This window comes from Protopterus annectens, chromosome 5.part1, assembly GCF_019279795.1.
Source record: "Protopterus annectens isolate FY-2018-M chromosome 5.part1, PAN1.0, whole genome shotgun sequence".
Taxonomy (NCBI): domain Eukaryota; kingdom Metazoa; phylum Chordata; order Ceratodontiformes; family Protopteridae; genus Protopterus; species Protopterus annectens.
This window is the reverse complement of record NC_056736.1, coordinates 463,902,566-463,974,654: the sequence shown is the minus strand read 5'-3', so window position 1 is coordinate 463,974,654 and position 72,089 is coordinate 463,902,566.

The window sequence follows — 72,089 nt, the reverse complement described above, 5'->3', positions numbered from 1 at the left end:
ACACTTTGGTTGTTATTGGTGTTTGTTTGCGTTTCAGCTTCAGAGGTCCTTGCTGCTTGGGCAGGTTACAGTTAAGGGCCTCTGCATATGTGGATTTAGTGTTACTATATGTGGGTGTTGGTGGTGTGGGTTTAGAAGGGCTATGTGTTACTTGAGGTGTAGTGTGGGTGTTAACCTCTTCCACTCGACTGTCTAGCACAATCTTGGGTGGGGAGAGCTTTGCTTCCATTTTGGCTATGTAAGTGCATCTCTCACAGGTGGTAATGTTGGGTGGTAGGAGGAGAGGGTTGTCTGTGTACATGAGGCAATTGCTGCATTGCCCCAGTATGCCCAGATTCACCAGGTGGACAGGAGAAATCCTGTGTTATTCACTTGTATCCATATCTCTTAACTGTCCCTGACTTTGACTCTGTCCCTCTTAATCGCTCCTGAAACTGATGCTTCTTGGAGAAAGGGTGGTGAATTGCATTTAATAAATACTGAAAATTATTAGAGTTTTAGATCTTTTACTTTAGAAAATGTATATTAATTCACATTTTCTTTTTTTCAGTCTCAAGTTAATGATAACAACATTTTAAAAAATGTCCCTAACTCTCCCTGATTATTTCTGTATTTGTCCTTGATTCTGCTGAGGTTTGTCTCTAAATGGGTGAGAGCTGGGCTTGTATCCCTCTTGCCAGCTCCTCCTACTTCCAGGTCGACTAGGTGAACCCAAGTCACCAGGCCACAATCATGGCTCCATCCTTTTATATGAGGCACTCAGCAAGATCGATGTTAGTCTTGAATACAGTTGTCAGTTACTTTTAAGTAATCTGTTATTTTTTATTGTTCCTTTTACTGTCCTTTATCCCTGTCAACGTCCACTATTTACCACTGTTTTACTTATTTCCTTTTTACCATTCCCTTTTGTGGTTTTAAAAAGGTTTCTTTATTAAGAACGTTTTACCAAAATCTTTACAGGAATAACAATAAGCATTTTGATGAAATTATTATTTCTTTGGATTGATAACGAATCTAAAAATACTGTCACTCATGCCAATGAAAAAATGTAAAGCATCCAGTGAGCACTTTTGAACCTCACAGAGTTCTCTGTGAAGGTTGAAAGCATTTACTGCCTATTTTTTACTTTTCATTTTTTAAAAAGTATAAAAGTACATTTGCGCTGCTGAGTTACCCCAGTTTTTGGTGCAGCTTTGCTTACTTAATGTCATAAAAACAAGAAGAGAGTGAATGTTAGTTTTTCAGTTGATGTTTACATGTTCTGACAGAAGTATGACTTCCTTAAGTGTAATTTACCTATCATGTATTCTTGCAAACTTATCAATATGTTTTACTTTTTCTATAGTTCAACATTAGCTATAATTTTCTAAATTCATACTTATCTTTGTTGGTGTAATTTTGGTCAGTTATTTTTTGTTTTTGATTAGAGGTTTCACAGCATAGATTAGTTGCGGGTCTTGTTTCGGTTCTAAACTCCACAACTGCTTGGATATTTAAAGGTCTGAGCTCCACTCTGTTGCTTCAGTACATTCTGTTAAATGTCATGGAAGGTGGTCAATACATTGTCTTCATGTCATACATGAGTATGTTATCCGACGGACAGTCTTCATCTTTCGTTTCTTTCTCTTGATAAGGATGATCTGTATCCACATTTTCTTCATTGGTACTCTGGGAACATTCTGTACACGTGACAAATATAGGTACATCTTTTGGCCTAACTAGAAAGGGTTGGGGCAATGTATTGACCAAGTGAAGATCCAGTAGATAAGTACTGTCAAACATAATTCAAATTACTGACCCATTACCATTATATGACCTCCAGTGAGGCACACTGATGTCCCTCTCACTAGGTTTAATAAGGAGAAAGTAACAGTCAGCAGCCTGTCAAGTGCCAGGATCTGCCACATAATGCATGAATTAAGTTCCCTCAACAACAGGTACAAATATGACTCTGTCATTGTACATGTGGTTGTGAATGACTGGAGATGTACCTCCCTGGACTATATGAAAAGAGACATGGAGGAACTCTCGGATTATGTATCCCAGGCAGGTATGACCCTAGCCCTGAGCAGCATCCGACCATCACCCAGAATGATACTACAGTACAAGCAGAAAATGATTGATTTCAACAGTTGGCTAAGTTTCTGGTGTCATTCCAAGGGGATCCAGTATCTGTCTGTCTGGGATGACATGACTGACAGACCTCGATGCTTTGCTAGAGATGGCCTACATCTGTCACCCCTGGGCTTCCGGATACTTGCCACCCCTATAGTGCCTTTTTTAGGTTGTGCTCCAAGTATCAAATTACCACCATAACAGCTACAAACAATTGCAATCTGAGGGTCATGCTGCTCAATGCCAGAAGTCTAAATCTCAAAATACATTCACTAGAAGCACTCCTTAAAATGGAGAACATCGAAATTTGTAATAGAGACCTGGTTCAAAGCAGCAGAAAGCACCCCTGCACTACCAGGCTATAAGTCATTCCACACCTTTTGGCCCCAGAACTTGGACTGAAGCTCCAAAGGCAGAGTTGTTTCCATATCCATAAAGGATGCACACACCTCCAGACTGGTAGCCCAACATAATGCATCAGAGATACTTCAGGTGCAGGTAACATTGGGTAAGACAACGATTCAGGTTGTAGCCTGCTATAGGTCCCCAACCATGTCCCAAGACTCACACTTCATGTTCCTAAGCACTCTGGAGAATATTAGGGTCCAACCTAACACTCTCATACTGGGAGACTTCAATACTACCCCTCCATTACCTGGGTAAACTACTCATGTAGCAATACACTTGCCCAACGTTTCCTGGAATTCATTAATTACAATGTCCTGGACCAGCTTGTTTTTACTCCCACTAGAGGGAGCAACATCCTTGACCTGGTCATTACTAACACGGATGACTGTTGCTCTACACCAATAGTCAACTCCTCCCTGGTTAGATCCGACCATAGACTAATCACCTTGGAAATCCACATTCCTCCCACCACCTCCACAAAGGTAACCACCATGAAAAACTTCTCCAAAGCTAACTTTGGGCTCCTAAAAACTGAGGTGGCTAACTTCATGGCACCCATGCAAATGGAGAATAGTTGCATGACCACCAAATCATACACCAATGCACTGTACGAACACGTACACAAATGCATGGATCTCGCCATACCAAATAGAACCATGATGATCTCCTCCTAAAAAAGGAAGCCAATCGGGTGGTCCCCTGCCATAAACAAACTCTACAACAGAAGGAAGAAAAATGATGTGGAATAAGGTGAAGTCCCAAAACTGGAAAACCTCCCTTATCAGCCTCAAAAATAAGTTGAGATCCCTCATCAAATCCTCTAAAGCTAGCTATGAAAACAGAATTGCAGCAGATAGTAAAGACAAACACAAGGCCTTCTATAGTTATGTAAAGAATCTCCATGGCAATACCCAGATTTGCTCTGAGCTACGGCGCAATGGTACCTCCTATACCGAGCCAACAGATAATTGCCAATATACTGGAAGACAGATTCAGTGCTAACTTTACCCCTCTCTCCCCTCCCAAAGGACCAATCACAATACCAATAGATTGCCAGGCACCCAGTATTACTGCTGCACAGGTTAAAACAGCACTGTCCAAGGCCAGGAATACAGCTTCTATGGGACCTGACAATATCCCTGGCTGCATTCTACATGAACTACAGAGTGAACTGGCATCTCACCTGTGTGCCCTGTTCAATCACAGCCTCACCTCAGGCTTTGTCCCTACTGAATGGCACATTGCTACAGTCATCCCTCCCCATAAAGGAGGAGCAACTACAGATCCTGGGAACTATCGCCCCATTAGCCTGATGAGTCTAATATGCAAAGCTATGGAACACATCATCATGGACCTAATAAGCAAGGATATAGGGAATCTCCAAACTCTGGATCCCACACAGTTTGGTTTTATGAAGGGTAGATCATGACTGCTCAACCTGGTTGACTTCTTTGAGTCAGTCACCAGAGCTGTGGATAAAGGCAAAGTGGTTCATACAGCCTACCTTGATCTGGCAAAGGCCTTTGATACCATTCCCCACTCAGGAATCATAGAAAAACTCACTAAGCTAGGCATCAACCCCTATATCACTAGGTGGGTTGCAAATTGGCTCACAGATAGAACCCACAGTGTGAAAGTAGCTGACTCCAAGTCAGACTGCTCACCAGTCATGAATGGAGTCCCACAGGGTTTGATCCTGGGTCCTCTCCTGTTTGGTATCTACTTCTCTGAAGTCCAGGCCAACACAAAAGTACTCTGGCTGACAAAGTTCACAGACAATTGCAAGTTGGGAGCTATTATTAACTCCCCAAGTGATGTTGACATCTTGCAGAAAGGGGGTCTATATTATATCATCGAACACTTAAAAAAGCGAACGCTGATTGATCAACCTAATGTAAGCGAAAGCTTACAATCTTGAACTGTCAGATCAGTGATTTTTTTCCCAGGGAAAAAAATCGCTGATCCAAAACACATACACACAACACAAGCACACCAAACAAACAGAAATCCACACACATACACCTAAAATCTGATACCTAACCCTACACTAAACTATTCACACACCACTAACTACCCACTTACCTTAACCCAAACCCTAACCCTAAGGTCCGTCACTATCGCACACTCACCTCACCCGCTCCCTAACCCTAACTCACTTAAATCCACCCTAACCCTCATGTCCACTCAATCGCACACACACCTAACCCGAGCCCTAACCCTAACTCACCTAAATCACCGTAATACTCACATCCACACAATCGTACACTTACCTGAATCCGACCAGTAACTTTCCACCATAACACTGAAAATACCGAAGCAACAGAAACGGACAACCAAATTCTTTCCCTAGGAAAAAATTAGAGTTTCTGCTGCTTCGATATTTTGCAGTTTCGCAAAAATAAGTTCGATCAATCAGTGTTCACTTTTTTAAGTGTTCGAGGATATAATATAGACCCCAGAAAGGCCTTGCTGTGACCAATGACTGGTGTCAGAACCATGGCCTTAAGCTCAATACCAAAAAATGTGGTTATCCCCTTTGGGAAAAACTCGGTTCCCATGAATTACCACATCGATGGCAGTCCACTGAACAAAGAAGGCATTATAAGAGATCTGGGAATAGAGGTTGATAGCAACCTCTCTTTTGACCACCACATCTCCACTGTGGTCAGAAAGTCCTTCTATGTGGCACATCTCATTACTAAAGGTTTTGCATCCAGGAAGAAAGAAATCATTGTCTCCCTCTACTCTTCCCTCATTAGGCCAATCATTGAGTACAATACCTCATTTGGTATGTACCTCAGTAGACAACTGCAACAACAGGAGAGGCCACAAAAGTATCTCAAAGATGATCCTAGGCCTTAAACAGTTGTCCTATATGGACAGACTCAAAAAACTCCAACTATTCTCTGTCTCATATCGCCTACTTAGAGACGATCTCTGCTTGACTTACAAAGCCATGTCTGACCCAGCTCTGTTAGAAATGTTACATGTAAAGAAATCCCAATACCTCAACACCACACCCTCCAGAGACCTCAACCTCATTACCACAATCAACAGAACATGCTGGAGGGAGAGGTTCATAACCCAGAGAATGCACATGCTATGAAATAGACTTCCCATACATGTCAAACAGAAAACCCCATTGGCCCTCTTCAAGAGAAATCTTGATGAGTGGATGGGAAATAGAAAATTCACCACAGGGATCACTCCAGTGGCTCTACTCGACAGAGGCACTGGGAACTAATGTCGGGTGGCACGATGCCAGGGTAATCCTATGGGCTAGGCTTGTAAAGGTTCCAGGGCCATTAGTCTAGTACACACCTATGAACCTATGTATAGCAAACAAAAAGAGATGTAAGAAGCACATTATAGGCTGCTTCTAGAGGATATATATATATATATATATATATATATATATATATATATATAAATATTCGTATAGATGCACATATGAATTTTCCAGGGGCCCCTCCATCTGGTTGAGGAGGCATTTTGTGTGTTAGATTCTAATGTTATAATATTACTTGATTTTCTTCTTCAGTGAATTGAAATGATTTCCAGCGGTGTTAAAGACCTTTTCCTAAAAGAATTAAAGAACAGTACATCTTTACTCTCAGAATTTTACAAAGCACTGTGAAAGGACTGGCTGTTTGCAGAGAATCTGAAAGGACTGCCTTAATACAGGTAGTCCAGGCAAAAAAATAATAGGCAGTAGTTTGGATAAAAGGATAATCATCTTTATTGTGGTTAAATTTAGAATTCAGACTTTGAAATGAGGCATTTCTAATTGCCCTTCAACCTTACTCTGTTAAAATTCCCTAATGGCTGCTGCCTGAGGCTCAGATGCAAGCAAAACAACAAAGGATCCTGTCTAGATCTCTCATTGTAAGCTAAATTGTTTTAGGAATCCCTGATTTATCATTACTAAGGCAGTGGCCCCATCAAACGGATTTAAAGTCTTATTCTCCAAGACCTGCCACATGTGTACCAATGGCACACTATCAGGTATGCTTTCAAAATAAAACCATAGGAGAAAATTGGGTGGGAAACCATCTCTCTGTGGTTGTATAATGATTTAAGTGTGTCAATAAATGTTTTTCTCTAATATACTGTTTCATAATCCCAATGTGGTCTGCAGATATGACCTCTGTCAACCTTCTTTCATTTTAGCAGTTAGTGCCCCCACATATACTGTATATTCTTAAGGCAGCAATGAAGTCTGATGCTAACTAACTGGCAGGTATAGAGGTTTCACTGGCTAGAACAGCATCACTAATAAAGCCTCTAGTCACATATTTAGACAGCACATGACTGCAAACATTTGCCCAAGATCCTCTTGAAACTGCTCATAAAAGTTTGCTGTAAGTTTGTCTTTTATTAGGAATGTTCACCATATCATTACCCTGACTGCATTATTAATTTCTCCAGGTGTACTGTCCCTTTTTTACCCATTCTACCATTTTTGTTGGGAATTACTCTGTCTAAAACCTTTATATGTCACTTTGACTCCTTTGTTCTCTTCCAGCAAAGATTTACTTCAAAGCATTTGTGAAAACAGTACCATTATTGTTAATATTTTGCCATTTTCATATCTATCAAGACCTGTATAGTAGCTTCATAAAATCTGCATCTATCTATCTATCTATCTATCTATGGATCTATCTATGCATGTATCTATCTATCTGTCTATCTGTCTATCTATCTATCTAATTTATTTTTGACTGGGTATCTCTCACCAGACATGGCCTGTCTTTCAGGAGGACTTGAAGCAGTATTAATAGTGGCAGGTGAAGTCTGGGCATGAGACCAGGAAAAGTCTCCTACTCTTTTCCATCAGTGCTTTGCAATATTTACATCCTTCTTAGCTACTGACAACTCAGATAGATGGGGCATCATTTTAAAATGTTATCCAATAGGTCAGCTATTTAATAATGTTTCCTTCTGGAATCAGTGCAAATAATTCATGCTGTCCATTTTGTTACAAATTCCCATTGCCTCTACAGAACCTAGTAGTTGTCTAATCATTCTGAACTCCTCCAACAAACTGGATTTCTTCCAGCTGACCCCATTTCCTCTTTCATGTTTAATAATTGTTGTAGAGAAAAAACATATAACCTCCTCCTCTACTGCATTACTAACTCAGCAGGGGGGGGGGTCTGAAGAGAGAGATGATAAGTCAGCAAGCAAAGGAGAGTAGTATTGCTGAAACTGAATTCTTCCTCAAGTCTTGTTGAGTACCTTCATGAGGTGGACCCTGTTTTTCACAAAATCTCACCAAGACAACACTGATATACAGACTGTATTTATATAGCATATATCATGGACAGAAGTATGTTAAAAATTAAAAAAGGTAGCTGGGTGCAAAAGACCCTGAATAAAAAAGTGCCCAATCCTGGTAGGCACACTGGTGCCAGGACTGAAAAAGATGACAGTGTAGAGTTCTCAAAATAAAGAAAAATTCCTACAATGGTGCCAGGCCAGGCCCGGTGGAGTATGATCCCCCTGTTGTAGAAGGAAGTAGTAGTCCACTAAAATCTCAAAAACTGATAGGTCAAAAAAGAGCTATAAAGACGATAAAGTGGACTATTGATAAGAAAGAAATTATGTATTGATTGGTTGATTGGTACTATTATGCAAAAAGCCCAGAATTTACAAAACAATTGAGAGAAATTAGCGAAAAGAAAAATACGTCCACAAGAAAAACTGTCAGAAGCGTCAAATAAAAATTTCTATTCATTAATATAATAGATTTGTGAAAAATAGTATATAGATCAAGAAACGTTGATTTGTTTGGAAAAAGAAGCATTTGAGGAAGTGCGAAAATAGAAACAACAAAACCTATAGATTTTTGAAAAGTATAGAAAAGGAATATGGATATGGGAAAGAAAGAGAGATTTGATATGGTGCAATATTTATGGAAAGGGGAAAGCCAAATTAGTCAATATAAAGAAGGCAGCCCCAAAGATATTCAAAGAGAAATATAGGCAAAGGCATCCAAATATGGAAAATTTCACAATAAAAAAAAAAATAATATCAAAATGAGGGAATGTAGAAAAGAAGATTAGTAAAGTAGAAGTTAAAAAAACAGAAGTTGAAATTATGGAGTACTTATGAAATGAAGGATTTGGTGTAGAAGGTCTAACAAAGGTTACATTACAGCATGATGGAGGGAGTCCCCAAAGAGAAGCAGGAAGGTCAGGAGACATCTGAAGAAGAAATATGGACATGGGAAAGAAAAAGAGATTTAATATGGTGCAATATTTATGCAAAAGAGAAAGCAAAACTAATCAATACAAAAACAGCAGCATCAAAGATATTTGAAGAGAAATACAGCAAAGGAATCCAGACATGGAAAACTTTACAATACAAAAAATAAAAAGACAAAGTGGAAGAGTAGACAAGGATATTAGTAATGGAGAAGCTAAAGAAATAGAAACTGAGGTTATGGAGTACCTACGAAGTGAAGGATTCAGTGTAGAAAATCTAATTCAGAAAGCACCACAACAGGATAAAGCAATGGATATCCAAATTAAGGGGAAACCAGTGGAACAGGAAGCAATTGGCCAGGTGCCATATTAAGATATTTTGGAGACTTCCACAGGAAACCACTATAAACATTCACTTGAAGCTACACAGCAAGGGAAGGAACAGGAAACTGTGGAAATGTTGACTCAGTCAATGTTGAAGAGTGATAGGCCAGTGAATTCCCATATGACAGAGCAATGGATGGCACAAGATGAAATTGAAGAGAATTTTCCACAGGAAGATGCTATAGAACTTTCTGTAGAATGCCCACAGGAAATGGAAAACAAAAATGTGCCCTCAGTTTAGAAGAAAATGAGCTAAGAGGAGAGTTGCTTGATTTAATAGAGATATTAAAATCAATGAAAGAAATAGACTGCAAAAGGTTAATAAAACCCAAAAAGTCAGAAGTTTGATCAAACAGATGAATACAATAATTAGGACTGTCCATAGAAATCCATTGAACAGAGAAAACTATAAAGCAATTAAGACAAGAAGTGTCACTGTTAGAAGAATATAGAAGAGGGGAACAGATCAACAAAAATACTAAGATAGACATGATAAAAACAATGCTCAGTATTAGAACAGACAGGGTCTATCATGCACTATCACAAATAAACTAAAAATCTCATCACAGGTGAAAACCTTAGAAGATACACAGACAAATATAAAGGAAAAGTAAGCAATTTATTGATGATCCAAAAAGTTTTACAGAGAATTGGGAAACCAGGTAAAAGGAATGGAACCACCAAAAAAGAAGAAATAGATACATTTTGGATAAGTATTTTATAAAGATTCTGTGGAACCTAACAAAGATGTTAAATGGAAAAAAGAAGTAAAAGAAAGAATAAGTTTAACAGTACAATATATGAAATGTGATGAAATAACAGCCAGAGAAATTGAAACAAAGTTAAGAAAAGCCTCTAATTGGAAAACCCCAGGCCCAGATGCAGTACTTAACTTCTGGATTAAAAGTATTAACATCTTTGTATGAAGATTTAGGTGTGAGTAAGAACTATTTATATGTGCACCCTGAACAGAGACCAACCTGTCTAACAGGAAAACCAATGCCCCTACTTAAGAGTGAACCTGCAAGCTACCCTAAAAACTATAGATCAATAACTTGACTTCCGACAACATATAAGCTATACACTGGAATTGATGCCAAAAGAGTTTATAGTCATTTAGAAGAAAACTTGATTATTGCAGTAGAACAAAAGGGCAATAAAAGAAAGTTATATGGAACAAAGGATCATTTGTTGTAAATAAAGTCATAGTGGATAACTGTAAAAAGGGAAAGAATCTAAGTGTGGCATGGATTGACTATAAAAAGCATTTGATAGTATCCCACATTCATGGATAAAAGAGTGCTTAAAATGTATAAGATACACCCTACACTGATTGACTACATTACAGTGACCATGAAACAGTGGCAGACAACTGTGCAATTAAGCCATGATAAAGGATAAATCATTATTCTAGGGATAAAAATTCAAAGGGGAATATTCCATTGTGACTCTGTTACTGCTGTTATTCTGTCTTGCCCTTGACTTATTAAGATGGCTTAGGCCATGGCTATAATTTGGCCCTTAGAAAACAACAAAGTATAAAGACTTCTCGTCTTCTCTTAATTTATTGATGATTTAAATGTATAGCTCATCAGATGAGGAACTGAAAGCACAGCTGCAAGTTGTCAAAACTTTTTCAGATGATATAAGAATGTCACTTGGTCTTGATAAATATGCAAAAGCAACCTTTAAAGCAGGAAGACTGCAACACCAAGAAAACAGCAGTTTGGGACAAGAATGTAATAAAAAAGAACTTGAGCAAGAGGGAGTGTATAAATATTTGGGAATTGATGAAGGATCAACAATAAAACATGAACAAATGCAAACAAAACTTTGTAAGGAATACTTTAGAAGACTAATCCTGAAAAAAGTGTTGACATCTAGGAACAAAATTCAAGTGATAAACCAATTTGCTCTTCCTGTCCTAACTTACAGTTTTGGAGTGAATGACTGGCCACAAAATGTGTTGGATAGATTGGACAGGAAAACAAGAAGGATATTTCATGTTCACCAAATGATTTAGAAAAATCAGTGCATACCACGATTATATATTCCCTGTTCCAAAGGAGGGATGGGCCTCCTTGAAATTGATTACATGTATAGCTCTGCAATCGTAGGACTGCACACATATCTGCTGACCTCACAAGACCCAAACTTACTGAAAGTTTTGAAACATGAGGAGAATAAATCTAAAATGACTTCTCTGCTTAGTCTAGCAGAGGCATATCGGTGTCAAGCAGGAATGGAAATCAAACCAGAAGCAGATAAAAATCAGATAGCAACTGAATGTGCCAAAAAACAAAAGAAAGACTATAAGGTGAAGGACCAGATGAGAAGGCAAGAAATGTGGAAAATGCATAAATATAGTTGCAAGTCTGGAAAACTTTTGGAAGAACCTCATGTCAATAAGGAATGAATGCAGGAATGGTTAAGGAGAAGAGAATTCAAACCAAGAGATAAAAGGTTAATATTGGCAGCCCAAGCTAGTGGGCTACATACACACTGGTTTACAAAGTCCATTGAACATGTGGGAGAAACAGACAAATGTGGATTTTGTAAAACAGAATTGGAAACAGTTGCACATCTCGTTGCTGGATGTGACATACTAATGGCAGAAGGACTGTATATTGAAAAAGGACTGTATACTGAAAGGCATAATAATGTGGCAAGACTGTTGCACTGGGGATTGTTCAAACATGGTATTGAAATGGCTGAAAAACACTGGAAACATGAGTCATAAAACATCATAGAAAACAATGAAGTCTATATCACATGGGATCACCTATAGATTCTAGAAAACTGGATATAGTGGTCCATGAAGAGAAGACAAAAGTAGCATTGATCATTGAAATTGTCACACCCAGTGACTACAGTGGCTTGCATACAGAGAGACAGAAAATCATAAAATATTAGGATCTGCAGGCAGAAATGAGAGTAATGTGGAAGAAAGATACCCAGACAGTTGCAATAGTAGTAGGTGCAACGAGTCTTATAAAAAGAATCTACAATTGTATTTAGATATGTTACTAATCCATGTAACCCCATACAAACTGCAGAAGGCGTCATTACTGGGCACATTGCAGTTGCTGTGAAGAGCACTTCTGGCTGACACCAAAGACTGAAACAATACTAATTTCATGATCTTTAACTGTACTTTGACTTAGGAATGGAGTCCATTTCCATCCTGGTATTAGAAACCCAAAAGACTTGGAGAAATTAAAAAAAAAAAACAGAGGGAGAAAATGTAATCTATCATTAGATGTGTAAACAGGTGACATAAGAAAATGTCTGGTAGAGTGAATGGGGACACATCCAGCTATCAAGCAGATGTATAAATCATTCTAATGCTCTCTATTTCCCTATTCTGTCCATATGGTTGTCAAGGGCAGCATTTGCATATTTTCCTGTAATAACAGGCTGAGTCCTTGTATGGAGCAGTAACAGTTAAAATTGCAGATCTGTGCAGTAGGTCTGGTAATTCCACACATTGTATAAATTAAACTCTTGCCCTACGCATGTACTTTAATCACAGCCCATCGAACTTTTCCTTCATTATTGACTCTTACCTTTTGCTGCTTCACAATTTTATGGATCAGTAAGTAAACCCCACATTTTGACTTCTCACTGCAATTCTAGCCATGTTTTTTTTCCAGGTTTTTCACAATTTTTCAAACTTGTTTTGTTTCAGTGTATACTCCTAAATAGATTTGACAGATATTTTATTCTCCTTAGGTACTGTACTATCCTTTATTATTTTTACATGGTCATCCACCTGTTTGACAATCCATAATAAAGGTATACATGCTGAATAGGCATAAACCATTCAGCAAACCAGTACAGTGATTTCAAGCCCCCCCCCCCCCCATATTGTACACCCTATACAGACAGTGGTTAGTTAAGAGAAAGCCTGCAATGTTAGGATTCTGGAAAGGCCACTGAAAAAGTTTATTATCTAAGCTGAAAAAGGCTGTAGCAAACCATTCAATGCTTTAGGAAGGGAATCTTTTTTTTTGATGTCATTACTAGAATATGCAATCATTAACATAAAATTGAACATTTTTATAATGAATTAAAATAAAAATCAAACTTCTAGAATGTTGTTGTTGTTGTTGTTGCTGTGTCTTTCGGCTTATCCCGGTTAAGGTTCGCCACAGCGGAACTCCGGTCCGCTAATGTTTGGTAGTTGATTTTTACGTGCCGTGTTACCAGCCCCGATGCACAACCTTCAACAAAGGCACGCCCATTCATGCATGCCTCCACACAGAAGACGCTCTAGCTGAGAATCAAACGTGACAACGTCTTGCTGTGAGGCGACAACGCTACCGCAGCACCATAAAAAAGACAATGAACTATGCACAAAGATGTCCACAATGCTGTATACAAATGAAACAACTTAAGACAAATGTATAAGAGCCAATTAATACATTTAAATTATTGATTTCCTAATAACTCAATTATATTCAACCATTGGTTATGTTTTGCTGTGTTCCTAGAAGATCTAGATTTGATTGTCAATAATTCTAATCTGGATACTTCCAAGAGAAGATCTTTAAAGTTTTGAAAAGAAGGAGAGTCTGAAGATTTCTACTTTCTAGTAATTTCTTTCCTGGCTATGGACAATATAGACCAAAGAAATGAAAAAGAAGTTATGTCTTACCATAACGTTCCATCAGTATTGTTGATCCTCTCTCATTCATTACACATGGGTATCGGTTCCGACCTCGGAACCAAGCCGGCCATTTTCCAAGCTTGCGTCAGCTACAAACTCTCGAGCTAAAATGTTACCCATAATCCCCCTCTCCCTGTTACCTCAGATTGAGTTTGCAAGTCAAAAGAAGGTAGAGGCTACCTTTGGTCAAATGACCTAAGAGAACCGGATGGTGAGATCCACTAGAAGCCACAGGAGAGGGAAAGAGGGAGGGTCATAATGACTGAACGAGGATCAACAATACAGATGGAACGTTACAGTAAGACATAACTTCTTTATCTGATATTGTTAATCCTCGTTCATTCCTTACGCATGGGACAGAATAGGCCAAAAATAACTGGTCAGATTTATGAGAAGACCTAGTCCTGTTTAAGTAAAACAGATTTGCTTTGAATATCTAGTGTATGTAGACAATACTCTCCTCTGTTTGAATGATTGGGAAAGAAAACTGGCAATTCAATGGTTTGATTAATGGACATTTCAGAGATCACTTTTGGCAGAAATGAAGGATTAGTTCTCAAAGACACTCTATCTCATTGAAAAATCAAGTATGGACTCTTGATGCATAAAGCTTGAAGCTCAGAGATATGTCTGGCAGAAGCAATGGTGACCAAAAACAAGGTTTTCCATGACAAATATCTGAGGTTGCAAGAAGAAGCTGGTTCGAAGGGAGGCATTGTCAGAGCTTGTAGAACTAATGATAGATCCCATAGTTGAATAGGTTCTCTAAAAGGTGGCTTCAGATGACCCACACCTTTTATGAAGGTCTTGCACAATTTGTGTGACATAAGAGAGGAGTCTTGGACACCCTCGTGGAAATTAGATATTGCAGCCAAATGAACTCTAATGGTAGAGGCAGATAGACCTGGTTGAAAAAGGTCCACCAGATACTCTAGTGTTATCGACACTGGTGCTGAGAAGGGGTCTACTTGTTTTTCTTTCAGCCAACAGGTAAATCTTTTCCACTTGCTTAGATAAGTAATTCTAGTGGAAGACTTATGAGACGCAATGAGAATGTCATGTACTGGTAAAGAAAGATCATTCTGCCTGGCAATCAAGGGAATTGGAGTAGCCAAGCTGTGATTTTCAGGCTGTCCAAGTTGGGATGAATCAGGTTCTGCTGGTGTGAGATCAACTCCGGGGTTGGATGGAGAATCCATGGTCGATCTAGTAGGTGAGGCAAAAGGAAGGGGAACCAAATCGGACTAGGCCAATATGGTGCTATGAGGATCACTTTGCTCTTCAATTGATGGGCTTTCTTCAGAAACTGGGGAATGAGGGGAAAAGGGGAATGCATAAAGAAGACCCGAGGGCCAATCGTGGACTAGAGCATCCCTGGGTGACTGTCCTGGAGGGGGAATCAGGGCGAAGTAGTTGCTGCATTTGTAGTTGGTCAGGGATGCAAAGAGGTCACAGCAAGGATGGCCCCAGCAGTGGAAGATCTCTGCCACTATCAAGGGATTCAGGGACCACTTGTGAGGTTGTAGAATGCACCTGCTGAGTCTGTCTGCTATCACATTGGAACTCTCGGGAATGTGCGTTGCTAGAAGAAAACAGTTGGTAGCCATTGCCCATTGCCATATCCTCATGGCCTCTCGACAAAGGGGGTAAGATTTGGTTCCACCTTGTTTGTTGATGTACCAGACCACCTCCATGTTGTCTGACTGAATCGCAATCGTCCCAGACGGCAGCAGGTGATGGAATGCTTGCAACGCCAGAAGCACCACCCTCAGCTCTAGAACATTTATATGCAGTTGGGCCTCCAATTCGGACCAAGAGCCTTGGACTGTCTGTCCCTGACATAGCCCCCCACCCCATCAAGGAGGCATCCGTGGTCACTGTGGCCTTGGGTTGCTGGGGGAGAAGGGGCAAGACCATTGTGACGGATTGTGTGTCATCCACCAATTTAAATCCTGTTTGCACCTGTGGGTTACTCGAATCTTGGCTGAAAGAGGATGCTGAAAAGGATACCATTGGGTGAGTAGTAGCCATTGTAGAAGCCTCATATGAAACCTGGCCAGGGGAACAATGATGATGGAGGCTGCCATGGAACCCAACAGCTGTAGGACAGAGTGAGCTGTAGATTTCTCCCTTGAAATGATTGGGATCAATTGTTGCTTTATCCTTAGAATTCTGTGCTCTGGAATGGCAGCTCTGCAGTTCTTTGTATCCAAGATAACCCCTATGAATTCTGTGGACTGAGATGGGGTGAGATTGGATTTTTGCCAGCTTATGGTTATGCCTAGCCTTTGTACAGCGAGGAGAGAGTATGCCAGGGCTTCTTCCAGTAGATGTCTGGTGGGGGTGGAAATGAGCCAGTCATCTAGGTATGGAAACACCTGGAATCCTTGTAGTCACAAGTAAGCTGTGGCGACTGCCATGCACTTTGTGAACACTCTAGGGGCTGTAGAGAGTCTGAAGGGTAGTACTCTGAACCGGTAGTGACTGTCTTCCACACGGAAGCGCAGAAATCTTCTTGATGGCCTGTCCACTTTTATGTGGTAGTACGCATCTTGAAGATCTATCAAGCACATCCAGTCATCTTTTTCAAAAGTGGGAGGATAGACTGTATTGTGACCATCCAGAATTTTTGTACTCTCACAAACTTGTTCAATACACTGAGATCCAAAATTGGTCTCCAGTCCCCGGTTTTCTTTGGCACCAAAAATAGTCTTGTGTACAATCCGGATCCTATCTGGTCTGGAGGGACTATTTGGATGACTCTCTTTCTTAGCAGCTTTTCTGTCTCTAATGCTGCTTCTTCCCATTGACTGGGTCGAATGTCGGGAAGGTTTTTTGAAGGAACAGGACAAAGATCGAAGGGGATATGATAACCTCTGGTTATAATCCTTTGTACCCAAGAATCGGTGGTGATGGTTAACCAGGCAGAAGGGTACAAGGAGAAATGACCCCAACCACCTTCAGAGGAAAGGAGTTGGGCTGCTCTTCAGGAGCGCTGGTAGGATTGGCCAGGGAAAGAGTCCCTGGAACCCTGGTTATGTGGACCCCCTCTGCCCCGAAAAAAGCATCTTCCCTGTGAATTTCCCCCTCTGCCTTTAAGGGAGAACTCGGCCTATGTGTCACGGAAAGGACCCTGAGATTTCTTGAACCATATCTTCCCACTCTTTTGGTTTTGGGAGAAAGCACATTGAGGGGAAGAATAATGGACACCTATGGCAAAAAGGGTCTTACAGTCCTGTTCACATCTGGCCAGTGTGCTTTTAACTTTGTGTCCAAACAATGAAGTGGCCTCAATGGGAGCGTTAAGAAAGGAAGCCTTAAAGGGTTCCGCGAAATTGCACAAGTGCATTCAGGCTTGTTGTTTCAAGACCACAGCTGAACCCACCACTCTAACTGCTCCTTCTGATGCATGAGATATCAGTCACATAGAGGAGTTAGATATTGACTCAATGGTGGCCAGCTGAAAGGCCACTTTGTCACGGACCTCATCAGACACGGCACCAGCCAAGGTTTCAGAGAGCTCAGAAATCAGATCCCTTTGAAGCCTGGAAAAGTGTGCCATATAATTCAGGGACCTGATAGTAAAGGTTGCTGATGCAAAGGTGCACTTCCCTATCCTGTCCAGGGCCCAGGACTCTTTGTTAGGCATGTGGACAGTCTGGCTTTCTTCTTCCGCCAGATCCTTTTTTGTTGTGGCCGCCACCACCAGATCATCCACAGGAAGACCTTTAGACCAATGGGGATCCATAGCAAGGGGGGACAAAATCTTATCTGGCCTCCGGGGAATAGCCTTGATGGTGTCAGGAGCCTTCCACGCATGCTGCACGATGAACCAGACAAGTTAATTGGCAGGTGGAGTAACCCAGGAGGTAGGAGGCCAGGAGCGAAAGGCCTGCAGGAACATAGACTCCTCAGAGGTCAGATTATAGGGCTGCCAGTCACCTCTCTGTTTAAACATTTTGAGGATATCACCAAAGGATACCTCAGAGGGTGACCGAGGGGATCCTTCCCCCTCATCAAAGTCTGTGTCTTCAGTGAGGGACTCCTCTGTGGAGTCCATGTGCTTCCTCTTACACAAACTTTTCTGGTGGACTTCCTCAGAGGGAGACGCTGGGGAAGACAGCAGAAAATTGGTTTCCTGTGGGAATATGTCCTGAGGCCCTTGCACCCCGGTGTCTGCTAGGTGCGACTTGTGAAAACAGTGTACCAGAGGTGGGCAGGGGGATAGACAGCACAGTATCACAAGCAGAAGCCAGAGCCTTCTCCATCAGTTGAAAGGCTGGTCCACCTGAAGAGGTGTGAGTGTCCAGGACAGGGATCACCCCTCCCCTAAGTGGCTCAGCCTGCCAACTTGGAGTCCCCGGATGGCTGTGGAACAGCAAATTACGCATGTCACAACTGTCATCCTGGGTCATAGCAAAACTCTTCTGACATGAAGACAACTGTGGTTCCTTAGTGAGATCCATAAAGGGAACCGCAGAGGGGAAGACTGTGTTATATCAATGGACTTCAAAGGCAATGAAGGAGGAGAATAAGAAGGGGTCTTTGGAGATGGGTGATCACCTCCCAAGGAAGGATAGGTCCTGGGGGGTGGGATACCTCTGGCCAGAAGCACTTGATCCACAAGACGTAACATGTCATGTTCAGAAAGGCTTCTAGTGGACCTCACAGAGACTGAGGGAGAAACAGGTCTGTCCACAGAAGAGACAAGCTCGGTGCCCACCTCACCAGTCTGCACCAAGAACAATGGTGCTGAGAGAGACTGGACTACGGGTGTCTGCATCGAGGTAATCATTGGTGCCGAGGTCACGGTCCGCACTGACACAAGGATCGGTGCTGAAGTGGTTGCAGGTACCGAAGCTGAAACTGACAAAATTGGAGCCAATAACTGAGGCGTCGGTTCTGAGTAAGATGTCCGAGCCAACGTGGTCGAGGTCTGTGCCGACTGAATGGACAGTGCTGATGCAGTAGTCGTAAGAGTCTGAACCGAGGAGCCCCTCTGTGCCGATATAGTAAACGCTACAGGAGAAGATGGAGCCGGGATCACTGATGGTGCCGAAGGTCTAGGCACCGAAAGCACTGGGGCTGACTGAGTGAGCTCTGAAGCAGAAACTTTAGCCTTTTTAGGTCTTGGTTGGCGGGAGTCCCCAGCCGGGGATGAAGGCAAAGACTTGGCCTTAGTAGGATCATCCAAAATTTTCTTATGGGCTCTAGGAGGGGTTGAAGCCTCTGAACCAGAAATAGCCTCTGAAAAGGGATATTTGAGAAGTCCCTTCAGCAACAACTTATTTTTCCTTTCCAACAAGGTTCTGTTAGAAAAATTTTTACAAATAGCACAGACCAGGTTAACAGATAAGTGGGACACACCCAAGCAATAAACGCACAAAGAGTGTGCATCTGATGTAGGTAATTTGTGTCCGCAATCAGAACACCTTTTGAATCCCGGACTACCTTTCTTATCTGTCATGATAGAAAAAGGGGACAGTAGAAAGGGTACCAGCAATGGTGCAAAAGAATACCCGAAGGTATGAAGAAAGGAAGAGATTACCAATGATGGTAAGGGTGAAATACCTCACGGTAAAAGGTGCAGAGTAAAGAGAAGAAAACTCAAGAAAATAAGGTTGCTAAATGCGATAGGGTAAAAGACAACAAAATAGAAACTTTTCTGACAGAAAAAGTTATATATATGACTATTCTGACAACAAATATCTATACTTAGCTCAAGAGAAGCAACTTGACACGGCCGAATAGCAACGTGGCAAACGAAATCTGAGGTAACAGGGAGAGGGGGATTATGGGTAAGAGTTTAGCTTGAGAGTTTGTAGCTGATGTGAGCTTGGAAAATGGCTGGCTCAGTTCCGAGGTAGAAACTGATACCCATGCATAAGGAATGAACGAGGATTAACAATATCAGATTATTTATTTAAATTTACACAGGATGGAATTGGTGAATTAAATAAAACTAATGACTTTGTAAATAGGAAATTGTCAGTGAATATTGCTTGTAAGAAATTGTTAATATCTTTCCAATTTTTTTTATATGTGAACATTCATAAAAAATATGTGCCCAATCAAGATTCTGAACCTCCAAACATCTCCAACATAATATATCTTCTTTAAACCTCTTATTTATTTTATATGGAGTGATGAATGATCTATTTAAAAATCTCCACGTAAACATTCTTCATTTAAGTGAAGTGGTAGTTCTACCTGCAGATTGAAGAAAATTCAATTTATATTTATCTGAAGGATTATATTTATTAATTTAAAAAATATCTCTAATAATTATCAGGGAATATATCTAAATCTGATTTAATAGTTTTATACATACATGACAAGTTGATTTTAATCAAATTGTTCTGTTGAGAACAAACTATTAAACATTGAATGAATTTGGGAATTGAATTTTTAACTGAGGAAAGTATTAAATCAAGTTTATTTCTGATATAATTTCTAGCTTCTTGTAAGTCAAGCCATAATGAAAAATCAAGATAATTTTCTTCCAATAATGCATTGATGGATTGTAATTCATTTTTTTACCAATTGATGCCAATAAATTAGATGTTTCTGCTCAAATATCAACATTTTATTAAAATTTGTGGAGAAAATAACCCTGTGTGTATAAGCTATAGGGAAAATAAGGAATATCCAATTTTCATAGGGTTGGAATCTATGAATAAATTTTTTAAAGGATTTTAAAATCATATTAATATAATTTGATGTAAAAGTTTGTGTGGGGCATAATGAACAATGATCCTTTAATTACCATATGAATGTATTATTTATTAATTTAACTTAAATGGTCATTACTATTATTTAGATTTAGTGATGAAGATAGGATAAAGTCTTTCCATTTAGCTGAATATTTACTATATATGGGGTACAAAATTGTCTTAATAACTGAGGAAAATGAGTAGATTTCAAAATTTGGTAAAGCAATGCCTCCATTGTCCCAATTATACATATGATATTTTAAAGAAATTCTGGGTTTAATTGGATACCATAGGATTTTTTAATAATAGTGTTAAACTTTTTAATTGTTGTATAAGATGGAGGTATAGAAATAGCTTGAATTATGTATAGAATTTTAGGTAGACAAATCATCTTTATAACTGACAATTTCTCCTCTGTTGAAAATTTTATTTTAGACCATTTATGTATTAAGTTATCTATTTCTGTTAAACTTTTATCAATGTTCAATTTTTGAATTTCTTTTAAACTATTGGCTATAATTATTCCTAGATATTTTATTTGCTGGGGTTGTGGTATATATTTTTCAAATTCACCTTGTATGTTATATTTTTTTGAACCAGCTAATAATATTTGCATTTTATTATGGTTAAAAGTAAGTCCTGAATTGTTTTGGAAATAATCTATATTATTAAATAGTTCTTGAATTGTTGGATTTTTACTACCCAGGGTAATTAAAATGTCATCAGCAAACATTTAAATCTTAGAGGTTTTGTTAAGACTTGTATCAAAACCTTTAATATCATTATTAACTCTAATCAAGTTGGCCCAGGGCTCCATAACTAAGGTAAATAGTAGAGGGGATAAAGGACAGCCTTGTTTGGTACCTTTAGTAATAAACAACAAACACAAGCCTGGATAAACGAAGCAGGATGTCCCAAAAAATAGGTTCTTTATTGAGCCACAACACTGAAAAAAGCACACCATAAACGCCTTTATCACATGCAAGTGCGTTTTCGTCATAAAACCATTCGACTTCATCAGATGCTGACAACCATACAAAAGCCCATTTTTATTTGATTCCTTACTAATTGCAACCTATCAGGATGCTTCTATTAAATTTAAAACAACAAATGCAGTTTTATTTCCTTTTAAATTTCATTTCCTCATTTAAATGTTCATGAATAATTCATTTAAAATACACCCATCATTCTGACGTGTATAAACATTTTAAAATTATTTTAAAATTAATGTTGAGTGATGTTTCTTAAAAAAATTTTATCATATAATGATAAGCCATTTTATTACATTTTGATGCTTTTATATACCATGTTTAAAAATATTATTATCCAAATAAAAAACAAATAAATAAATAATTACATAAATAAATAAGTATATATGCCCATGTATTGGATCATGTATTTATCTTTGTTAAACCAGTGCATTAAATTCTATTGTTCTCTTTGTATACTATCACTTTCCAAAGGTTCTAACTATATAAATTAATACTAATTACAATTTTGCTGTTCTTAGTTTTAATATAGGTAAAATAGAGATATACTCATTCAGTCCTGGGGGGTTCCCTGTGTCCAGGGTTAGTTGCCACCACAATTCCCTGACCTCAATTTTTTCTTCCCAGGGTCCCCTCCTACCATCAGGTTTAACTTGTTCCAGAACCACAAAAGTGTATTTTGCTTCAGGGCATTTTTTTAAATGTTTAAATAAAGCATTGGTGTCCTTACATGTAGCCACTTCATAATGATGTTTGTATATCCTTCTTTTGAGCTTTCTTTCGGTTTTTCCCACATAGAAGGATTTACAAACTGTGCAGGAAGCTAGGTATACTAAACCTTTTGATTCACAATTGTATAAAACCCTGCTGATCAACCATTTATTTCTACTTTCTAAATAGAACCTATCTACATTCATAATATAGTGACATTGATTGCAGTGTCCACATTTATAGGTCCCTGTTTTGTTTTTTGTTTTATTAATTTGTTTGTTCTCTAGAATCAACCTTATATTCTGGGAATTTTTGTATATTATTTTTTGAGGCATTTTGGATATTTTATCTATGTCTGTGATGGCCACAAACCTTTCCCATTCTCTCAAAAATTTCCCTTTGACAATATTGTTTGTAGCATTATATTTCAAACTAATGCATGCTCATAGTTAGAACCATTACTATCTTTACTAACCTCCTCTGCTTCTTTCCAACCAGCATTATTCAAAATTGGTTGGAACCTATTAATTCTACCTTTTTCTACTTCTTCCCTAATGTCCTTAATAAACTTAGAAGGGTATCCTCTTTCGAGGAACATAGATTCTAGAAAGTCACATTCTACCTCAAAATCGTCATCTGCACTAGTCATCCGACTCCCCCTTACGAACTGCCCCTTTACAATATTTTTCTTGCAGTGAAGGGGGTGGGCACTGTCGAAATGCAAAAAAGAATTACAGTATGTTTCCTTTCTAAATACTCTTGCTTCAAATTTGTTGTTCACCTTATAAATTTCTATGTCCAAGTATTGCACATTTTTTTCAGAAATCTTATGTGTAAACCTTAAAAATTGGGTTGATTTATTCAAGTAGTCCAGAAATTCTTCTAGTTTTTCTCTTCCTTCCTTCCAAAAAATTATGATATCATCTAAAAATCTACGATATAAATTTCAATAGTTTCTGAATTCCGTGGGAATAATAAATTTCTCTTCCCATTTAGCCAAAACAAGGTTTGCAAAAGTTGGGGCACAAGCTGCCCCCATAGCTACTCCTTGTGTTTGCTGAAAGCATTCACCCTTGAAATACAAGAAGTTATTTCTCAAAACCATCTCCATTAACCAAGTGTTGACTAGTTTTTCTTTTTGAGTTAATTCTCTATCTTGGTAAACTATTTCTTCAAACATTTCCATACCTTCCTTCCATGGAATGGATGAGAACAAATCAGCTATGTCAATGGTTACAAATAACAAATTCTCCTCATATAAATCATGGGAAATAGCTTTCAACAGATCCCAGGAGTCTTTCAATATCAATTCTCTATCTACCCAAGTTCTTTTTAATTTTGTATCCACATATTTGGCTAAAGGGTGTGTTTTTGACCCTTCGGCAGAAACTATGGGTCTGAAAGGAGGATCAGTATCATGTTTATGAATTTTTGGGATCCCAAAAAGAGAGGGGATCCTAGATTTGTCTACCTTTAAATACCTATAGGTGTTAAAATCAATTAGTTCTTCTTGCACCATATCTAATAAACCTAAATCAATTTTGTGATATGCAATATTAACTTCATTTCTTGAAACACAAGAGTACTTTCCATCTTCCCATAAAATACTATTCATTTTACTTTCATAATGAATATTATCCATTATAACCACCCCTCCCCCTTTATCAGGTTTCATTACCTGAATACTGGAATTATTTTTCAATTCATCGAAACTTTTAGTTATGTACTCACCATAACTTCAGATGTTTGGGATCCATCTCGCCTACATTCTGAATGATGGGTTCGGAGCCGATCCCTCGGCTCCGACTCGGCACGCTTATGCCAAAGAGCGAAGTCTCTTATTGGCTGAGCTTACTATATCCCAGGATGCACCACCACCAGTCCCCCAGATCTAGTTTGTCCGCATACATGCACACATGCATACCCTGCTTATATAACATCGTCAGATGAAACAAGATAAAAACAGTAGAGCTCAAAACCGTTCAATCTCTTCTGATCTGCAAGGCAGGGGGAAGGAGGGTGGGTATCAGGAATGTGGCGAGATGGATCCCAAACATCTGAAGTTATGGTGAGTACATAACTAAAAGATGTTATGTGATCCTATCTCGCCTACATTCTGAATGATGGGACAGCGTCCTAGCACCTGAATCCTGGGTGGCTCACTGGAAAACACTCCTGAGTACCGTGGAACCAAATGAAGCTCGTCCTTTAGATGCCACATCCAATTTGTAGTGGGAAATGAGCGTGTGCGGGTTGGACCAAGTAGCCGCAGCACAAATTTCGAAATAGCGAGCTTGGAATGAAAAGCTATAGAAGTAGCCATAGCTCTGGTAGAATGAGCTTTGATAGATGATGCAAGTTGCTTATTCGAAGAAGAATAGGCCTGAGTTATGCAATCTCTGATCCATTTTGAGATTGTAGCTTTTGTGATGGTTTGGCCCAATTTATTATCTGAGAAGGACACAAACAACTGGTCTGACTTACGAAGTTGCTGAGTCCTGTCTAAATAGAAGCGTAATTGCCTGTGAACATCCAATTTATGGAGAGTGTATTCTGCTTCATTAGAGAATTTTGGAAAGAAAACTGGTAGTTCTAGAGATTGTTGAAGACAGAAACTAGAGCAGACCTTTGGGACAAAGGATGGATTAGGCCTAAGTGATACTCTATCTTTGTGGAAAATCAAATACGGTGGTTTAATAGACAGGGCTTGAAGCTCTGAGACCCTTCTTGCAAGTAATAGCCACCAAAAATGCCGTTTTCCATGACAGATATTTTAACTTCACGTAGCAGCCGGTTCAAAGGGGAGATGTTAATGCGCAGCACCAAATCAAGATCCCACGGAGGTGCAGGATGAAAAACTGGTGGTCTTAACAGGCTCGCACCTTTAATGAATGTTTTGCATAATCTGCTGCTCATCAAAGGAGGATCCGTGGATTCATGGAATTTAGAGATAGCAGCTAGTTGAACTTTAATAGTTGAGACAGAAGATCCCTGATTAAATAGGGATGTTAAGAATTTCAAAACCTCTGGGACAGGAGCAGTGATAGGGTCTAAGCCCTTGAGTTGAGCCCAGATAGCAAACCTCTTCCACTTACTGAGGTACAATTTGTTAGTGGTAGGTTTGTGGGCGAAGATAAAATGTGAACAACTTCCGGGTCTAGTGTGTGACTTCTAACTAAGGTTGGAAGTGGAGGAGCCAAGCTGTCAATTTCAGAGATTGAAGGGACTGATGCCAATGTCCCGACTGATGGATTAGCAAATCCGGGATCATGTCTAAGGTCCACGGATCGTCCACTGCATGCTTTTTCAGGTAAGGAAACCATATCTGACGAGGCCAGTATGGGGCAATCAGAATCATTGAAGACCCTAGCTGAGAAGCTTTTTGAATAACTTTGGGAAGGAGTGGAATTGGAGGAAAAGCATAAAGCAACCCTGTTGGCCAAGGTTGTGCCAGAGCATCCATGGCTGGTACTTCCTGATGTGGAATCAAGGAGAAGAACCTTTGGCACTTGGTGTTTTGTGGAGTCGCAAATAGGTCGCAGCACGGTCCCCATCTCTTGAAAACCTGGGCTGCTACTGCGGTTTAGAGACCATTCGTGAGGAGAGAGAATTGTCCTGCTTAATTTGTCCGCCAATACATTTGACTTTCCCGGGATGTGGGTCGCTACCAAGAAGCGGTTGGTAGCTACAGCCCATTCCCACACTCTCATGGCCTCTCTGCAAAGGGGATACGATCTGGTCCCTCCTTGTTTGTTCAGATACCAAACCACCGACATGTTGTCTGTGTGGATGGCGATGATGCCCTGAGGAAGGAACTTGTGTAAGGCCTGTAGGGATAGAAGTACAGCCCTCATCTCCAACACGTTGATGTGGAGAAGAGCTTCGTCCGGAAGCCAGGATCCCTGAACTAGCCTGCCCAGACAATGCCCCCACCCTATCTGGGAGGCATCTGTCGTCAGGGTAACCACTGGAGGGGAGAACAAAGGGTTTTCCCTGATCCAAGTTGGATGTCTGAAGCCACCAGCGAAGGTCCCTTTTGCATATTTCCGTAATCATGATGTGATGATTGAGGGAAGATCTTGAAAGGACCATTGAGTTGATAAGAGCCACTGAAGAATCCTCATGTGTAACCTTGCTAGAGGAACTAAAAGTACCGTGGCAGACATTGAGCCTAGAACCTGTAGGACCATCCTGGCTGGGGCTTTGGATCTTGAGATCAGAGCTAGAACTTGGCCCTGTAAAGTTCGAATCCTTTCGGCAGGAAGAAAGACACGCATCAATCTTGAGTCTATCTCTGCTCCTATAAACTTTATGCGCTGAGAGGGCAGCAAGACAGACTTTGACCAATTGAATGTAATCCCTAGGGAAACACCCAGCGAGATGGTGGCTTTGAGGTTGTCCATAAGTAGATGCCTGGTGGTGGCAGTCAGGAGCCAGTCGTCGAGATAGGGAAACACTTGGAATCCAAGACTCCTCAGGTGAGCCGTCACTACTGCCAAACACTTGGTGAACACCCTGGGGGCTGTGGTGAGACCAAAGGGCAGAGCACAAAATTGGTAATGACTGGTTCCCAGGCTGAAGCGCAGATACCTTCTGGACGCCTGATGTATCGGTATGTGATAATAGGCGTCCTTGAGGTCTATGGAGCACATCCAAACATCCTTCTCCAACAACGGGAGAATGGATTGCAACGTGACCATTCGGAATTTGGATTTCGTGACGGATAGGTTTAGTCTGCTGAGATCCAATATTGGTCTCAGGTCCCCTGTCTTTTTTGGCACTAAAAAGAACCTGGAGTAATTTCCTGATCCGATTTGGTCTGTGGGGACCGGTTGGATGACTCCTTTTTCTAGCAGCTTTGAAGCTTCTGCGGCTGCTATTTCCCTTTGACTGGGTGGTGGGTCCGGGATTCTCTTGGACGAAGGGGGTGAGGACTTGAATGGGATGGTGTAACCTCCGGCAATTATCCGAAGCACCCATCTGTCCTGAGTGATTGACTCCCAGGCTTCTAGGTGCTTGGCAAAACGACACCCGACTGGCTCGGGAGCAGCACAGCCGGGCAATCCCTCATGTCGTATGGGAGGCTGAAGAGCCACGAAAGGACTCGCGGTCTCCAGAATTGCGGGGCCCTCTGCCGCCTCTGGGACGGCGTCTCCCTGAAAAATTTCCCCGCCCTCTGCCTCTGGACGGGGAATCTTCCTGCTGTTGGGAGAAAAACTTGCGAGATTTTCGGAACCACATTTTCCCCCCTCCTTTGGCCTTGGGGTAAGGCCGAAAGGGAGTGGAATAACGGGCCCCTACGGCAGATAACGTTTTCCCTCTTGCTCACAGCGGGTAAGGGTGTCTTTCACCTTGGGTCCAAACAATGAGGACCCATCAAAGGGAGCGTCGGCGAAGGAAGACTTGAAGGCCTCCGCAAACTGACACAAGCGGAGCCAGGCTTGTCTACGTAGAGCAACGCCTGTGCCTGCCGCTCTACCCGCCCTTCGGCCGCATAAGAAATGAGCCTCATGGACGAGTTAGCAATTGACGTAAGGATAGCCAACTGAGAGCTAACGGACTGGGCTAGCTGCTCAGGTAGGTTACCCGAGAGGAGTCTGACAACTCCTTGACCAGATCCCTCTGAAGCCTGGTAAAATGTGCCAAATAATTCAGAGACCTTAAGGTAAAGGCCGCTGAAGTCAGGGTGCGCTTCCCGTACCTATCCATACTCCTAGACTCCTTATTAGGAGGATGGATGGACGTTGAAGCCTCTGCCACGCCCTGTTGTGTAGCAGATGCCACCACCATGGCATCTACAGCCACGCCTTTAGTAAGGAACTCCTTCTCGGGGGGAGCAGATAAGAATTTGTTTGGGCGAGAAGGGACTGGTTCCACGGTATCCGGGTGTTCCCACGCCCTTCGACAAACTAAATCCAGAAGCTCGTCCAAGGGCGGAGACACCCAGGAGGCGGAGGGCTGAGCCCCAAAGGCCTTGAGGAGCACTGATTCGTCCGCAGAGGGGGGTTTGGACATCCAGCCGCCTCGTTGTTTGAGGATCTCTAAGATGTCTGCAAAGGAGACATCGTCCGAGGACGACTTAGGGGACCCCTCCGCATCATCCATATCCGTGTCCGATGTAATAGACTCGGGGGAGTCCACGTGCTTCCTCTTGCACGATCTCTTCCTTGGGGGTTCCTCTGGAGATGACTCTGAAGAACCCTCAGGAAGAGGGGAACCCCCACTGGGGTAACCTCAGGCCTCGGGGCTCCGCTGGCTACGGACAGGGGAACTGCCAAAGACCCAGTCTCCACGCCCAGGGAAGGTGCTGGTAGAACCGGAGAGATGGCCGAAGAGGATTTGGCCAAGGCACTCCTCATGGCCCTGAAAGCCGGACCCCCAGAATCCTGGGAGAATCCGGTCTCCGGGGCCATGATGGCAGACGGAAGTCCCGCAGCAGCACCGAGAAGGAGGCTCGGAACCGAAAGCAAAGGTCCCGAAACATCACCCTCGGGTCCAGCCGAAGAAGTCCGCGTACCAAACTCGGACCCGAGGGCCCGGGTTGGAGTAAGGGTCGGAGCCGACCCTGAGATCTCCACCGGCTCCAAGAGCACCTGCTCCGACGGAGCCGAAGCAGTCGGAGGAGGAATGGCAATGGGGTGGGTCATGGTCATCGGCTCCGAGGCCAACTGGGTCGGAACCGAAACAAATTTTTGGAAGACTGGGGACTGGAAAAGTCTTTGGAGCACCCTGTCTATATCAGAATCCGACATTCTCAAGACCGAGAGGAAACAGAACGGGTTCGAGAAGACCTCTCCCTCGGCCCCAAGGGACTAGGGGACCGGCTCCGAGGCGACTCGATGAGAATCGGCGCCGAGGAAACACACACACCAGATTCCATCGGTGCCGAGGTAGACTTCGCCGAGGAGGAAGTGTCTGAGCGGCGACCCTTGTCGGCTCCGAGAGCAGTGGAGCCGACGAAGGTGACCCGCCTCTCGATGCCCCAGCCATCGGCTCCGAAGCCCGAGGAGTCGATACTGGAGGCATCGAGGCAGACCGTTCTGACCTCGGCTCCCTTTGGAGCCGAAGGAGAGGCCTGCCTAGGTCTCTTGGCAGTCGGGTCCGGCGGACTGGTCGGAGCGAAGCCCTTTCTTTGGCAGGAGTTGGAGAGGAAGCCAAGGCTTCTTGAAAGAGGGTTTAATCAAGCCTTTGAGAATCAATTTATTTTTCCTCTCCTGGAGGACCCTAGAGGAAAAAGCGTGACATACGCTGCATGACTCCTGCAAGTGCTTTGCCCCTAAACAATACACACACAGTAGATGGTCATCAGTAACAGACATCTTAAAAGCACATTTAGAACATTTCTTAAAGCCCGAAGGCCTATGGGGTTGAGACATGTTGATACACAAATCTAGTCACTCTGACAGGAAAGTACACTAAATTTTAACTACTGATATAAGCTTACAGTAATAAATAAAGCCGACTCTTCCTGTAAAAAGAACAGGTAACTCTAACCCAATTTGAACAATTATTAGAGACCCTGTAATTAAAATATTAACAGTCCGGGAAGGCCCTGAATGGAGGGGGGGGCCGAAAACAAACTGAACTCAATCACACACAACAATTCCAAGTCCAAATCGTACACAAAGTTAGCGATAGCTGTTAAAACAGCTTTTGTGAGCAAAAACAGCAAAAAACTGACAGAAAAGTTAGTTTAATAAACTACTTAGCCCAGCCAGCTCGAGACCACGTCTTCGCAGGGAAGCGGCAAACGAGATCTGGGGGACTGGTGGTGGTGCATCCTGGGATATAGTAAGCTCAGCCAATAAGAGACTTCGCTCTTTGGCATAAGCGTGCCGAGTCGGAGCCGAGGGATCGGCTCCGAACCCATCATTCAGAATGTAGGCGAGATAGGATCACATAACATCAATACTTTTCTTCTTTACTTAAATTGTCTTTGTATCTAGTGTGTTTGTGTTGTTCCTTCCTTACTTCTGTTTCTACTATTTTTTCTAGATTTCTTAATTGAGGGTGGAGTGGGGGGTTATAGGTGGTTTTCCGTCTCAATTCCCTTTTGTCCTTATTTAAAGGTGTTTGTAGGACAATATTTAAATTCACCTTTCTTAGAAACATCTTTATGTCCATTAGGGTTTTGTCAATGTCTTCCTTTTTATAGGGAATAAATTTTAACCCTTTTGAAAGCAGTTCAAAGTGCCCCTTCTTTATATCAATGCCACTAAAATTATATATAGAGAAGTTATTAAATGTATTTTTAATTCCATTTGTGGTCGCTATTTAACAGTTGTTTATAGTGGGGGGGTCGGAGTTCCTTCAGTACCTTCCTCTTCCCCCCCCCATTGAAAATTTGGTTGTGGAGATCTCTTTTTATTCATGAGCCTTTCAGATCTCCTTAACGGTGGAAATTCTTCATCATAGTTTTAAACTCATTCTCTACACATAGACCCTCAAATCCCCTTTTTTTTTTGTTCAAAGGGACCATCCAACCTGTCCCCACCTATATAGTGTTTTTTATATGGTGGTTTAGGGTAACTAACCTCATTGTTGTAGTCTGTAATGCCTCTTTCCAATTTTTTAAGCTTTCTATTAATTACTTCACTAAACTTAAAATCAATGTCTTTCCTTAACTTAAAATACTTATCTTTCTCTTCTTGAATAGTGAACATTAGATCATTTTTAATGCACTGATCAATTTCTTCAAATATCCTTATATACAGTTTCTAAAACCCTATTATTTTCTTTAATCATGAGTTTTAAAACATCTAAACCACAATTATTGAATACAGTGAGCAGTTCTTTATGAAACACGGATCCTGCCACAACATTGTTGGGAAATTTCCACACCCTTAACCCCTTAGGAACAATTTCCCTGTTTAAACATTCCCTTAGGTATTCATTTTCAATATTCAGATTCCTGTATTTGTACATAAGCTTAGATAAATTGTCCAACATAGTAGCATAGGTGTTGTTGCTTAGGTTGGAACCTTTCCTGTTGTTGTTTAACTTAAACACACATTTGGTTTTTAACCATACATTCATTTCTTCTTGAGTAACGTTTGTCACAGTACCTGAAATATTTCTATTACGGATAGGTGACTTCCCTACTGCACACCCCAAGCCGTCGTTGATCTCTGTTCTCTCATCGTTATATCCAAAAACATTCGGTGTATGTAAAGGGTTGAAAGTTCCTTCATTTACATCACCAAGGTCGCCGGCATCTCCATAACTGCCAATAAGCTCCCTTCCTTCACAAATAACACCATCTGCAGGTTTGTTAAACCTTTCGGTTCTGCAAGTCCTCCGTTTGCTCATGTTGCCATACATCTGTACCAAGGATTGGCTTAGGGGAGTCAGTAGGTCAATCAGTTCCGTAAGCTGACCAATCAGCTTACGAGAAAGGCCCAAATTGTCCTGCCCCCTAGAATCAGGAAGCGAGGTAGTTTCCATCCTCGTTCTGCCAAAAATTCACGATAAAACAAAAAGCAAAGCAGAATCCAAGCCAAAAGTTACTAATAAACAACAAACACAAGCCTGGATAAACGAAGCAGGATGTCCCAAAAAATAGGTTCTTTATTGAGCCAGAATGCTGAAAAAAGCACACCATAAACGCCTTTATCACATACAAGTGCGTTTTCGTTATAAAACCATTCGACTTCATCAGATGCTGACAACCATACAAAAGCCCATTTTTATTTGATTCCTTACTAATTGCAACCTATCAGGATGCTTCTATTAAATTTAAAACAACGAATGCAGTTTTATTTCCTTTTAAATTTCATTTCCTCATTTAAATGTTCATGAATAATTCATTTAAAATACGCCCATCATTCTGACATGTATAAACATTTTAAAATTTTATTTATTTATTTGTTTTTTATTTGGATAATAATATTTTTAAACATGGTATATAAAAGCATCAAAATGTAATAAAATGGCTTATCATTATATGATAAAAATTTTTTAAGAAACATCACTCAACATTAATTTTAAAATAATTTTAAAATGTTTATACATGTCAGAATGATGGGCGTATTTTAAATGAATTATTCATGAACATTTAAATGAGGAAATGAAATTTAAAAGGAAATAAAACTGCATTCGTTGTTTTAAATTTAATAGAAGCATCCTGATAGGTTGCAATTAGTAAGGAATCAAATAAAAATGGGCTTTTGTATGGTTGTCAGCATCTGATGAAGTCGAATGGTTTTATGATGAAAACACACTTGTATGTGATAAAGGCGTTTATGGTGTGCTTTTTTCAGCATTGTGGCTCAATAAAGAACCTATTTTTTGGGACATCCTGCTTCGTTTATCCAGGCTTGTGTTTGTTGTTTATTAGTAACTTTTGGCTTGGATTCTGCTTCGCTTTTTGTTTTATCGTGAATTTTTGGCAGAACGAGGATGGAAACTACCTCGCTTCCTGATTCTAGGGGGCAGGACGATTTGGGCCTTTCTCATAAGCTGATTGGTCAGCTTACGGAACTGATTGACCTACTGACTCCCCTAAGCCAATCCTTGGTACAGATGTATGGCGACATGAGCAAACGGAGGACTTGCAGAACCGAAAGGTTTAACAAACCTGCAGATGGTGTTATTCGTGAAGGAAGGGAGCTTATTGGCAGTTATGGAGATGCCGGTGACCTTGGTGATATAAATGAAGGAACTTTCAACCCTTTACATACACCGAATGTTTTTGGATATAACGATGAGAGAACAGAGATCAATGACGACTTGGGGTGTGCAGTAGGGAAGTCACCTATCCGTAATAGAAATATTTCAGGTACTGTGACAAACGTTACTCAAGAAGAAATGAATGTATGGTTAAAAACCAAATGTGTGTTTAAGTTAAACAACAACAGGAAAGGTTCCAACCTAAGCAACAACACCTATGCTACTATGTTGGACAATTTATCTAAGCTTATGTACAAATACAGGAATCTGAACATTGAAAATGAATACCTAAGGGAATGTTTAAACAGGGAAATTGTTTCTAAGGGGTTAAGGGTGTGGAAATTTCCCAACAATGTTGTGGCAGGATCCGTGTTTCATAAAGAACTGCTCACTGTATTCAATAATTGTGGTTTAGATGTTTTAAAACTCATGATTAAAGAAAATAATAGGGTTTTAGAAACTGTATATAAGGATATTGAAGAAATTGATCAGTGCATTAAAAATGATCTAATGTTCACTATTCAAGAAGAGAAAGATAAGTATTTTAAGTTAAGGAAAGCCATTGATTTTAAGTGTAGTGAAGTAATTAATAGAAAGCTTAAAAAATTGGAAAGAGACATTATAGACTACAACAATAAGGTTAGTTACCCTAAACCACCATATAAAAACCACTATATGGGTGGGGACAGGTTGGATGGTCCCTTTGAACAAAACAAAAGGGGATTTGAGGGTCTATGTGTAGAGAATGAGTTTAGAAATGAAAATGAAAACTATGATGAAGAATTTCCACCATTAAGGAGATCTGAAAGGCTCATGAATAAAAAGAGATCTCCACAACCAAATTTTCAATGGAGGGAGGGGAGGAGGGGAAGAGGAAGGTACTGAAGGAACTCCGACCCCCCACTATAAACAACTGTGAAATAGTGACCACAAATGGAATTAAAAATACATTTAATAATTTCTCTATATATAATTTTAGTGGCATTGATATAAAGAAGGGGCACTTTGAACTGCTTTCAAAAGGGTTAAAATGTATTCCCTATAAAAAGGGAGACATTGACAAAACCCTAATGGACATAAAGATGTTTCTAAGAAAGGTGAATTTAAATATTGTCCTACAAACACCTTTAAATAAGGACAAAAGGGAATTGAGACAGAAAACCACCTATAACCCCCCACTCCACCCTCAATTAAGAAATCTAGAAAAAATAGTAGAACAAAAAGTAAGGAAAAAACAACACAAACACACTAGATACAAGGACAATTTAAGTAAAGAAGAAAAGTATTATTTGGATGAATTGAAAAATAATTCCAGTATTCGGGTAATGAAACCTGATAAAGGGGGAGGGGTGGTTATAATGGATAATATTCATTATGAAAGTAAAATGAATAGTATTTTATGGGAAGATGGAAAGTACTCTTGTGTTTCAAGAAATGAAGTTAATATTGCATATCACAAAATTGATTTAGGTTTATTAGATATGGTGCAAGAAGAACTAATTGATTTTAACACCTATAGGTATTTAAAGGTAGACAAACCTAGGATCCTCTCTCTTTTTGGGATCCCAAAAATTCATAAACATGATACTGATCCTCCTTTCAGACCCATAGCTTCTGCTGAAGGGTCAAAAACACACCCTTTAGCCAAATATGTGGATACAAAATTAAAAAGAACTTGGGTAGATAGAGAATTGATATTGAAGATTCCTGGGATCTGTTGAAAGCTATTTCCCATGATTTATACGAGGAGAATTTGTTATTTGTAACCATTGACATAATTGATTTGTTCTCATCCATTCCATGGAAGGAAGGTATGGAAATGTTTGAAGAAATAGTTTACCAAGATAGAGAATTAACTCAAAAAGAAAAACTGGTCAACACTTGGTTAATGGAGATGGTTTTGAGAAATAACTTCTTGTATTTCAAGGGTGAATGCTTTCTGCAAACACAAGGATTAGCTATGGGGGCAGCTTGCGCCCCAACTTTTGCAAACCTTGTTTTGGCTAAATGGGAAGAGAAATTTATTATTCCCACGGAATTCAGAAACTATTGGAATTTATATCATAGATTTTTAAATGATATCATAATTTTTTGGAAGGGAAGAAGAGAAAAACTAGAAGAATTTTTGGACTACTTGAATAAATCAACCCAATTTTTAAGGTTTACACATAAGATTTCTGAAAAAAATGTGCAATACTTGGACATAGAAATTTATAAGGTGAACAACAAATTTGAAGCAAGAGTATTTAGAAAGGAAACATACTGTAATTCCTTTTTGCATTTCGACAGTGCCCACCCCCTTCACTGCAAGAAAAATATTGTAAAGGGGCAGTTCGTAAGGGGGAGTCGGATGACTAGTGCAGATGACGATTTTGAGGTAGAATGTGACTTTCTAGAATCTATGTTCCTCGAAAGAGGATACCCTTCTAAGTTTATTAAGGACATTAGGGAAGAAGTAGAAAAAGGTAGAATTAATAGGTTCCAACCAATTTTGAATAATGCTGGTTGGAAAGAAGCAGAGGAGGTTAGTAAAGATAGTAATGGTTCTAACTACAAGCATGCATTAGTTTTGGAATACAGTGCTACAAACAATATTGTCAAAAGGAAATTTTTGAGAGAATGGGAAAGGTTTGTGGCCATCACAGACATAGATAAAATATCCAAAATGCCTCAAAAAATAATATACAAAAATTCCCAGAATATAAGGTTGATTCTAGAGAACAAACAAATTAATAAAACAAAAAAACAAAACAGGGACCTATAAATGTGGACACTGCAATCAATGTCACTATATTATGAATGTAGATAGGTTCTATTTAGAAAGTAGAAATAAATGGTTGATCAGCAGGGTTTTATACAATTGTGAATCAAAAGGTTTAGTATACCTAGCTTCCTGCACAGTTTGTAAATCCTTCTATGTGGGAAAAACCGAAAGAAAGCTCAAAAGAAGGATATACGAACATCATTACGAAGTGGCTACATGTAAGGACACCAATGCTTTATTTAAACATTTAAAAAAATGCCCTGAAGCAAAATACACTTTTGTGGTTCTGGAACAAGTTAAACTTGATGGTAGGGGGGGACCCTGGGAAGAAAAAATTGAGGTCAGGGAATAGTGGTGGCAACTAACCCTGGACGCAGGGAACCCCCCAGGACTGAATGAGTATATCTCAATTTTGCCTATATTAAAACTAAGAACAGCAAAATTGTAATTAGTATTAATTTATATAGTTAGAACCTTTGGAAAGTGATAGTATACAAAGAGAACAATAGAATTTAATGCACTGGTTTAACAAAGATAAATACATGATCCAATACATGGGCATATATACTTATTTATTTATGTAATTATTTATTTATTTATTTGTTTGTTTTTTATTTGGATAATAATGTTTTTAAACATGGTATATAAAAGCATCAAAATGTAATAAAATGGCTTATCATTATATGATAAAAAATGTTTAAAAAACATCACTCAACATTAATTTTAAAATAATTTTAAAATGTTTATACACGTCAGAATAATGGGCGTATTTTAAATGAATTATTCATGAACATTTAAATGAGGAAATGAAATTTAAAAGGAAATAAAACTGCATTCGTTGTTTTAAATTTAATAGAAGCATCCTGATAGGTTGCAATTAGTAAGGAATCAAATAAAAATGTGCTTTTGTATGGTTGTCAGCATCTGATGAAGTCGAATGGTTTTATGACAAAAATGCACTTGTATGTGATAAAGGCGTTTATGGTGTGCTTTTTTCAGCATTGTGGCTCAATAAAGAACCTATTTTTTGGGACATCCTGCTTCGTTTATCCAGGCTTGTGTTTGTTGCTTATTAGTAACTTTTGGCTTGGATTCTGCTTCGCTTTTTGTTTTACCTTTAGTAATAGGTATGAACTGAGATATATTAGAACCAATTTTAACATATGCTTGTGATCCTACATATACCTGGGTGAGAAGTTTTATAAAATTGCTTGAAAAATTAAGTTCCTGTAAAAGAATAAATAAGTAATCCCACTTAACAGTGTCAAAAGCACAATTTATATCTAAACTAACTATGGTTATGTTATTTTTTAGATTTTTAGTTGACTCAATTAATGTTATTACTCTTTTAATATTATCATAAGTTGTTATTTTTATTATGCAACCTGTTTGGTCTTCGTCTACTAAGTTGGGAAGAAATACCCTGAGTCTCTTTGCATATATAGACATGAATATTTTATAATCTATATTTACTAAAGAGATAGGTCTGTATAAATTACATTTTGTAGGATCTTTTTTCAGGCATTAAGATAGGAGAGATGAATGTATATTCCCATGGGGGGTACTATTTTTATTTTGTATATTGTTAAAAACTGAAAGTAATAAAGTTAGTGCTTTGTCTGGTAGCAATTTATAAATGTCTGGAATAATGCAATCATTTCCAGGTGCTTTATTTTTTTGAGAGTATTAATTTGTTCTTGAATATCTTTTAAAGTAATTTGCTTATCAAGTAGTTTAATTTGCTCATTTGTTAATCTATTTTTAGAGTTTTTTTAATAAAAGCTTGAATTTCATTCTTTGAGTTTATTAATGTAGAGGACTGGTTTAACTTGAGAAAAAAATTATCTGAATTCAATTAATATGTTATGCAAATCAGATACTATTTTTTTCTTCTGAGGTGAATATATTTTATTGATGTGATTTAATCTATTCAATCTTTTTACTTTGTTGGATAAAATATTCAGAGATCTGGGTTCATTGAAAAATTGATAAATTTATATTTCTCTAAACTAATCAGAGTTTTATGATTAAGAATCTCAAGATACTTCATATTTAAGATTTTCAGTTCATCTAATTTAGAATTTTCTTGTGCATTTTTTGAAAACTCAAGATTTAAGGTATCTAGCTTTGTCTGAATCTCTTTTAAGTCTTTATCCCATGAAAGTCTTTTTTTTTTCTTATACCAGTCAATTATTCTGCCATATAGATATGCTTTCATTGCATCCCATATGGAAATGTCAGATGTATTATTTTTGGTATTAAACTCTAAAAAATTATGAACTTCTTGTGATATGAAGGTGTTGAAATCTTTTAGCTTAGTTATATATGCTGGAATTCGTTTATCTGAACATTAGTATTAGTATGTATTTATATTTCAAAGGTTATAGAATTATGATCTGAGACAGGGCATGTAATAACTTTTACATTACCTAATGAATCTATTAAGCTATTTGTAATAAAAACTCTGTCTGTTCTTGAATATGTGCTGTGTCTGTGTGAAAAAAATTATAAAATAGTGACTTTGGGTCAGCATAATTATTAATGCCTTTTAATAAAAAAGAACTGGAAAACTCTTTTAATAATTTTGCTGCACTTGAAACTTTTCTTTTACCCTTAAAGGAAGAATCAGAAGAACTAAAAATACAATTAAAATCTCCGGGTAAAATAATATTACCTTTAGAGAATTGAATAATATGATCAATATGTTGTTGTGCTGATGTCTGTCCAAAGCCAGGAATCTAGTACATGTTCATTAAGGTGAATATTGAATTATTAAATTGTATGATAATAGATGCTACCATACCTGTATTATCTTTGTATGTGTCAATTATTTTAGGTTGTGACAATTTGTTATTCCCTAATATTGGTATACCTCTTTTTTGTGTATGTTCAGAACTTACAAGAATTGAAAAGGATTTAGATTCTAGTTTGGAAATGTCATCTTCTATTAAATGAGTTTCTTGGAGAAAAATTAATTGTGATTTATGTAATTGCAGATATTTATTCAAAGATCTTCTCTTGTTAGGGTTATTGAGACCATTTACATTAAGAGAAATACAATGAAATGATGTAATGTTGTCAATTTGTTGGATTGGAATGTATGCTGACTTAAATTTCTATTAATTTTTAATTTATACATTAAACTTTAAAAAATGAAAGGAATACAGCAGTTTACATAGTATACTATACAGAAAAATTGTTTAAAATTACAGGTATTTAAATAAGATTCTACTATACATATTTTAGTGAACATCTGAGAATTTGTTATCAAGGATTTATAACAAAAACATCTAACCATAAAACCCTTTAAAACCCACCTGGAGTTATAAACTCCTAATCTGAGTGACATTAATCACTCAAATTAACATTCCTACTAGCAGCAATATTCTATCATGCACTCCGTGAAATATGTACTGTTACATCATTATAAACATGGCTTATTAATATGCATGTAAATTATATATTCAAGAATGTCATAACCACTAAATCATTGGTAAAATTATTTACTTATTAAGTTGTTTGGAATCTGTGCACTGCCACCACCACACCATAAACATCTCACACCTATATGTACATCTCTGGCTAAATTAAATGAACAGATTATATATGTTTGCTTGTTATTTCCCTGAAAAGCTAATTCCACCTAAAACACGGCTTTTCAGTGCTTCTGTAGATCCCTAGTGATATCGGCATTGCTTACTGTACTTATTTCCTTGTTTCACTTGAAAGAAAGTTACTGTTTGTCATTTTTGCATTTAAGTTACCTGTAACACATTGCATTTAAGTTACCTGGCACTTGCTCACTAAAGCAATTATATAAGTCAGCACTAAAAAAATTAAAAGCACTACACCCTCACAAACTCCCCTTGAGTACCTTGTTCCCCATTAGCCCTTTTTTTTCAATTATAGAGGAATTCCCAATACTATTCTAGCATGTCCAAAGGTCAGTTGTCAATCTCCTCTCTGGTCCAGCTGGTGAATCTGGGAATCTTGAGGCAATGTTACAACTACCTCATGTACACAGAAAACCCTCTCCTCCTCCCAACAAATTCCAACACATGTGAGAGATGCAACCATATAGCCAAACTGGAGGCTAAGCTCTCTCAACTCAGTACTGGCGTAACCAGTCAGGAGGAGAAGGAAACCACACTCACTACAATTCCAGTCTCACATAGACCTACCACGACAGCAAACCAAACACATAAACACACAAAAACATACTTGGAGGCTCTAAATAAAAATCTGCCTAAGCAACAGAGACCTCCAAAGCAGACACCCAAGCAACCGCTACCCCAAAACAAAACACGTGCAACACATAGCTCACAAAGCCAGTGTGCCGAACAGTCACAGCCCTTAAGGCTAAACAACACACCTGATACACTTGTAATAGGTGACTCTATCATCAGCCACACTGACATCCCGCTCACCAGGCTGAACAAGGAGAAGGTCACGGTGAGCTGCCTGTCGGGTGCTAAGATCCGCCACATAACACAAGCACTCAGGTCACTCCAAGGCAAGTACAAATATGACTCAGTCATTGTCCATGCTGGTGTGAATGACCTGAGATATACCTCCCTGGACTACATGAAAAGAGACATACAGGAGCTCTCTGAGCATGTAGCCCAGGCCGGTATGACCCTGACCTTGAGTAGCATCTTACCCTCACCAAGAATGATTCCACAATATGAAGACAAGATGATCAATTTCAACAATTGGCTTAAGTATTGGTGTCATTCAAAGGGGATCCAATGCCTGTCAGCCTGGGATGACATGCTCGACAAGCCACGATGCTTCGCTAGGGACGGCTTGCACCTGTCACCCCTGGGCTTTCGGATATTGGCAAAGGCTCTTGCTACCACCATAGTGCCTTTTTTAGGCAAGGTTCAAAAGACAAACCCACCTCCATAGGTATCACAAGGGATAAGAAACTAAGAGTAATGCTACTCAACACCAGAAGTCTAAACCTCAAGATGCACACACTCGAAACTCTCCTTAGCATGGAGAACATCGATATCTGTGCAGTAACAGAAACCTGGTTCAAGGCTCCTGAGAGCACCCCAGCACTACCAGGTTATACCTCATACCTTGCTTTTAGGCCCCAAAACTTGGACCGAACCATAAAAGGAGGGGGAGTATCAATATTCGTCAAAGATACTCACACCTCCAGGTTGGTGGCACAGCACGAAGCATCAGAGACTATCCATGTGCAACTAACAGTGGGTAAAACTGCCTTCCAGTTTATAGCCTGCTACAGAACACCCTCCCAAACCCAGGAACCCACTCGGCCTTCCTGAGAACACTGGAAAATATGAAGGTCTCTCCAAACACCATTATATTGGGTGACTTCAACTACCCAAACACAGACTGGGAGCATTACTCTAGCTCCAACACCCTAGCCCAAAGGTTCCTAAAATTTATAAACTCAAATGCTATGGAACAACTTTTTACCACTCCCACAAGAGGGGAAAACATACTGGACCTGATCATCGCCAACATGCGGACTTTATGCTCCAGACCAGAAGTGTATCCCTCACTGGTAAGATCAGACCATAAACTAATCTCACTGGATATTCACATCCCGACCCCACCCCCTGCCCAGAAAACCACAGTGAAAAACTTCTCTAAAGCAAATTTCACACTCCTCAAAATGAGGTGGAATCCTTCAAAGCCCCCGGGCCTGTGGAAAATACAGCCCAGACTGCAGAATCCTTTATAAATGTATTCTATGAACACCATCAGGAATGCATGGATCATGCAATCCCAAATAAAACCAAGACCCAATCCTCCAAAGGCAGACGTCCTGTCTGGTGGACCCCAGCCATAAACAAACTATACAATAGAAGGAGGAAGCTACTACATGATAAAGCAAAATCCCAAAAAGGGAAGGCATCTCTGATCAGTATTAGCAAAAAACTACGGGCACTCATAAAATCGTCTAAGGCCAGCTTCGAGAGAAAAATTGCACAGGACGCTAAGGATAATCACAAGGCTTTCTTTAGTTATGTTAGTAACCTGGGTGGGAATTCCCAGATATGCTCAGAATTAGTCCAAAATGACAAAAAAATACACCGAACCCACAGAGATTGCCAACATGCTAGCTGACAGGTTCAGCGCAAACCCCCCCCCCACCAAAAGGGCAAATATCTATCCCAGCAGAGTGCTGCCCCCCTGACATCTCAGATGCTCAGGTAAGAGCCGCCCTCTCCAAAGCAAAAAACACAGCATCAATGGGACCAGACGGTGTCCCGGGCTGCATCCTACATGAACTCCAAGAAGAGTTAAACCCAAACATAAAACTACTGTTCAATCTCAGCCTTACTACAGGATATGTACCCAAAGAGTGGCGTACAGCAACAGTGGTCCCTCTCCACAAAGGTGGTGCCTCAACGGATCCTGGAAACTATCGCCCCATAAGCCTGACTAGCTTGGTCTGCAAAGCTATGGAAAGGATCATCATGGACCTCATAAATAAAGATATTGGGGACCTACAGACACTGGATCCTACCCAGTTCGGCTTTGTTAAGGGCAGATCCTGCCTCTTAAACCTGGTTGATTTCTTTGAAACAGTCCCCAAGGCCATTAACGAGGGGAAGGTGGTCCACACAGCCTACCTGGACCTCGCAAAAGCCTTCGATACAATACCCCACTCGGGCATTATAGATAAGCTCACCAGCTTAAATATAACCCCCTATGTCACTAGATGGGTTGCAAACTGGCTCACGGACAGAACCCACATGGTTAGAATTGCTGGAGCCATGTCAGCCTCCAAACCAGTTACAAGTGGCGTCCCACAAGGCTTAGTCCTAGGACCTCTCTTGTTCAGTATATATTTCTTGGAGGTACAGGCCAACTCGGAAGGACTGTGGCTGACCAAGTTCGCAGATGACTGCAAACTGGGTGCCATAACCGACTCTCCAGCCGACACAAGCATCCTCCAAAAGGCCCTCATAGAAACAGACAACTGGTGCCAGAGCCATGGCCTCAAGCTAAACGCCAAAAAGTGTATAGTCATCCCCTTTGGCAAAAACAAAGTGCCCACAAATTACCACATAGGTGATAATCCATTAAGTACAGAAGAAGTAATTAGGGACATGGGGTCCCAAGTTGATAGCAATCTCTCATTTGACAACCACGTGGCTAAAGTGGTTAGAAAAACATTTTATATAGCACACCTAATCATGAAGGGTTTCACATCTAGATTAGGGGAGGTCATCGTGCCCCTTTACTCATCCCTCATCAGGCCCATAATTGAGTACAATGCCTCTTTTGGGATGTACCTTACCAGACACCTGCAGCAACTGGAAAGACCCCAAAAGTACCTCACCAAGAGGATCAAAGGGCTCAAACAGATGCCATATGCTGCCCGGTTAAAGAAACTCCAGCTCTACTCAGTGACATACCGCTGCTCAGATGCGATCTGTCCCTGATGTATAAAGCCATGTCCAACCCGGAATTAATGGACATGCTGCACCTCAGAAAATCCAAATCCCATCAAGCCACGTGCTCGAGAGACTTGAACCTCAGCACTGAAATAAATAGGACATACTGGAGGGACAGATTCATAACCCAGAGGCTCCCTTCACTCTGGAATAAAATCCTAGTCCAGATTAGGCAGAGTCCCTCATTGACTCTCTTCAAGAGGAATCTTGATGAGTGGATGGGAGATCGTAGGTTTACCTCGGGTATCACTTCTGTGTCACTGTTAGACAGAGGCACAGTATACTAACCTCGAAAAAGGGCATAGCAAAATTAATTTAAAATGGGTGGCGAAAGCCAAACACACTCCGGCTAGGCTTATAAATGCCCTAGGGCAGATAGCCTAGTATGAACCTATGAGCCTATGAACCTATAGATATATTTACCTTAGTTAAAAATAATAGACATTATGAGATTGGGCTAATTTCTTAAGTAGGAAACAGTTATAATAGAAATTACATTTGTGTATACATATATAATATAGATTGTTGCCACCGTCCATTTACCACAATGGTATGTTTCTATTTTGGAAACAGTATTATATGAACTTCCCTAGGAGTATCTAAAATAAACAATCTCTTTTCAGTAAAAGTATTATGAAAGCTTCAATCGCATGAACCAATTTTAATTATTCTCCCACAAAATTGAGATAATAATTATGTCTATCTAAATTAATCTGAAGAATTTACAGAGTTGATTATGTAACTTTTATCAATTCTTCTCATTAATACTTTTTATTATTTACAAATAAAAATAAAGTTCTCAGTGACATTGCATATTATCGTAACATTGCGGCTTTAGTACAGTTGTAACAGTACACATACAACAAATATTACTTATTTTGACAACTAAGCAACTAAATATGTCTAATATTTCAATCATGTCTCAAGATATAGTAATAGGACAGTACCCAAGACCAGTATAGTGAATAGAGTTCATATATGTGCAATGGAAAACAGTCAAATGGTCTCATAATTAACTCTGAGCTGCTTATTCATTGTATCCCTATGTAAAGTCTAGGTGACAAATCTAAAATCATTGTATCTGTAAAAGTTAGATAATACGTTTGTTTGAGGTAAAAATTCAATTTGTTATTCCACTGAGCAATATTAGAAGGGTAATTCACACTATACATACAGTCAATTTGTATTAGATTTGCTGAAACTTATATATACACACACACACACATATATATATATATATATATATATATATATATATATATATATATATATATATATATATATATATATATATATTATGATTAATGTATCAAAATATTTAAATCTAGAAAACAGGTAACTATGAAAGGACATTTTTCTTTCCAAAACAGATGCAGAATAAACACTAATACACTGTAGATTAACTCTATCTGTTATTTTCCTTGTCATCTATTAAATATAAAATAGTAAAGGCTGTGTCAGGATCTGCTACTATGTACTTTTGTTTCATTTTACAGTATATAAATATCTTTAAAATAAAGAGAAATGATAAAAAAAAACCAAAAAAACATTTAAACATGTCCAGAAAGTCTGTGATTTAGTTACTTCTTTTCTAGGAAGAATGTCGAGTCATCAGTGATGTCATGCAGCTTTTACGGCTATTTGTAGAAGCGAGTGGTTAAATCGCTAGGTTGAAGAAAAAAGAAAAAAGGCTTAAATTTCTTCAGTGGGAAAATGAAAGCTTTCCTGGTTTCTTTTCAGGTCTTACAGTAGCTCGAGAGCTCCGTGGGACACTCCAGCAACAGTCAGAGCTCTTGTCAAGTTTCAAAAAAAAAAAAAAAAAAACAATGAGCTTATCAGATCATTGAATTCCCAGGTCTGCCACATACTATAAACCACCAACAAACAACAAAACAAGTCACGATAGCCAAAAAAACACAAGAAACCAGGTTGTCATGCTCAATCTTGCAACAAAATCACCAGGGCACACAAAATGTAAACAGAAGAGCAATGAAACCACATCTGTATAATAAGGCCACATAGCTAAATGTACTAAACAGCACCTCCAAAGACATCGAAGGCATCAAGGGTATCCCCATTCTCTGTAAACATATTCAATAAATGCCATTTAAAACCAGAGAAAAATGTATATAAAAATGAAAGGAACTATAGCAAAAATAGCCTACACTTTCTCAATAAGCATTCCAGCAACATTTACTGAGACAAGACAACAACCGGAATATCAAATATGTATTCAAAACAATAAATGACTTCTAAAGATCTACCCACATTATAACCATAAACCCAATCAAACTATATATTCAAAAGCTTAAGCTGTTATGAGGCAATAATCTAATGTTTAATGAATTATTGTATACTATGTTTTCTTTACCTCCCCCTTCTTCACTGTTTTCTTTATTTTCACCTATACATGGTAGAATGTTGTTAAAGGATATATATATATATATATATATATATATATATATATATATATACATACATACATACATATAAAAACTTTGCTAAATTATAACCCAAAGGATATTTAAAATATAAAAACTAATATTAGTAAAGGGGAAGTAACATATAGAGACTACTAATAACCATAAAATGTAACTAATTTGCTAGTTGATAAGTAACCATAAATTAGAAACACTATATATTAAAAAACAAAAGAACACTCACCTGTTGAACCATTTTCAAATCCTATGACTTTTGGGTCTTAATAAAAATAAATAAAGTTATGTAAAAAGAGAAGACTAAGTCATTTTTTTAAGTTTCTTCTTATTTTCAACTGTTTTCCAATTACCATTTTCTGCAATTCTTTTAAGACTTGAACTTGCCCATTCCATTTCATCTATTTTATCTAATATTTAATTAGATTTAATGTAGTTAATAGCAGCATCAAGTTCTTCAAATATATTGGGCCATCTTGAAGAAACATTTTCAGCCTTGCAGGGAAAAGCAGATAAGACTTTATTTGAGCTTTTTTTAGTTCTTTGAGCAATGGAAAAAACTGTTTCCTTTTTGATATAACAGATGAAGAATAGTCATTGTCAAAGCGTATGATGTTGGGCCAGATTCAGGAAGCCTCCGTGTAAGAGTTATAACTCTTACACGGCGGCTGCAGTTAAACTGTGTGATGTCAGCATGTCATGCATATGCATGAGGTGCATGAGGCATGCTGAATCACACTAGTAACTCTTACACGGTCCGTGTAAGATAGTAGGGGGCGTGTCTGTAGGCTAAGCCCTGCAAGGGGACACGCCCCCGGAAGACTAGAATGGCTGAAAGTAAACAGCCACGAGAGAGGCCATGGAAATGTGAATAAACACACTACACAACACATGCCCCGATAGACCATCAGTGTATAAAGTGAAGAGATGTTATAAAATTAAATTAAAACCTTTTTTTTTTTTTAAACCCCGTAAATGTTTGCTACTGTGTGCAATGTGCTGGTGTGCTACTAGCGCAATCACAGTTAGCAGTCAGTGGAAAAGGATATAAGAACTAAATATGCCAAGTAAGCCAAGAAGTAATAGCTTAGCGGTAGAGTTGCTGGCCTAAGAGTAGGCAGGCAGGGTTCGAGCCCCCACAACAACCTTTTTTTTTTTGTAAATAAGCACTAAAAAGCCCCCTGACAGTATTGTACAAATGTAAATGTATTCCCTTTTGTAAAATGGAATGAAATGGAGCATATATTCCGAAGTAACACAATAATAAAGATAGTCAGAAATGTACTGATAGCTAAGCTGCTGTGAGACGGAGTGCCCGTAGCTGAGTAGTGTTTAAAAAGCTGCAAACTGCATGCCCATTGCTAAGCACCGGTTTAATAGGCTGAAACCGTTTGCAACTAGCTGTGCTTAGCTGAACATGTGTGTCACTAGCCAATTAAGGTTTATCCCAGCGCACACCGTTTGCGCACCGCTCCCACAAGCTAACTGCCAGTGCGCATGCATTACCTCCGCGCAAACGAGCGCAGACCTGGTTTTAAGTGCTTAAAAGTGCTTTTGGCATGTTTGATTGACAGGTCCTTAACTCATTTCTGTCAGGAAAATCAAAAGTCAGTTGCCAGAGTCGAACCCAGGATACCATGCACTAGAGTCAAGGTACTTCACCACTAAGCCATGACAGCAATACCATGAAATGCAGAAATAGCATATATATGGGATAAAATCCAGAATGGAGCATGAGAAAGCATTTTCAGTGAAGTAGATACAATTCCAAAACGGCCAATCAGAGAAATGTGCGGGAAAAGCGGCATATATAAGCCCCATAGGCGGGAATACACAGCAGAAACGATTGTAGAACACAGCTGCAGTCAGAATGAGTGGAGTAGGTGAGGGACGTTGCTTTCGAGCACAGCGTTGGGGTGTTGAGGAGTCCAGATACATGGTCTGGCTCCTTGTCCATCATCACGAGGCCCAACTCATGCAGGGCCAGGTCTCATGGGGAGCATATAGGGCAGAGGCATGGGACCAGTTGGCTCGTGATCTGACCAGTGCTACTGGCATTCCACGCACTGGTGAGCAGGTCCGTCACCACCATGCGGACCTGAAGCGACGCAAGCAAGACCAGTTGACCGAATGGATCCAGGAGGCCCGGGATATGCCCAATGCCCCACTACTGAGTAAGTCACATTTTACTTATGTATGTAAGGATTTCAACTAGCTGATACCATGGAGATGTGTAGTCCAATATTACTTCTTTCGTATTACAGCTGCAGGTGTCCGCTCTATGAATCGCGAGATGCATGCCCGTAGGCTGGTGCGGATGCGCCACCATGCAGGTTAGTAACCCCACCCAGTACTTGCAAATAAATATTATACTGTAGCATGTATCAGAACACTGCAGTGTATTGATTAAAAGTAATATAATGTGCAAGCAAGATTTGAAAGTCTGCAGGTATGGCTGCAACAAGTTCATCAGTATGCAAGTGTAACTGGAAATATAATTGATAGAATTAAACAGTGCTGTAATACAGATGTCCCACCATTAATTAAATATAGTGTAACCTGCAGTAGTCTCAAGAGTACAGCTTCAGAATCTGAGGTAGTCACATGTGAGATATATCCCTGTTGAAATGCTGAATCATGACAGAAGTGAGGCTGTTGGAAAGTGTTTGAATCACCACTAGTCTAACATGTGAACAAAGCCTAGAAGTAGCAACCTGAACTGTGAAGTTGCAGGATGTGTGAGAGTGACAGAAAGGGTCATGTATGAATAAACAAAGTAGTAATAACCCCTGAATATATTAGCCCCAGTGTGTTTCTACAGAACTAAATGCATGTGGGAAGTACAACTTAATATCCCAAACTGATTTCAGTGTGTCAGAATCTGGAATGTCTAGGCCAAATGCTGTATATGGTGATCACAGTAAACAATTTGCAGATAGAATGAATGATTATCTGACAGACTAAACAGCCATAGTTGTCCCCTGTCCTGTCATCAAAGTGTAGCAGGATGATGTATCTGATCAAATTCAAAATAAGTAGGATAGTGATGTTTTTGTAACAGGTGTAGCTTGACAGTCAAATAAAATTTATTTTGAAACATCAGCCTCAACTTAATTGTGTACCTATTACAAATGTAAATCAATGTGTAACATATGAATGTGTCATCACTTTCTATCTCCGCCCAACCCTATAATTCCATATAACAACACCCACTAAATAATGGTATGTGAACATTTCATTAATCATGGACATTTGTCCGTTTCAAAAATATATGCATGTCTGTTCGTGCATGTGCCCTGTTCATACCTGCAAATCTGATGGCCTGTTGCCATTAATCAACCCTGCATGTTGTTTGACTGTGTATTTCTGTTCAAATAATGCATGTGATATTGATATGCCCCATGTTCAATGGTGTTAATATCTGGGTGTTTGTTTGATGGGAATAACAATGCATGCTGTTACAACTAATCTGAATGGAATACAATGCCACTAACCCAAACTAACATAACTACTCACAAACCTAGAACGCTTGGGAAGGCAGGTCCCAGCGGACCCACCTCTCCCACCTCAGCTGGTGACTGCACCTGGTGCCCAGGCCGGACCCCCCTCCGGTGGCCCTGTGCCACCTTCGGGTGGAAGCGCTGCAGGGGATGGGGCCCGTCCCCCCTCTGCAAGTGTGGCCGGAGGGGTTCGTCCACTCACCCTCCGCGGTGTCCGGTCTGTGGTGCGAAGGGAGATCCAAGACACTGTTCTTGGGCCCCTACACCAGCTTGAGGCTCGTGTGGCACAGCTAACGGCCCGGCCGTTGCCCTGCCTACACAGCCCCCAGCACAGCCCCGTCCTGGGCTGTGAAGGAACAGTGGCAACTGCCTATGGGTGGGGATATCAGTTCCACTGTTGCCATCTGTGGGCTCATGGATCTTGGAAATCCCAACCTCCGTCCCCGTCAATTGTGTAACCCCCCCACGTGTGTCATACACCGCCCCTGTATGCGTCTTGTCTGTCTTGTCTGTTAACCTACCCAACCTACCTCCCCAGCTATACTGACTTCCTTCACCTGACATACCACTCTCACCTGAAAAAAAGGGCACTCTGTACCCACAAAAAATTACGCCCCATACATAGCTGTCCATGTCGCACACATGTCTGCTTGACATTGAAACAGTTAATTACAATTGGCTCTACAACAAATATTAATGTTGTCCTGACACCTCTCTCAGGGGTGAAAGGTTTCCAATGTCTCACCAAAATACATGGAAATGCACAGCTGTTGCTGCCAAAGACATGGGCATCTATGGGCCTTACCTACATCCCTCCTGCAAATCCCACGCTTGTTTCCCTACTGTCTTACCCTCTTTGTGACCCCTTTTCACCACTTTCCTGTCACCCCTTTTCTTTTCTTTCAAAGAAATTAGCGTGGGTGTGCGCTTGTGTTAGCGGAGCTCACCGCCAGTGCGCATGCGTGAGCTCCGCGCAAACGAGCACAGACCTGGTTTTAAGTGCTTAAAAGTGCCTTTATGGCACGTTGATTGACAGTTCCTGTACTCATTTTGAAAGTCTGGAAAGAAAAATAAATACCCACTGTCAGTCTCGAACCCAGGACCTTGGTAACATTAGTCTATATGACCTACCACTAAGCCATGCCTGCTTCACAAGAATCCAGTGCTAAAATAAATATAACATGTAATAGTAGGAACCAGTATAAAGGCAATATAGGAGATGTACTATCCAAAGCATGTCAGGTAGAGTTTTAATGGCCAAATTACTGGATTCCCATACTAGTTCAGTGTGAACAGAAACAGCCCTGCTACCTGTTAGCTTGTACATAATAACGTAAGGTAATGTACATATGTGAAGGTATGTATATCTACACATACATATATATAAATATATATTAATACATATGAAATATAGTTGTAGGTCTCAGTAGCCATACACACTCACTACAGGAAACAGTGAACATAATTGCAGCAACCTGAATCTGCAACACAGCCTGACCCCTGTGTGACCTACTTACCCTTCTAACTGCTTAAAGGTGGCCTCAGCACTTTGATTGACAGGTCCTGTACTCAGTTTGAAAGTTTGCAAAGAAAAAAATATTCCAACTGTCAGTCTTGAACCCAGGACCTTGGTAACATTAGTCTGTATGACCTACCACTAAGCCATGCCTGCGTCAGAAGAACACAGTGCTAAACTAATATAACATGTAATAGTAGGAATCAGTATAAAGGCAATATAGGAGATGTACTATCCAAAGCATGTCAGGTAGAGTTTTAATGGCCAAATTACTGGATTCCCATACTAGTTCAGTGTGAACAGAAACAGCCCTGCTACCTGTTAGCTTGTACATAGTAACGTAAGGTAATGTACATATGTGAAGGTATGTATATCTACACATACATATATATAAATATATATTAATACATATGAAATATAGTTGTAGGTCTCAGTAGCCATACACACTCACTACAGGAAACAGTGAAGATATATGCAGCAACCAGAATCTGCAACACAGCCTGGCTCCTGTGAGACCTACTAACCCCTTTAACTGCTTAAAGGTGCCTCCAGCACTTTGATTGATAGGCCCTATACTCAACTCAAAAGCAGAATATGAGCATACTAGTAGGCCCTACCACAAGACCATTGTAACACTAGTCTGTATGACCTACCACTAAGCCATGACTCTCATACAGGAATATAGTGCTAAATAAGTGGAACATGTAATAGTAGGAATGAAGATAAAGGCAATATAGTATTTCTACTACCCAAAGCATGTCATGCAGACTTTTATAGTCCCAATTACTGGATTCCCATACTAGTGTAGTGTTAACAGAAACAGCCCTGCTAATTGTTAGCTTGTACCCAATAATGTCAGCTAATGTACATATATGAAAGTATGTATATGTACACAGATATATATATATTTATATAGCAATACATATGACATATAGTTGTAGGTGTCAGTATGCATACACACTCACTACAGGGAACAGGCAAGATAAATGCAGCAACCTGAATCTACAACACAGCATGAAGCATGGGAGATGTACTAACCTTCACACTCACAAAACACTGTCAACAGCATACCAGCATGGTCCACACCCTACAATCTGAAAGGGCAACGCCTATCTCACATACCCTTTTATAGCAGTGTCCTGAAATCACAGTGAGACATGCAATCAGTACACACCCAGCTGCATGCAATTAGCAAATGCTGCCTTACAATTGGTGCAGAGGCCATCACATGGACCTATGCAGATACCTACAAAAGCATTGAGTACCCACACTACACTCACGCAATACATTAATTGCACAAACACTACGGAGAAAGAGAGAGAGAGAGAGAGAGACAGAGAAAACAACCAAACAAATATAAGGACTGCCAGCAGCAAAAGCAGCAGCAAGCAGCAAGGAGCAAGCAGCAAGCAGCACCACTGGCACAGCAACAGCTGCTACAAACACAGGTAATGCAAAGTAGCAGGTTAATCCTGTGTATACTGTGACACCTCCAAATGTATCATAGTTCACTATCTATAGGTATGTCCATGAGATAGGTTGTGTGTACATAGTCATGAAATATAAACATATGTAATATTGTTGTACATGTGGGCCATAACTAACACTTCCATAGCTTAGAACACAAGGCCAGTTGTGCATATGATGCAGTAGTTCCCAGGGTCAGTAGAGGTTCCTCCTCATTGGTGTGGGACCACTGTGTATGTATGGCACTGTTCAGGTACATATCCTGTAGTATGGCCAGGGATTAATATCAGTCTGTCATGTGGTGCCATGTCCTCCAGGGGTGAATGTAGCACACATCCAGGGATACCATTTCGTAACAGTGATGATATGTGTTCTGCAATGATGAGGGTGGCTCTCACCTGGACATGTGAGAGGATAGGGAGGTTACAGTCATCTGGGATAACTAATAACACATGTGTAGGACAATGGGGGGGGGGTACCTGCACATAAACTGTCAGCAACAATGTTGCCAATATCTGTGCATTTGGTGAATGTGAAGCATCTTAACACTGCAGACAACAGATGCCTTCCCGTCATGTGAATCTGCCCTGTGCTGCAGTAGCCTCCTACTATTGTTATACAATATGCCTGTATCTGTAGTCCACTGGACAGGATTAATACGTGGTGTGCAGTTGTTCTGGGTTAGATATCTGTGTGCACAGTACATGCAGTATGTGGGATGTCTGTGGTAAGCATATGCAAAGGTGCTGGCGGTGTGTGTTGTGGCTTCCACTGGCCCAGTGGGCTGCATGGATAGCATCACTGTCATAACTACTGAATAACTGTGTAATTACATGCATACATAGCAAGGTAGTGTACTGTGCTTGTGGTGTTGTTTGGATATGTATATCCAGGCTGAGTAATGTGTGTCCACATCACAGGGTTGGATGGCAGCACACATCCATCCAGTATGTATGGATGAACACCCAGAATGTGTCAGACGTGTCACCTGTGCAGAAGTATCTGGCCATTACCTGTGCATCCCCCACAACACACACACATGCAACATATGGCAGAAGTACTATAGCAGTACACACATGCTCATAGGTTCATACTAGGCTATCTGCCCGAGGGCATTTACAAGCCTAGCCCATCGTTTTGTTGCTTATGCCACCCCTTTAGTATGGGGAACTATACCCATTATTTTGCTGTGCCTCTGTCGAGCAGTGACACTGAGGTAATCCCTGGGGTATATCTGCGATCTCCCATCCATTGGTCAAGATTTCTCTTGAACAAGGCCAGCGAGGTGCTCTGCCTCACATATACCGGGATTTTGTTCCACAGCATAGGGAGTCTTTGGGTGATGAATCTATCCCTCCAGCACGTCCTATTAATAGCCGTGTCGAGGTTTAAGTCTCCCGCCCTTGTGGCTCTGATGGATCTAGATTTTTGAGGTGAAGCATATTCATCAAATCTGGGTTTGACATGGCCTTGTATGTTAGGCAAAGGTCACCTCTGAGCAAGCGATGGCGACTGAATAGAACATACATGGACATGCTGGAGGGGCATATTCCTAACCGAGAGGCTCCCTTCACTCTGTAATGAGCTCGAACAGTTGAGAATGAACAGTTCATAGGTTCATACTAGGCTATTTGCCCTAGGGCATTGGTAAGCCTAGTAGAATGTGTTTGTCTTTTGCCACCCAATTACAAGTTATGCTGCTATGCCCTTGTCCGACTTTAGTATACTGTGCCTCTGTCTAACAGTGACATAGAAGTGATACCTGGGGTACAACTATGATCTCCATCCACTCATCCAGATTCCTATGGAAGAGAGTCAATGAGGGACTCTGCCTAACCAGTAGTGTGAGCTCATTACAGAGTGAAGGGAGCCTCTCGGTTAGGAATATGCCCCTCCAGCATGTCCATGTATGTCAGTGCTGAGGTCCAGCTCTCCTGAGTATGTGGCTGTATGGGACTCTGATTGCCTGAGGTGCATCACGTTCATTACTGCTAGGTAGGACATGGCTGTATATGGCACGCACAGATTGCCTCTGAACAGGCAGTATGCCACTGAGTCCAGCTGGATTCACTTTACCTGGGCAGCATATGACATCTGTGTGAGCCATTGCATCCCCTTGATGATGTACTGTTGTCCTGTACCAGTTGCTGTAGGTGTCTGGTTAGGTGCATCCCAAAAGGTGCATTGTACGCAATTATAGGCCTGATGATGGATGAGTAAAGAGGCACAATGTCCTCCCCTGCCATACATGTGAATCACTCATGATTAGCTGGGCTATATAACATGTCTGTCAATCCACGTTGGCCATGTAGTAGATAAATGACAGACGGCTACCATGTTTCTTCCCCAGGTCCCCAACTACGTCTTCTGTACTCAATGGCCTAACACCTATGTTGTACTGTGCCACCAATGTGGAGGCGTGGGAATCTGCATTGAATACTGATACTCCCCCTCCCTTGTTCAAGTGTTGGGGCCGACAAGAATGGTAACAGCTATAACGTGGTAGTACTGGTGTGCTCCTGTGAAACCTGAAACAGGTTCATGTTACTGCACAGATATCGATGTCCAGAATGCTAGGTAGGGTTTTGAGTGCGTGCATCCTTGGGTCTAGACGTCCAGTGTTGAGTAGCATCACTCTTACTTCCTCATCCTTTGTGATACAAATGGATGTGGGTTTGCCTTATGAGCCTTGCCTAATACAGGCACTATGGGTGTAGCAGGAGGCTCCGCCAAATGTCAATAGGACTGTGGTGACAGGTGCAAGCTGTCCCTAGCAAAGCATACCACCCCAAGATGGCAGGCATTGGCACACCTGTGAATGACACCAGTATGTCAGTCAATTGTTGGAAGGGATCATCGTGCCTTGATATTGTGGCATCGTTCTAGGTGAGGGTAGGATGCTACTCAAGGTCAGGGTCAAACTGTCTCGGGCTACGTGCTCAGAGAGCTCTGTAATGTCTCATGTCATGTAGTCCAGGGAGGAATGTGTCAGGCCATTCACAGCAGCATGGACATTGACTGAGTCATACCTGCACCTGCCTTGGGGTTACCTGAGTGTTTGTGTTATGTGGCAGGTCATAGTGCCTGACAGGCTGCACACCGTGACCCTCACCTCGTTAAGCCTGGTGAACGTGATGTGAGTGTGCCTGATGATAGAGGGCACCTAGTACAGGTGTATGAGGTGTGTTGTTGACTGTTAATGGCTGTGAGTGTTCAGCACATTGGCTTTGTGTGATATGTGTTGCACATGTTCGTTTATGTGGTAGTGGTTGCCTGGATGTCTGCTTAGGAGGTCTCTGCTGCATAGGCAGAGCTGTGGTCTGAGCCTACAAGTATGATCATGTGTGATCATGTGTTAGGTCCGCTGTTGTGGTAGGTCTACGTGAGACTGGAAGTGTAGTGAGTGATCCCCTTTGCCACCTGACTGGTTATGGCGGTATTGAGAAGACAGAGCCTAGCCTCCAGTCTGGTATATGGTTGCATCACTCACATGAGTTTGAATTTGTTGTTAGGAGGAGGGGGTTGTCTGTGTACATGCATCTGTTCTAACATTGTCTCTGGAGTACCACACTCACCAGCTGGACTGGTGAGGGAACTGACAACTGACCTCTGGACATGCTAGAATACTATTGTGAACTCTGTAATCACTAATGATTGAAAACAAGGTCCAGTGGGGAGTGAGGGTGTACTGACATTACCTACAACTGCTGACTGATATAAAAGTGTCAGTGAGCAAATGCCAGGTAACCTAAGTGCAATGTGTCACAATTAAGTAAATGCAACAATGACAAGCAGTCACTTGCTGTCATGTGTAACATGGAAGTACGTACAGTAAGCAATGCAGATATCAGTAGTGAGTCACAGATGTGTTGAGAAGATGTGTACTATGTGGAAGTAGCATACCAGTGAAATAACAAGCTAACAGATAACAAGCATATAAACAAAGGTAGATCCAGGAGGCCTGGATGTAGTGTTTGCTACAACAAACAAGGTGTAGCAATGTCAGTAAGATACAGCTCAGATATGCAGGCACTATAAACCTGAAACCAGATGTCCCCAGCTATGAATGGCAGAGTACAGCCTATTGTCACACACGAGTGCAGACCACAAACCTCGTTAATGTTAAATAACTGGCCTGAAGGCCAACTGCCCATACCAGAAGTAATACACTTGTACACTGGGCCCACAATCAGCAGTTCCCAACTTCAATGGATGAAAGATATGTGTCCTGCCACCACAGTGCTTGCCACCAACCTCCCTAATGTAAAACAACCGGTCTGAAGGCCAAGTACTTAGTACAAATGACATAGAATGATAGCTACACTGTAATCAAGTTTTAACCAAGCAGTAATAAGTAGAAGTTAACACTCCCTGTATAGAATGTGTACCATGTATTGTTGAGATACTATGCTGATAACCTGTTTGTGTACCTTTCCAGATAGACATGGCACCAAAAGGAATCCTGCCTACTCTGCTGCAGAGGATGACGTGATCCACCAGAGCCTGGTGTGTGACTATGCCATCCTGTTCTCACGCACCACCCAGAATCAGCAGGAGAGGTCTGCACTGTGGCAAAACCTCGTTAGCAGGATAAATGATGTTGGCATGCATGATAGGACATATGAGCAGGTGAGACATCACTGCAGTGATTTGATAAGAAATGTCCGCCAGCGTGCTGCAGATATCCGCAGGCAACAGGTTGCCACAGGTGGGGATGGCCACACATCCCCCTCACCAGACAGGAGGGGCTACTGCTAAGTGTTGTGGATCCAGCCCCAGAACAACAGCAACAATCATGCATCCTGATGGAGGTTGGATCCACACAGCAGCAAGACAGCGCGCGTGCAGGTAAGATGCCATATTCATTTATTGTTATTACTTTTACATTTGTTGACCCAGATAGTCTAGCTGGATATAAGTTCATTTTCAGTAGAGGCCTGTGGAGAAAAGCTCCACACATAACGTAATAAAGGCAGACAGACAAGTTGTTAATACAGACAGCCAACATAATAGAATTGTACACCAGCCTGTTAATTAAATCAACATACATGTAAGGAAGTCAAACAGTTTAGAGTCATACACAATGTACCGTTGGTTTCAAAGCAATCCTACCTAAAGCATAATGGTTATGCAATAAGGCAAAAGCCATACACATAATAGTTAGGGCTCAGAAGGGTAGAGAAGTAGAAGGAGTATGACAGATACAATGATATGGAAGAGGCAGGAGTCAAGAAGGAAAGTGAGGAAAAGAAGGAAGACAGTCAAGAGGAGGTGGGAGGGATGGGAGAAGTAGGTCAGAGCATAGAAGGACATCAAGGTGAAAGAAGCAGGGTAGAAGCTAGTTTCTATGCACAATGAGGGGTTAAAGGTGAAGAGAGGGTAGGGAGAGGGACGTTAGCCTGGACTCCAAGAAGAACAAAGCCAGTGGTTTTGGAAGTACAGTTTGAGTTGACGTTTGAAGAGAGGTAAGGGTGAGATTAGAGTTAACTCCTGGTATGTACATATGACTGTTCTGTACGCTGTTACTTCATGCACGCATAAGGTGTGCATGTGGTATGTATCTGTCATCATGATATATATACAGACATGATGTGCAGCTGATGTGTATAAGGGAACTAGTGTACTACTGTACTGTATCGTGTGCAAAACGAATGGCACACATGTGCCCACTGACATTACTCTCTTCACACTTCCAGGTCCCTCCCATCTAGCAATGAGGCAGGCCATGCATGCTGGTGAGTCTTTTTAACATTATTCATAAAACAATTTATAAAACTAGGAAGAGTAGTGTAACTCTGTAGTAGACATGCTGGTGACTGTGTTCACAATAACTGTAATTGACAGGTAGTAAATTGAGTAGTGTAACACGGTACTGATGTGTGTGTTTACTGTGGGGTGTGCATGTGTGCAAGTGTGCCTGTGCCCAAGTGTGCATGTGTGTTAGTGTCCATGAGTGCATGTGTCCATTTCTGAATGTGTGCATTAGTATTGAAGTGCATCTCTGTCAAATATGTATTGAGACTGTAATCTGTGTTCCATGTTTTCCTCCCGTAGGTTCTGGTGCTGCTCTGGTGACCTGCAGCAGGGAACCTGAATCTTGTGCCCCAAGTACTGATGATGATGAAATGTCTGTAATGGTGCAGGAAGGTGTGTCTGGGTCCGCCATTGGTCAGCCAATTGACAGTACACAGCTTTCAACCCCATCAATGCGCACAGTCATCCTGCCGTTACATCCTTTGTCACCATTGTCCCTAGGTGATGGACAGTCAGCAGTGGGCATAGATCAGGGTAATGTGGTACCTGTGGTACATGCATCCCCACAAGGCAGCCATGAGCAGGGGCCTCCAATGGTACCACGCAGACAGTCACCCATGGGTTCTCGTGGGGGCATCCGTGGCCGTACTGCCTCTGGCCGACGTGCCCAAGGAGGTATGTCAACCTCCACTATGTTTAGAACTGTCATGCAGGCACAGGCACGTATGGAAAGGTACACCAGACAGGGTCTGAGGGAGCTGAGAGCATGTCGCACAGCCATGACAGACGGAATGCGTGATGTTGCGAATGCTATCCGTAACTTCACAGATGTCGTTGACAGACGTTGTGGGGGCATAGAACAGCTGTTCCACAACCAGATGTCCATGGGCCAGGGCGATGGTGTGCGTTTGCGACGTCGACATGGCCGTATGCCAGCAAGAGCACCAGCTGGCAGTGGCCGCAGATGACAACAGGCCCACTCGCGCGCCTCAAGTGCCAGCACCAGCCCCAGCAATGCTGGGTCTGTGCTGTCATCCAGACGCCCCAGGAGACCACGTGAACGTGGCTCTGGACAGTCCCAACAGGGAACTGTGTCCAGTCAACACACCCCTGCTTCCGATGACAGTACCCAGTCTGGGTTAGTACCGGATAAGGCCCGTAGCACCCCTGCCAGGCACAGGTACCGTGTCCGTGCCCACAGACACTGATCTGGATGACCTGACAGGTGCAGTCTGTGGCTGTCCACAAAACCCTGTACATGGCAGCCATTATGTGGGACTGCGTGCGTGCTTACACACATGCAGAAACCTAACACCTAGGGCAAACACATACACACACACACTGCACCAACAACGGTCCACCCTGTACTGCTGCCCCTCACAAACACACATACACACACATGTCAATTGGTGTTACCAGTGGCCGGCTTGGGCATACCTAACCTACACCCTGTGCATATAATGACACTGTGCCACCTCCTGCATACTACAACATCGGTGCAGGTAAAGGTAAACACGTTGCTGATGCACAGGGTGACTACATAGATGTGTATAAGTAGTAACATGTTGGTAACTGTTGACTGTTGCAGTATAATTGTGTGTATATCCCAGCAGTCCTGCTGCAGTAACTGTATGAATGTCCTCAATTGTTATCTGCACCCATACTACTTAACAAAGTGTACCAGCTGCACACCATCACATGCTAACATTGACTATGGCAATGCGCATCTTGTGCTGTTATGTAGATTCAGCTACATGTATCTGTTCTGTCACACATGCATTCATACACACCCTGCTACCCACACACATGCACACGCTCACCTGCCATTCCCATTATTTATCACCCTACATGAGTAGCTGTTGATACATGACAGGTACACATTTGAGAAGTGCACTATGTTGTTTACTACTGGCATCCACTTCTCTACCTGTACTCACAGGGTGCAGGCAACCTCATCAGTTGAAAGATGTAATGTGCATCAGGTACTGTAGTACCCTGATTGCCACATCAAACATGTTTCCCATATGGAAATGCACACACAGACACATCCCACATCCACACACTTGCCACATTCAGGCTTCAGAACACTATCTAGGTATATTCGGGTACATGTGCGTGTTACAGTAGCATGTAACACTATACTGAGTACTGGCAGTTAGTTGTCTGTTGTCATGTTGTCTGTATAGAATAAAAGAATTGTTTGATTATCCTACTCCGTTTTGTGGACAGGACATTACTTGAAGAAGTGTTACCTTACATGTGTTATCAGTACCACCACCTTCTGTTTTGTAGTTTTGTTTGTATAGGGTGCTATCAACATCACTGCTTGTTAAGGGTAATGACCACCCTGCAGTGCATAGCCCCATGTGGCAAAAGCCACATCCCACCCCATCATTGTGCACACACACTAACCCCACCAACAGTAAAACACATACTTTCCATTTGCAAGATTCAAACCCATATCTAACTGTGCAATGACAGTAGAAACAGACATATTAGCAGAGTGTGCTATTTGCAGTAGTTGGAGAAATCTTTACTAATGCTGTACTTAGAGGGTGCTGACATCATCTGTGTGTAGGAGGAGGGATGTGCACCCTGTAGTGTGTTCTCCCAGTTGGCAAAAGGCAGTTAATCCTCCCAGCATAGTGCACACACATAAACCACACTCATACTAACACACACTCATTCCCTTTGCAGGATTCAAACCCCTACCTACCTACGTTATGACACTGAAGAAAGACACATTAGCAGAGCGCGCTATGCAAATTACTGGAGGATTTTACTACAGGTGATATAGTTATACAGTCCTGACATCATCAGTGTTTCAAAAGGGGGATCTGCATCCTGTACGATACTGTCACAGTTGCTAATAGGGACATTTCCCACACACATCGATGTGTTGGAGGTTTGCATATGTGGGGGATCCAGAACTCCAGTGTGATTAGTATATGGTTTGATTGCAACAATGAGGGATATACTCCCAGTGGTGAGCAGTTTGTACTCATGTTTGTAAAGATCAGCTCTAGTATATCTGCCCCTCTTGTGGGAAGGTTGGTTACCTGTTCCATAGCCAAAGAATGTCTGATCAATGGGAACCTTAGAGCTTGGGTATTGTGGCTTGTGTAATGTTCACAGTCTATGTTTGGGTAGCTGGCATGACCCAGTATGATGGTGTTTGCAGAGTAATCTAAACTCTCCTGTGTCAGCAAGAAGGCTGTGTGGGAGTCCTGAGTTTGAGAGGGTGCTGTAAGAGCTCCTCTGTGTCTCTTTCCATGTGGTCCAGGGAGGTACGTCTCAGGTTGTTTGCACCAGCATGGACAATGTCTGCCTCATAGCTGTACTTGCTGTGGAGTGACCTGTGTGCCTGTGTTATGTGGCACATTCTATCACCCAACAGGTAGCTGACTGTGACCCTCACCTTTCTCTGTCTGGAGGGCACGTCTGTCAACAGCTCATGTCAAGCAAGTGCACACCCCTCATAAATGATGTGGAAACCTTCAAAGGCCCAAGGCCTGTTGAAAATATGGACCAGACTGCAGATACCTGTATAGAGGCATTCTGTGGACACATTCAGGAATGCATGGATCATGAAGCCACATATGAAAGCATGACCCAATTCTCCAAAGGCAGATGTCCTGGGCCGGACACCAGCCATAAACACACTATACAATAGAAGGATGACGCCACTACATGATACAACAACCTCCCAAAATGTGAAGGCACCACTGATGAGTATTGGAAGACAACTACAGGCACCCATATGATTGTCTAAGGCCATCTTTGAGAGAGGATTCCACAAGCCACTGAGGATAATCACAAAGCTGCCTGTAGTTATGTTAGTAACCTGGGTGGTACTACCCAGATGTGCTCAGAGGTAATCCAATATGTCACACAAAATATAAAACACACAGACATTGCCATCATCCTAGTGGACAGGTTCAATGCTGCCTTCTCTCCCCACCACACCAAAAGGGCAAATATGTCTCGCAGCACAGTGTTTCCCCCCCTGACATCACAGATGCTCAGGTAAGAGATGCCCTTCCCAAAGCAATAAACACTGCATCAATGGGACCAGACAGTGTCCCAGGCTGTGTCCTAAATGAACCACAAGAAGAGCTACACCCAGACATAACACCACTGTTCAATCCCAGCCTTAATACACGATATGTGGCCAGAGAGTGGCATACAGCAACAGTGGTCCCTCAACATTCAGGTGGTGCCGTCACGGATCCTAGACACTACTCGCCCCATATGTCTGACTAGCTTTGTCTGCAAAGCTATGGCAAGGATCATCATGAACCTCACATATCTAGATATTGTGGACCTACAGACATGTCACCATACACAGTTTGGCTTTGTCAATGGCAAATCCTGCCTATCAAACCTGTTTGATTTCTTTGAAACAGTCACCAAGGCCACTGCCAAGGGGTAGGAGGTCCACACAGCCTACCTGGACCTTGCATAAGCCTTGGATACAATACCCCACTTGTGCATTCTAGGGAAGCTCACCAGTGTACATATTAACCCCTATGTCACTATGGGTATTGCACAGTGGCTCAAGGGCAGAACACACATGGTAGAATTGCTGGAGCCATGTCAGCCTCCAACCTGGTACAAGTGGTGTCCCACAAGGCACAGCCCTAGGAGCTGTCATGTTCATTATATATTTGCCATAGGTACAGGCCAACATGGAAGTACTGTGGCTCAGCAAGTCGCAGGTGACTGCAGACCGAACACCATAATCAACTCACCAGCTAACACACGCATCCTCCAAAAGGGACTCTTGCAAACACATGACTTGTGCCACAGCCATGGCCTCAACGTGAATGACAGAAAGAGTATAGTCATCCCCTTTGTCAAACACTAAGTGACCACAACGTACCACATATGTGTTAATCCAGTAAGTGCAGACCAAGGAATTATGGACCTTGGGGTACACAGGTTGATAGCATTCTACCATTTGACAACAACATGGATAAAGTGGTTAGGTAAGCATGTTATATGGGCCACATCATCATGGGATCCACATGTAGGCCAGGGGAGGACATTGTGCCCCTTTACTCATCCCTCATCATGCCCATAATTGACTATGATGAACCTGTCAACATGCACCTTACCAGACACCTGCAGCAACTGGAGCTACCACATATGTACCTCGACAAGGGGATCAAAGTGCTCAAACAGATGCCACATACTGACTGGTTAAAGTAGCAGCAGCTCTACTCAGTGACATACTGCCTCTTCATAGGCAATCTGTGCCCGACATAGAAGGCCAGGTCATACCCTCACGTAATGGCCATGCTGCATCTCAGAATATCCAGATCCCACCAGGATACACGCTGGGAATACTTGAACCTCAGGAGTGATATACATAGGACATGGTGGAGGGGCACATTCACAACTCAGAGGCTCCCTTCATTCCTGATTATTATCCCAATAGAGGTTAGGCAGACTGACTCAGTGACTATCTTCAAGAGCGATATTAATGACTGGATGTGACATTGTAGGGTTACCCTGGGTATCACTTATGTGTCACTGTGAGAAAGAGGCACAGTATACTAACCTTGGAAAAGGGCATAGCAAGACAGATTCACAATGCATGTTGAAAGGCACACACATTCTGGCTAGGTGGATACATGCCCTGGGCAGATATCCCTGTACGAACCTATGGACCTATGTCTCTTTTTCACCATTGGCCCTATGTGCTGTCAATCACCAATGTAATCTCAATACTCCGGTAGCATGTGCAAAGGTCAGTTGTCAGTCACCTCTATGGTACAGTTGTGGAATATGTGTGTCATGTAGTAATGTCACAGCTGCCACATGTACACAGTCAACCCTATCCCCTACCCATTGATGTACATCACATTTATGAGATGGAAACACATGGCCAAACTGTAACAACAACATACAAGTCAGTCAGATGCATGGACACATATGACTCAGTCATTGTCCATGCCACCACAGCTGATGTGGGATGTCGCTCACTGGGATACATGATAGGGAACATGGAAGGGATCACTTAGCAAGTGACACAGGCTTGTAGACCCCTGACCTTGGTTGGCATCAGACCCTCACCAGGGATTCCGACAAATTACTGAATGCTAATGAATAAGTGTAGCTACAACACCCTAGCTGAATGGTTCTTAGCATGCAGTCACTGCATTGCTATGGAATACTGTCTTACCACTCCCACAACAGGTGAGAACATGCAGCTCCTGTACATCAACAACATGTAGACTTTATGCCCCAGACCAGGTGTGCATCCCTCACTACTAGGCTGATAGCATCTACATCTCACACTGTATATACACATCCCACATGCAGCACCTGCACAGAAGACCATGGTCATAATGTTACCCTGTGCAAATACCATGTATTCACATGTGGCAGGCATCACACATGGTAACTATTGAAAGTCACAGGTACATATGTGTATTTGGCACACACATACATCATGTGTTCATTGCCATAACCGGTGTAATCAATGTCATGCATTATTGTGAGGGACAACCCACACACATGGGCATTCTGTGTGTGCACAACACACATGGCATGTCTGTAATCAAAAGCCATACATAATTGTGATATCGTTTAGAAAGGGGTATGTGCATCCTGTAGTGTGTTTTCCCAGTTGCCAAAATAGATATATCAATCATACACACTTACCCCCCTTCACACACACTTGCCACCTGCTGGATTCAAACCCCTGCCTAACTATGTTAAGATACTACAGACGGACGCCTTAGCGCAGCACGCCATTCGCATTACTGGGGGATTTCTTTTCCCCTGATGTACTTATAGGGTGCTGACATCATCAGAGTTTAGAAAGTGGAATGGTCATCCTGTGGTGTGTTTTCCCAGTTGCCAAAAGGGATGTTTCTTTCATACACACACACACACACTTGCCACCTGCAGGATTCAAACCCCTACCTAACTATGATAAGACACTAAAGACGGACGCATTAGCACAGCGCGCTATTCGCATTACTGGGGGGATTTCCTTTCCCCTGATGTACTTATAGGGTGCTGACATCATCAGAGTTTAAAAAGTGGAATGCTCATCCTGTGGTGTGTTTTCCCAGTTGCCAAAAGGGATGTTTCTTTCATACACACTTACCCCCCTTCACACACACTTGCCACCTGCTGGATTCAAACCCCTACTTAACTATGTTAAGACACTAGAAACGGACGCATTAGCACAGCGTGCTATTCGCATTACTGGGGGCTTTCCTTTCCCCTGATATACTTATAGGGTGCTGACATCATCAGAGTTTAGAAAGTGGAATGATCATCCTGTGGTGTGTTTTCCCAGTTGCCAAAAGGGATGTTTCTTTCATACACACTTACACCTCTTCACACACACTTGCCACCTGCAGAATTCAAACCCCTACCTAACTATGTTATGACACTACAGACGGACGCATTAGCACAGTGCACTATTCGCATTACTGGGGGATTTCCTTTCCCCTGATATACTTATAGGGTGCTGACATCATCAGAGTTTAGAAAGTGGAATGATCATCCTGTGGTGTGTTTTCCCAGTTGCCAAAAGGGATGTTTCTTTCATACACACTTAACCCCCTTCACACACACTTGCCACCTGCTGGACTCAAACCCCTACCTAACTATGTTATGACACTACAGACAGACACATTAGCACGGCGCGCTATTCAGATTACTGAGAGAATCCTTTTCTCCAATATACTTATAGGGTGCTTACATGATCAGTGTCTAGAAAGGGGGATGAGCATCCTCTGGTGTGTTTTCACATTTGCTAGGGGTAACATTTGGACCAAGTGTGTGAGCATGCCCAGTTCAGCCTTCCCATGGCATGTTGTGTGAAAGATGTCTCATTTATCTAAGTGTGTGAGCATGCCCAGTGTGGGCTTTACATATGTTGAACTCTGCAGCCCTTCACATTTGTGGATGAGTGTGACCTTCAACAAATACCTCCAGTTTATGGTTGTGTGTTCTGTGCCATGTTGTGTAGTTACTGTCCAAATGCTTTTGTGTGAACAAAACAGGGAGTATACTGTGCCTGCAGGTTTTGCATGGGATACTTTGCACACAATTGTCAACATCCGTTCATACTGACCTAACACTGTAGCACTGTCTAGTGTAGTGTTTCAGTACTTTCACTGTGGTGGTCAGTATCCTGGGCTTTAGTCCTATCACTGCTTTACATTTCCATAGTGTGCACAACAGCCTGGTTAGGGTCCAGTTGTGCACATCTGCACAAAGGCAGTGCCTCTACAGACCCTGTTAATTGCTGCCCCATAAGCTTAACAAGTGTAGTCTGCAAATCTATGGAGAGGATCATAATTGAGCTCATAAACAACGATATAGGGGACATGCAGACATTGTACCCATCCCATTTTGGCTTGGTCAGGGGCAGATCATGCCTTTTGTACTGGGTTGACATCTTCAAATTGGTTACTTAGGCCATTGTTGGGGAAAGGCAGTCCATACAGCCTACCTTGGCCTTGCAAACACTTTCAACACAATACCCCACTCAGGTATTGTGGAAAACCCTAACAACTGAAATGTAAACCCATATGTCACAAGATGGGTTGCAAACTGGCTTAAGGACAGGACCCACAGGGTTAGAGTTGCTGGCACTATGTTAGACTCCAGGCTGGTCACAGGTGGTGTCACACAGGGCTCAGTCCTCGGCCCCCATTGTTTGTCATGTACTTCGCAGAAGTACAGGCCAACATGGGAGGACTTTGGATGACAATGTTAGCAGATGACTGCACACTGGGCACCATAGTGGACAGTGCATCACACACAGATATCCTTCAGAAGGGACTCACAGTAACTGATAGCTGGTGCCAGGGCCATGACCTGAAGTCAAAGTGCACGACATGTGTAGACATACCCTTCAGGAAAAGCAAGGTGACCCCAAGCTACCATATAGGTGGCAATCTTCTAAGCACAGAGGAGGTTATCATGGACCTGGGGACCCAGGTTGACAGTCGCCGTTCTTCTGAGACTCACATTGCTAAAGTGGCTAGGAAGACCTTCTACATTGCCCACCTGATCAGGATGGGATTCACATCCAGATCTAGTGGGTCATTGTTCCCCTGTACTCTTCACTTATCAGACCGGTGATCGAGTCGAATGCCCTATTCTGGCTGTATCTCACCCAACATCTGCAGCAATTGGAGACACCCTGACTGTCCCCCAGCTAAAGGATCAAGGAACCCCAACAGCTGTCATATGCTGCAAGATTGAAGACACTCACACTCTATTCACTCACATACCGTCTGCTTAGAGATGACACGTGCCTGACATGCGAGGCCATGTCCAAACAGAGATTAATGGACATGCTCCACCTCAGACTCAGAAGATCCACCTGAACCACTAGTGCAGGTGACTTACACCTTAGCAGGGATGTATGTTGGACATGTTGGAGGGATGGAGTTATCACTCGGAGACTCCCTATGCTGTGGAATACAATCCTGGTCCATTTGAGGCAGAGCACCTTGCTGGCTGTGTTCAAGAGGTATCTTGACCTAATGCTAGTCGGAGAATGTGTTTGTCCATCAACACATTGTAAGCGTAGTTTGCCATGTCATATGTCTTGTTTAGTATACTGTGCCTCTGTCTACCTGTGACATAACATTGATACCCAGGGTAAACCTCCCATCTCCCATCCACTCATTAGGATTCCTGTTGAGGGGACTCAACCAGTGTCTCTATGGACAACCTGTACTGGTAGTTTACTCATGTGTGGGGGTGGCTTCTGTGTTTTGGATAATGCAGTACAGCCTGTCCTATATATGTCAGTGCTGGGGTTCAGGTCCCTCATGTGCATAGCTCCCTGCCATTCAGATTGTACAAGGTGCAGCATGTGCATTGATTCCAGCTTGGACATGGCTTTCTACATCAGGCACAGCTTGCATCTGGGTGGACAGCATGGCAGTGTGTGGAGCTGCACTCTGTTTAATCAGACTACACATTACATGTGTTCCAGCTCTGTCATACTCCTGGTGAGGTACTGTTGTGGACTTTACAGGTGCTGGATGTGTGTGCATAAGGTACACCCCACAGGGGCTGTTGTGGTCATTTCTAATGCTGATGAAAGATAACTGCAGAACCAGAATGACCTCCACTTAGCTAGATGTCAGACAGCATGGACCATACAATCACAACTGAAAACAGGACCCTCTCCACAAAGGGAAAGTGTCCTGTCTGGTGGACCCCAGCCATAAACAAACTGTATGACAGATGAGGGTTACTAATGCAAGACAGAGCTACATCTCCAAAAGGGAAAACAGCTGTGATCAGCACTAGTAGAAAGCTACATTATCTCATAAAGACATGCAAGGCCAACTTGGGGACATAAATCACCAAAGACAATGAAGGTAACCACACTGCTTTCTTCAGTTATGTCAGACACCTGGTTGTGAACCCTCGGATATGCTCAGAGTTGGTACACAACAACATATATTCCAGTGACCTGACAGATATTGGCAACATTCCAGCGGACAGCTTCAGTGCGATTTACCCCCTCCCTCACCCCCAAAACAAGATAGTTATCACTGCTGCATGTAACCTCACTGTCATCTTGGGTGTCCATGTGAGAGCCACACTCAGCAAAGACAAGTACACAGCATCCATGGGACCTGCTGGTATCTCCAGTTGCATGCTATGTGAACTCCAGAAGGGGCTGGACCCATATATACAACTGCTATTTAACCTTAGTCTTGCTACAGGATATGTACCTGAACACTGGCATACGGCAACAGTGGTCCCACTCCACAAAGGAGATGCCTCCACAGACCATGGCAACTACCACCACACAAGCTTAACCAGCCTTGTCTGCAAAGATATGGGAGGAGTCATGGAGCTCTTACACAGACACATTACTGACCTACGGACCCTTGTTCCCACCTAGTTCAGCTTTGTACAGGGCAGATCCTGCCTTTTGCACCTTTGCACCCGAAAAGTACCTACCATGAAGATCAGGGTTCTTCAACACATGTCATATGCTTCCAGAATAGAGGAAGTCCAGCTTTGTTCAGTGTCATACCGCATACTTACAGGTGACCTATGCCTGACATACAAGACCATGTCCAATCAGGATTTGGTGGACATGCTCCACTGCAAGCAATCCAAATCCAGAACCTCAGCACATACATGTATAGGACATGCTGGAGGGACAGAGTCATAACTCAGAGGCATCTCACACTCTAGCAGAGTATCCCAGTTCATGTTTGACAGAGTCCCTCACTGACTCTCTTCAGGAGACATCTGGACAACTGCATATGAGACGGAGGCACAGACTAGACAGAGACACAGTCATGTTATTCAATTACGTAAGGAGGTCATAATGTGTCACTACTAAGTCAGAGGCACAATATTCAGAATCTATTCTGTACACTTATTACCACTATAAGGGGTGGCAATAGCCACATCACTATGGCTAGGCTTATACATGCACTAGGGCAGATAGCCTAGTAGTACACTATGACACTATGAAACACCGGTGTATGTGTAGCTATTGTCAATCAAACAGTATGATGTGGCTTGGGGGGCTTGATATCTCCCTGTATTCCAACATTGTTTTGTCTATTCCTTCTAGCATGTCTAGGGATCAGTTGCTAGTGTCCTCTCCTGCTCAGCTGGTGAACCTGGGAATATTGAGGCACTGTTACACTTGCCTCATGTACACTGACAACCCTCTCCTTCTGCCATAAAACACACATACATGTGAGAGATGCAACTATATAGCCAAAGTGGAGGCTGAGCTCTCTCAACATAGGACTAGCAAGACCAGAGAGAAGGTGAAGGTAACCACACACACATCTTTAATCCAGTCTCACATGGCACTGTCACAACTTAAGATCATACACATAGACACACAGAGACACTCTCGGAGGCTCTGATCAGAAGTCTACCAGAATGGCAGTGGCCACCACAGCAGATACTCACACAACTGCCTCCACAGGGCACAGCACATGCAACACATTGACCACAGAGTCAGTGTGCCAAACAGTCACAGCCCTTAAGGCCAAACACAATGCCAGACACACTTGTCATAGGTGACTCCATAGTCAGACACACTGATGTCCCACTCACCAGATCAGGTACAGAGGAGGTCACAGTAAGCTGCCTATCGGGCACTGGAATCCACCACATAATGCAAGCACTCAGGTCACTAAACTGCAAGTACAGGTCTGATCCAGTCATAATCCATGCTGGTGTGAACGACCTGAGATGTACCTCCCTGGACTACATGGAAAGAGACATAGAGGATCCCTCTGATTATGTAGGCCAGGCAGGTATGACCCTGACCTTCGGCAGTATCCTACCTTCACCAAGTATGATACCACATAAACAGAGACAAGATGATCAGCTGTAGTATTTTGCTTAGACTATGGTGTCATTCTAAGGGGGTCCAATGTCTGTCTGCCTGGGATGACATGCTGGACAGGCCACGGTGATTTGCAAGGGACGGCTTGCACCTGTCAACCCTGGGCTTCCGGATTTCAGATGATGCTCTTGCCACCCCCATTGTGCCTTTTTATGCAAGATTCAGATTCTACACCTACCACCCTAGAACACAGTAAAGGAAAGACACTAAGGGTAATGCTGCTCAATGCCCAAGGTCTCAACCTCAAGCTGCACACACTCTATGCCCTTCTCAGTATGTAGCACATTGATGTCTGTGCTGTGCCTGAAACCTGGTTCACAGCTTCTGACAGCACCCGGCACTATCGGGTGTTACCTCATATCATGCATTCCGGCACCAGCATCCCGACAACACCAAGAAGGATGGTGGGTGTCCATATTCATCAAGGACACCCTCACCTCATGGTTGGTGGCAACACACGATGCATCGGAGACCATCCAGGTGCCAGTGACCGTAGGCAAGACTGCTCTGCAGTTTGTAGCATGTTACATGCCACCCGCTCAAACTCAGGTACCTCACACAGCTATCCTGTAAACACTGAAGGGGATAAATGTATCTCCAAACACCATCCTACTGGGTGATTCCAACTATCCACATATAGACTGGTATCACTAATCATGCCACAACACTCTAACACAAAGGTTCCAAGAGTTCATACACTGAAATGCCATGGAACAACTGGTCCCAATCCCCTCAAGTGGAGGCAACATACTAGAACACATCATCACGAACATGGGGTCACACTGTTCAACACCAGGCGATATACCCATCATTGGTGAGATCAGATCATGGACTACTCTCAGTGGGAGTCCACATCCCACCCACACCCCAGATGGGAAAAGAAACAGTGAAGACCTTCTCAAATGCCGACTTCACATTTCTGAGGACTGGTGTGGTCTCTTTCAAGGCCCCCAGGCCAGCGGACACCATTACCCAAGCCACTGTATCACTTAGAAATGCCTTCTACCAGCACCTCCAGGACTGCATGGATCAGGCAATCCCAAAAAAAAAGACTCTTTGTACCACAGGCAAGCATCCAGTCTGGTGGACCCTAGCCATAAACAAGCTGTACAACACAAGGAAGGAGCTACTACGAGATAGAGCGTAATCCGTAGGGGAAGACACCCTGCTCATTGTGAGTAAAACACTGGGTTCCCCCATACAATCATCCGAGGCATGTTTTGAGAGTAAACCCACTCAGGACTCCAGGGATAATCATGAGGCCTTTTTTACCTATGTTTGAAACCTGGGAGGAACTCCCAGATATGCTCAGACTTAGTTCAGAATGATGTTGATATCACTGCACCTACAGACATTGGCAACATACTGGCTGACAGGTTCAGTGCAGATTTCTCCCCAACTGGAGGGTATGTACACCAGAGGATTGTAGCCCCCAAACATCTCCACTGCTGGGGTGGGAACTGCTCAATCCAAGGCAGAAAACACTTTATCCATGGGACCAGATGGTGTCCCCAGTTGTGTGCTCCATGAACTCAATGAGTAATTACACCCGCAGTTAGGGCAGCTGTTTAATCTTAGCCTCATCTCAGGATATGTTCCCAAGGAGTGGCATACAGCAATGGTGGACCCACTTCACAAAGGAGGTGCCTCCACCAACCCCAGAAACTACCATCCCATCAGCTTGACAAGCCTGTTCTGCTAAGCTATGGAGAGGATCATAATGGGAATTCTAAATGAAGACATAGGGGACTTGCAGACATTGGATCCAATCCAGTTTGGCTTTGTCAAGGGCAGATCATGCCTTTTAAACTTGGTTGACTTTTCAAAACACTCACCCAGGCCATTGACATGGGCAAGGCAGTCCACACAGCCTACCTTGACCTGGCAAAGGCTTTCGACACAATACCCCACTCAGGTATCATTGAAAACATCACCAGCTTAATTGTGAACCCATACATCACAGCATGGG